The following is a 71,788-nucleotide window of genomic DNA, read 5'->3' as shown; positions in this document are numbered from 1 at the left end:
ATACCTGGAAGAAATGCTGAGGGAACATGTCAGCTCCCTCGGCGTGGATCGGGCCAGATGTCGGGACCTCGTTCTAAGGTAAGTATTTCATAATGAGCTAGTATGCGGTGCATACTAGCTCATTATGCCTTTTCCTTTGCATGTGAGTTAAAAAAAAATAATAATAATTCAGCGGGTATACTACCACTTAAACTATTTCCTTGCCCGTACTATAGCCAAAAGAAGGCTACAGTGGGAGCTTAGTTTGCCGGGAGAGCGTCCCATGGACATCGTCCTGTGATCGCGCTGGGGCACGGGCTTCGCGCTCTGTGATCGCCAAGTCCTTTGGAGCTGATCGGGGTAAAAGGGGCAATCACAGCAGCTCTTTACCATGTGATCAGCTGTCAGCCAATGGCTTCAAACATGTTACATAGTGACACCTAAATATTTTTTACCTTAATGCAAGGAATGCATTACCGTATATACTCGAGTATAGGCCGACCCGAATATAAGCCGAGGCCCCCAATTTACCCCCAAAAAACTGGAAAACTTATTGACTCGTGTATAAGCCGAGGGTGAGACATGGCTGTCCATCCCTGTGTCCATCCATCCCTGTGTGTGTGTCCGTCCATCCATCCCTGTGTGTGTGTCCATCCATCCATCCATCCATCCATCCCTGTGTGTGTGTCCGTCCATCCATCCCTGTGTGTGTATCCATCCATCCATCCATCCATCCCTGTGTGTGTGTGTGTGTGTGTGTATTCATCCATCCATCCATCCCTGTGTGTGTGTGTGTGTGTGTGTGTATCCATCCATCCATCCATCCCTGTGTGTGTGTGTGTGTGTGTGTGTGTGTGTGTGTCCGTGCAGCCTTGTGTGTGTGTCCAGCCTACCTGTGTCCCAAGCCTCCGTCCCGAGCCGCCGTCGTCCCGTGCCTCCTCTGTCCCGTGCCTCCTCTGTCCCGTGCCTCCTCTGTCCCGTGCCTCCTCTGTCCCGTGCCTCCTCTGTCCCGTGCCTCCTCTGTCCCGTGCCTCCTCTGTCCCGTGCCTCCTCCGTCCCGTGTCGTGCCGATGGATCGCCGCTCCAGGATCGCCGCTCTTCTCGGCGGCCATTCTACAATTCAAAAGCCGCGCCTCCTTCTCCACCTCCGCCTGTGATAGGCGGAACACTCAATTTCCCAGCAGCCTGTGTTCCGCCTATCACGGACATCCTCTCATACTCGTCCGTAGTATGAGAATGAACGGATGTCCGTGATAGGCGGAACACTGACTGCTGGGAAATTCAGTGTTCCGCCTATCACAGGCGGAGGCGGAGAAGGAGGCGCGGCTTTTGAATTTTAATGTCCGCCGTCTGTCTGCTCGATACGCTGATCGAGCAGTCAGACAGCGGTGACTCGAGTATAAGCCGAGGGGGCACTTTCAGCCTCAAAAAAGAGGCTGAAAATCTCGGCTTATACTCGAGTATATACGGTACTTTAATCTAGGGTGAAATCTAAAAAAAATTGTATTTGTGTATATATTGTTTCAATTGTCTGCATATATTGGTACTAATTCTCATTATGTGGCGTTTGTTTATTTCTTTATAAACGAATACACGGTTTTTGAATCTCTATTGCGTTTATATACAGTGGGTGCATTAGTCTCCTGAAGAAGCCATAGCCTGGCGAAACATGTAGAGATGAAGCTGCTGCATCATCACTGTTAAAAACCGAATGGATATTTCATGATGGTTTTTATGTAATTTCTAATACTATTTTCATGTATGTTATAATAAAAATGTATATGTGTTGGCACCTTTAAAATCCCGTTTCTACTTTTGTTTCTTTGGGATGTGGTGTCGGAGACTTTCGGACACCAGACAGCTCTTCCCTGCCGGCTACTATGTTGCTACTTTGTCCCTGCAGAGTTACAATAATGTAGGTGCTGGTAAATACCCAGTGAAGTGACTGGCCACAGGTGATGTACAAAGATTAATCAAATCCTCCTACACTATAGAGCTTTTCCCTCTATAGTGTGTACTTGCCTCAATCCAAAGCATCAAATTTCTGTCTGCTCCGACAGTCTTGGGAGAAGCCCCCTCTACAGTCTCCTCTGTGTAAGTTTCTCTTATAAGACTGCGTAGAGGAGAGGTGTGTCCATTACCTTCACTCAGGTCTCAGATTACACTCAGCTGTCCTCACTGTGTTGTGCAGTGTGCGACACCAGATCTCCGCCCCGCCTGCTGGAGATGAGCAAAAAAAAACTGATCTGTGTGTTTTAGAAGGCTGTAGAGGAGAGAGAGCTACAAGATAAGCAGGTACAACTTGTGTAGGAGGATTTGTTTCATCTCTGTGTATCAGTCACTTCACAGGGTATATGTGAAGGTTTACAACTACTTACGTTTTTTTTTTTTTTTTTTCCTTGCTCTTGCAGACGGGGTGGACCCATGTCTTTCTCCTCATCTTCCAGCCGCTCTGGTCGCCGACCATTGCAGATAGAGGGCACGTCTATCGACCTTTCAGACGACGAGACGGAGAGCAAAACCAACGAGGTCAACGAGACATCGGCCTCCACCCCCACTGAGTGACCTCCTCTCTCTGGAATTCCTCTGCCTTGTCAGGAAGGGACACTAAATTGCTCACAGCAGCACTACAGGTCATACAGACAGGGGGGGGGGGGGAGCCTGGGGCGGGGGTGGGGAAGCCTATAACACCCCCTTCTCAGGCCACTCCATTTCGCAAAAAAAAAAAAAAATCCCAATCTGCCGAACCAATCTCCTGCTGAAAGTGCCCTTTTCTGCAGGAAGGAGATGGAAGCCATCTTCTTCTTCCACCTCTCCCTCCTCCCCATATCCAGAAGGCAGCCAATGAGAATGGGTTCTGTGCTCTGCGTTATCCTACAGACTTCATTTATTTTCTCTTTCTAGTATCATGTGGACAAAAAAAAATCAATTTAAAAAAAATGGCGCACTACATGTTCTCTGTCCCGGGGGAGGGGAGGGGGGGGGGGGGTGACGGTAGGACGTGGGATCAAATCGTCTCTTTGCATGTTCTAGAAGCTCCTATAACCTTAACCCATTTCATTATCAACTACGGAACTTTGTGGATCCTTATCAAAGAATTTCCATAACTAAACTGTGAATCCGCCAGTTTTTTTTTTCCTTTACATAGGGATTCGTGGCGGGAGAGAACTTTTTTTTTGGGGGGGGGGGGGGATTTCAACCTCCCCGCAGCAGCAATGATCTCCAAACCAAAATCCAACTCAAGATTAGCACTTTCTTGGACCCCCGTAAATGGAAGAAGAAAAATAAATAAATCATGTGACGACAAAAAAAAAAGGTGCCTTAGCCACTTAGACAATTGAGAATAATAAAGTACATATCCACTTGTCCCTATGGAACTAATGTGATGACTTTATTGTGCATATTATATCATGTGTAGCTATGACGTCAATCCAAAAGTCAGTATTATCCAAACTCTTGTGCTGGAAGATAGCATTTTTTTTATTATAATTATTATTATTATTATTATTAAAGGCTTTGACCGTTCCGGACTCGGGTGGAGTTTTGGTTATACCCGTCCTGAGCCGGGAGACGGTTTCATCGTTTATACAGGTTATCTCTGCGCTCATTCAAATGTCTGTTCATATATTATGATTTTTTTTTTTTTTTTTTAAATACGTAACAGCTGCCAGAATCTCCCACCCCGTCCCCTTGGAGTGCCCCATACCCCTTACTTCCGTGTATATCTCATATTTCTAGACAATAAATTTTGTAAGACAATAAACGTATTCATTCTAGAATCCTGTGGGATTGTAGTCTTATTCCAAAAAAAAAAAAAAAAAAAAAAAAAAGATGATTTCAAAGCCGTTGTTTATGGGAAACAAGAAAACTTCATATCCAAAGGAAGGTAACCAATCGTTACAGCCGTATATGAAGATGGTCGATGGATAATAACCGCATTTCAGATGTCATTTTCAGCACTTGTAAATTGCAGTAGAGATGTGCAAACCGGGAAAAAAAAATGGTTTTGGGTTCGTTCTTTAAGTTAATAATTTTGTTTCATCAAATTTGTTACGTTGGATTGATCTGTTTTGTAATTAGTTTCATATAGTCGGTTAATATAATAGTTCTTTACCAATCACTTTAAATTTTGAAAAGACTATATGCGTTCTATTCTCTTCTCCCTTTTATCTTCTCTTCTATCCTTTCCGATCCTCTCTTCTATGTTCTCTTCTATGTTCTCTTTTATCTTCTCTTAAATCATCTCTTTTATCTTCTCCATCATCTCTTGTTCTATTAGGAAAGGACAGAAGAGAAGATAAAAGAGAGGCTCTAATAGAAGAGAAGATCTATCTTCTCTTCTATTAGATGCTCTCTTCTGTCTTCTTTTATCCTCTCTTCTATCGTCTCTATCTTCCCTTCTATTAGAGCCTCTCTTTTATCTTCTCCATCATCTCTTCTTCTATTAGGAAAGGATAGGAGAGAAAAGAAGATAAAAGAGAGGCTCTAATAGAAGAGTAGATAGATCTTCTCTTTTATCCTCTCTTCTATCGTCTCCATCTTCCCTTCTATTAGAGCCTCTCTTTTATCTTCATCATCTCTTCTTCTATTAGGAAAGGATAGGAGAGAAAAGAAGATAAAAGAGAGGCTCTAATAGAAGAGTAGATAGATCTTCTTCTCTTCTATCTTCTCTTATATTAGAGCCTCTTTTATCTTCTCTTCTATCCTTTCCGATCCTCTTTGTTCTCATTTGTCTTCTCCATCATGTGTTCTCTTCTATCCTTTCCCATCTTTTCTTCTATCCTTTCCAATCCTCTCTTCTATCTTCTCTTATATTAGATCCTCTTCTCTATTATCCTTTCCTATCTTCTCTTTTATTAGATCATCTCTTTTATCTTCTTGCTTCTATCCTTTCCTATCTTCTCTTCTGTTCGGTCCTCTATCTTTTCTTTTATCTTCTCTTCTAACAGAAGAGAAGATAGGAAAGGATAATAGACAAGAGGATCTAATATAAGAGACGAGAGGTTCTTAAAGAAGAGAAGATCTAATAGTAGAGATTATAGAGAAGAGAGGATTGGAAAGGATAGAAGAGAAGATAGATCTTCTCTTCTATCCTTTACCATCTTCTTTTCTAGCTATCTTTTCTTCTATCCTCTCGTCTATCCTTTCCGATCCTCTCATCTATGTTCTATTTTGACTTCTCCATCATCTCTTCTCTTAGATCTTCTCTTCTGTTAGAAGAAAAGATAAAAGAAAAGATAGAGGACCTAACAGAAGAGAAGATCTAAGAGAAGAGATGATGGAGAAGTCAAAATAGAACAACATAGAAGAGAGGATCAGAAAGGATAGACGAGAGGATAGAAGAAAAGATAGCTAGAAAAGAAGATGATCTATCTTCTCTTCTCTATAATCTCTACTATTAGATCCTCTCTTCTCTACTTTTAGATCTTCTCTTCTCTCCTTTACGAACCTCATCTATCGTCTCTTATATTAGATCCTCTTCTCTATTATCCTTTTCTATCTTCTCTTCTGTTAGGTCCTCTATCTTTTCTTTTATCTTTTCTTCTAACAGAAGAGAAGATAGAAAAGGATAATAGAGAAGAGGATCTAATATAAGAGACGATAGATGAGGTTCGTAAAGGAGAGAAGAGAAGATCTAAAAGTAGAGAAGAGAGGATCTAATAGTAGAGATTATAGAGAAGAGAAGATAGATCATCTTCTTTTCTAGCTATCTTTTCTTCTATCCTCTCGTCTATCCTTTCTGATCCTCTCTTCTATGTACTTCTCCATCATCTCTTCTCTTAGATCTTCTCTTCTATCCTTTCCCATCTTCTTTTCTATCTAAGAGAAGAGATGATTGAGAAGTCAAAATAGAACATAGAAGAGAGGATTGGAAAGGATAGAAGAGAAGATAAGAGAGGCTCTAATAGAAGGGAAGATAGATCTTCTCTTTGACCCTCTCTTCTATCTTTTCTATTAGAGCCTCTCTTTTATCTTCTCTCCTATCCTTTCCTAATAGAAGATAAAAGAGAGGCTCTAATAGAAGGGAAGAGATGATAAAATAAAGAAGAGAGGATCTAATAGAAGAGATCTATCTTCTCTATTAGATCATCTTTTATCTTCTTGCTTCTATCCTTTCCTATCTTCTCTTCTATTAGATCCTCTATTTTCTTTTATCCTATCTTCTCTCCTATATCTTCTCTTCTAAGATCCTCCATCTTCTTGTTTATTCCATTCCACATTCTATTCCATCTTCTATTCTTATTTATACAGGATTTATATAAGCACCATGAGGGCAGACAGTACAATACAGGAGGAAGCCGAGGACCCTGCTCGTTAGAGCTTACAATCTAAAAAGTAGAGTAAAGTGATGCAAAAAGGTAATAGCTGTGGGGGATAGGCTGATGGCGAAAATAAATGAAGCATAATACAAAAGTCATAAAATAGGAATTTATTGTACAATACTTTCACACTATATATATATATATATATATATATATATTATATACATACACACACATAGTGCTGTGAAATAGTATTTGCCCCCTTTCTGATTTTTATTTATTTTCATATTTGTCACATTTAAATGACTGATCAAACAAATTTTATTATTACACAAAGATGACCTGAGTAAATACATAATGCAGTTTTTAAATGATGGTTTCATTTATTAAGGCAAAAAAACTGTCCAAACCGGCCTGGTTTTATGTGTAAAAGTAATTGCCCCCTAAACCCAATAACTGGTTGTGCCACCCTTGGTGGCAACAACTACAATCAAGCACTTTCGATAACTGGCAATGAGTCTTTCACATGGCTGTGGAGAAATTTTGGGCCGCTCTTCTTTGCAGAATTGTTTTAATTCTGCCACATTGGAGTGTTTTCCAGCATGGAGGGCCTGTGTAAAGGTCATGATACAGCATCTCTATTGGATTTAAGTCTGGGCTTTGACTAGGCCACTCCAAAACCTACATTTTGCTTTGTTTGAACCATTTGGAGGTGGACTTGTTGCGTTTCAAATGTGCACTTGAACTTAAGAACTGATGGCTGAACATTCTCCTTTAGGATTTTCTGGTAGAGCTCAGAATTCATGGGTTCCATCAAATTATAAGTCATCCAGGTCCTGAAACTGCAAAGCCGCCCCAGACCATCACGCTACCACCACCACGTTTGAATGTTAGGATGATGTTCTTGTTATGAAATGCTGTATTCATTTTATGCCAGATGTAACGGGACGCACACCTTCCAAAAAGTGAAGTTTTTGTCTCATCAGTCCACAGAATATTTGCCTAAAAGTCTTGGGGATAAGCCAGATGTTTTTTTTGGTAAATGTGAGATGAGCCTTTGTGTTCTTTTTGGTCAGCAGTGGCCTTGGAACTCTCCCATTGGGGCCAGGTTTGCCCAATCTCTTATTTTTGAATCCTGAACACTGATCTTACCTGAGTCAAATGAGGCCTGCAGTTCTTTAGATGTTGTTTTCGGTTCTTTTATGACCTCCTGGATGAGTCCTCGTGCTCTTCGAGTTATTTTGGTTGGCCGGCCACTCCTGAGAAGGTTCACCACTGTTCCAAGTTTTCTCCATTTGTGGATAATGGCTCTCCCCCGTGGTTCGCTGGCATCCCAAAGCCTTAGATATGGCTTTGTAATCCTTTCCAGACGGATACCTGTCAGTGACTTTGTTTCTCATCCGTTCTTGAATTTCTTTAGATTACGGCATGATGTGTGGCTTTTTTTTGATCTCTTAGCATGCTTCACTTTGTCAGACAGCTTCGTTTTATGTGTTTTTTTTTTTTTTTTGTTTTTTGATTCAACAGGTCTGGCAGTATTTAGGCCTGGGGGGTGGCAAGTGAAATTTAACTCGGCTTTCTCAAAAATTGTGGTTAAATCACAGTTCATTCATGATCCAGCAGGGGAGGGGGAAATTACTTTTCACATAGGGCCAGGCAGGTTTGAACAGCTTTTTTACCCTTAACCACTTGCCGACCGCCACAAATGCCTTTACGCCTATTGCACGATGCCGGAGCGTGCCCCGCGAGCTCGTTGGTCGTGGGCGGCCTGGATTGCATTGATGAAATAGAGAAAAAAGGGAGAGGCCTATGTAAACACACAAAAATGTGTTACTTTTGTTTGAATAAAAATTCTTAGAAATTTATTATAAAGCGCTTTAAGTGATTACTATGTGACTTTCTTTATTATATGTAATTTCTGATACCGTTAAAAGTCCCTTGAGGTTGGTTACCTCTCCCCATACTTTACATTAGGTATTTGGGATGGGGTATCGTTATGTTTTGGTGGCTTTTTTTTTTTTTTTAATTCTTTATTTTCATAATATAGTGATACAGTCTTTCATATCTAAACACGTACACACCTACATCTTATATTTAAACCGGGCCATTCATTATTTCATCGTGCTTGATTTCTTCTATTACATTATCATATTTCCTTATATTCACTATTATTATTTTTTTTTCCTTAACCTGGGATAGCCCTGGTTATTTGTCTTTGAAGAAAGAAAAACAGATAACAAAAAATAAATAAAATAAAGGAAAAAAAGAAAAAAAAAAAGAAAAACAAGATCAGAGAGAAAAAAAAAAAAATGTATTTCCTATGTTTTGGTGGCTTCACTTCACTCATTTCCCTGTTCTGCCTAGCAACATGACAGGGTCCCTGTCCTCGAGAGCAGTGATCGCTGTCATGTTGTAGTGAGCCTGTTGTGTAAAAAAAATAAAATAAAATAAAAAAGTATGACTTTTGTATTATGTCCCATGGGTGTGTATTGGTTTATCTGCATGGTAGATATACACGATACGTTAGGAACTGTAACCAGGTGTCTTTCAACGATGGAGAAAATAAAAGTACAGTTGTTGGGTAGGGGCAGAAAGAGAAGGGATTTCGGGGATAGACTAAAAGTGGACAGAGTAAGCGATAGTCAGACATATTGGGGGTAGGGAGCTCCAGAGCATGGGAGAGACTCGAGAGAAGTCCTAGAGGTGAGAATAGGAGCTAGAAAGCAGGAGATCTTGGGAGGAAGCTAAACAATATGGTTGGTATTTTGAGAGCAGGTTAATGATGTAGCTGGGGGCCAAGTTGTGGAGGGCTTTGTAAGTTGTTAGTATTTAATTTGTGGGGCCAGTGGAAGTCAATGGTGGGATTGGCAAACACTGGGAGGTGGATGAGCCTGGCAGCAGTATTCATGATAGGCTACCCCCCCCCCCCCCCCCTTCAGTTCATGTAAAGGTAAGCCAATGAGGAGAGCGTTGCAGTAGTTCAGGTGAACAAGGAGCTTTGTGGGGTCGTTGGTTAGGAAGGGGCATTTTGAGTCTTTGCAGAGGTCGATGTTACAAGATTTGGACAGTGATTAAATGTGGGGCCGATAGGCTAGTTCAGAGTCCAGGATAACACCTCGCGCCCTGGCATGCAGGGAAGGGTTGATGGTTGCGCTTGACCTTGACAGAGAAGTCCGGGTAAGAGGCCCGTGGTGGAGGAAGTATAAGGCCACGTACACACGGCCGGATTTTCCGGCAGACAAGGTCCGACGGTCTTCCGGCGCAGTTCCGACTGAACAGACTTGGCCACACACGCATGGACTAAGCGTTCGAAAGTCTGTTAGTTTTGAACGTGATGACGTACGCCGGGACTAAAAAAAAAAAAAAAAAAAAAAAAAAGTTCCGTAGCCAATAGCTGAGCTTGCACTGTATTTGGTCCGTCGGACCAGCATACAGACGAATGGTTTTCCCGATAGGAATTGATTCTGTCAGACAGATTTGAAACGTTCTATTTGTAGGTCTGTTGAATTTATTTTTTAACGAAAAACTATCAGATTAGCCCACACACGATCAGATTGTCTGACGGACTGATTCTATCGGACCTAGTCTGCCGGAAAGTCCGGTCGTGTGTACACGTCCTCATGAGCTCAGTTTTGGATAGATTGAGTTTGAGGAAGTGATGCGACATCCAGACTGATATGTTATAAATTAGTGATACCCGAGGAGGCCGAGAGAGAGATTTGGGTGTCGTCAGCATAGAAATATTAGATTATAAGCCACGGGATGCAATCAATTGACCCAGGGAGTAGGTGTAGATTGAGCATCGGAGAGGTCCAAGGACAGAACGAGGAAGTAGAATTGTAAGGGAGGACCCTGATGTCATGTGAATGGGGAGCAGGTGTGTTAAATTTGGTGTTATCGCTCTCACTCTCTTACTGGTCACTGGAAGTTCAATATGGCACCTCATGGCAAAGAACGATCTGAAGGAAAAAAAAAAAATAGTTGCTTTAAGTAAAGATGGCCTAGGCCAGTGATGGGGAACCTTGGCACCCCAGATGTTTTGGAACTACATTTGCCATGATGCTCATGCACTGTGCAGGGGAGCTTCATGGGAAATGTAGTTCCAAAACATCTGGAGTGCCAAGGTTCGCCATCACTGGCCTAGGCTATAAGAAGATTGGCAAGACCCTGAAACTGAGCTGCAGCACGGTGGCCAAGACCATACAGCGGTATAACAGGACAGGTTCCCCTCAGAACAGGCCTCACCATGGTCCACCAAAGAAGTTGAGGTCACGTGCTCAGCGTCATATCCAGAGGTTGTCTTTGGGAAATAGACGTATGAGTGCTGCCAGCATTGCTGCAGAGGTTGTAGGGGTGGGGGGGGGTCAGCCTGTCAGTGCTCAGACCATACGCCTCACACTGCATCAAATTGGTCTGCATGGCTGTCGTCCCAGAAGGAAGCCTCTTCTAAAGATGATGCACAAGAAAGACCACAAACAGTTTGCTGAAGACTTAAGCCTCCTACACATGATCGGATTTTCATCCAAGAATTGTATGATAACAGGCTGCCTAAAATCCGACCGCTAGTACACTCCATCAGACAATTGTTGGCCAACTTTCCACCAACAAATGTTGGATGGAAGGCTAGTACATTTTTGACAGACAATGGGGCTGTTGTCAGATTTTCCTATCATGTACACAAATCCGTCCAAAGTAAACACGCATGCTCAGGATCATCGCTCACCAAACATGACATTAACAGAAGGTTCCCAAATAGGTGGCTCTCAAGAGCTGAAATTCCTCATAGTATGTCACTATGTTTGTTGGCAGACAGTTGTGTGCCGTTAGTATGCAAGACGAAATCCAGGCACACTTCAGACAAAAGTCTGATGCATTGTTGGCCAACAATCTGATTATGGGTACGAGGCTTTAGGACATGGATTACTGGAACCATGTCCTGTGGTCTGACGAGACCAAGATAAAGGTATTTGGTGTCAGATGGTGACAAGCGTGTGTGGGGGCAACCAGGTGAGGAGGACAAAGACAAGTGTGTCTTGTCTACAGTCAGGCATGGTGGTGGGGGTGTCATGGTCTGGGGCTGCATGAGTGCTGCCGGCACTGGGGGGCTACAGATCATTGAGGGGACCATGAATGCCAACATGTACTGTGACATACTGAAGCAGAGCGTAATCCCCTCCCTTCAGAGACTGGACCGCAGGGCAGTATTCCAACATGATAACCACCCCAAACACACCTCCAATACCACCACTGCCTTGCTAAAGAAGCTGAGGGTAAAGGTGATGGACTGGCCAAGCATGTCTCCAGACCTAAACCCTATTGGTCATCTGTGGGACATCCTCAGAGGGAAGGTGGAGGAGGGGGAAGGTCTCCAACATCCACCAGCTCTGTGATGTCATCATGGGGGAGGGAGAAGAGGACTCCAGTGGTGACCTGTGAAGCTCTGGTGACCTCCATTCCCAAGAAGGTGAAGGCCGTGCTGGAAAATAAAATGGCGGCCACACAAAATATTCACACTTTGGGCCCAATTTGGAAATTTTTACTTAGGGGTATAGGAGATTCCTTTTTCATCCCCTCTATATACTGGCTGTGTGTGAACATCCATGCTAATAAACTGGGAGCCAGCACTTGGAACACAGGACTAGGAGAGGCACCATTTACTATCATTGAACCTTGGGAGGCGCCCCTCCTAGTCGCATAAACCCATATACCATCTGCATGGAGGTAAGAGTAGAGAGCACTGTGTGGTATACACGAAGACCCCACATTGGATATTATGCATGTTTACACTTTTTCTCCGCTTTTATGGATTAGCCGACTACAATCCTATCTATCCATTTTGTTAGTATCTGATTGTTATCATCTGGGACTGAATTGACTATCCACCTGTTACTGAATCAATAACCGTCATTTTATTTGTCATACACGTTATAGTAATATATTCGCACAGGATCATTGGACACCGGTACACATATTGTCACGTTATTATATTGTACACAGTGATATTTATACCTCATGATTGTAATTTAGTTTAATTTGTTGCACTGATCACTTTTATATTTATCTATTATGAGTGCACTTTAGATCTAGCTGCAATTTTCTTTTATATATATATATATATATATATATATATATATATATATATATATATATATATATATATATATATATATATATATATATATTTAATTGTTCATTTAATAGATTCACTTTGATAGCACGAGGGACCACACTTCACACTCGCTACAATGTAAAGTGTCGTTTCTTCAGTGTTGTCACATGAAAAACCATGTGCTGGGTATTCCACCACAAAATAAAACAAAAAGCAGCAACTTGAAGTGAGATACACACAATAATAGATAAAGAAAGTAAGAGAAGCTACGCTAAAAAGTCCCAATTGATGCAGGAAAAATTCTTCATTAAAAACGTCATGTTATTGATCAACATTAAGGCCCCTTTCACACTGGGGGCGGTGCGGCCGTCGGCGGTAAAGCGGCGCTTTACCGTCGTTTTAGCGACGGTCTGCGGGCGCTAGCGGGGTGGTTTTAACCGCCCGCAAAGCGCCGCTGTAGCGGCATTGCCGCACTGTCCCATTGATTTCAATGGGTAGGAGCGGTGAATACACCGCTCCAAAGATGCGGCTAGCAGGACTTTTTTCACAGTCCTGCCAGTGCACTGCTCCAGTGTGAAAGCCCCTCCGGCTTTCATACTGAAGTGAAAGGGGCCGTTTTTTCAGGTGCTATTTTTAGCGCTGTAACGCCTGAAAACCGCCCCAGTGTGAAAGGGGCCTAAGGATAAAATAAATCCTCTTCCTAAGGGCACCACAGTGACTCCAATCAGGCAGTGCCCCACCACCTTAAGAAAAACCTTCTTACCGGATGGCAAGCAAAAAAAGGCATGTGGCTATAGCCCAGCCAAGGCCTTTAGCTTACACGGACGATCAATGGTCGAATAACGCAGGGATGGATGGCTGCAGATCCCAACCCCCCCCCCCCCAAAAGTCACAGTCTATGAAATCTGTGGCTGTAAACCTATCAAAAAAAAAAGACTGACCATAGCATAATACAGTCTAATTAATTTTAACACACATACACTCCACCAGGCATGTTTCGTCATACGTGACGTTGTCAATGGGGGGGGGTTGCGTAATGACTCACCACCTTATATAGGAAACAAAACCTTGCTCTGAGTCGCAAGCGTTGAAAATGCCATATTGAGCATGAGCAAATCTTCCCCATCGCCAGGTGCGGTTTTCTTTTGTCCATTAATCTGTCAAGAGGCTTAAAGTTTATTAAAAGGCCATAGGTTAACTCTTACAGCCCCGCCTAAAAATTGACATGGGCCACGATTTTATAACTCGAAATAGCACTTGAGTTGGAGCTTATTTTGTCTTAGCACTTTGAGTTGGCCACGATTTTATAACGCGAAATAGCACTTTGTGAGTTATCGGCCACGATTTTATAACGCAAAATAAGCCCCAACTCACAAAGTGCTAAGACAAAATAAGCGCCAACTCAAGTGCTATTTCGAGTTATAAAATCGTGGCCCATGTCCATTTTTAGGCGGGGCTGTAAGAGTTAACCTATGGCCTTTAATAAACTTTACTTTTGTCCATTAATCTCTGTCAAGAGGCTTAATGTGCCGTTTTCTTTTGTCCTTGGTAACAGGGAAGATTTTGCCCATGCGCAATATGGCGTTTTTAGCCAAATGCTTGCGACTCAGAGTAAGGTTTGGTTTCCTCTATAAAGTGGTGAATCATTACGCCGCTTGTTCCCCAGTGACAATGTCACGTATGACGAAACACGCCTGGAAGGGGATATGTGCTGAATCACCGCGCTGTGTACTAGGATGAGGATAGGCTTCTGCATTTTGCCAGCTGGCTTTGTTTTTAAAGTGCAAGATTTTTGATACATTAAATTGGATTAGACTGCATTAAACTATGGTCAGTCCTTTTTCTGGGCCAAATGCTGGGTTTACGGCCACGGACTTCATAGACTGACGGGGGAGATCTGCAGCCAGCCATCCTGCGTTACTGGGTTATTCAATCATTGATCGTCTGTGCAAGCTAAAGGCCTTGGCTGGGCTATAGCCACATGCTTTTTTTTGCTTGCCATCCGGTAAGTACATTTTTAAAGGTGGCTGCGCACTTTCTGATTGAAATCACTGTGGTGCCAATGGGAAGGGAATTCATTTCATCCTTAACGTTGATTAACAATAAAAGAGGTCTGCAGACAAATAGACGAGACTGCTCCTTGTAGCCTAGACAGCCAAACCAGGTGATAGGAAACATCAATCCACAACAGCTTTTCAGAAGATAAAAAAAGGCAAGGCCTCATGCACACCGGATGTTTTTGGCTTAAAGCCTCCCCCCCCCCCCCCAACAGCCAGTAAACTTCTCAGCATGTTATCCTATGTGCCCATAGACACACAGGCTGTTAGGGGTGTACCCACTTTTGTAGCGTTCCTCCCCCCCCCCCCCCCCAAAAAAAAAAAAAAAAAAAATCTTTGAATGAAAGCGAGTATACCCAAGTGAAAATGTCCAAATTGGGCCCAAAGTGTAAATAATTTGGTGTGGTCACCATTATTTTCCAGCATTGCCTCAACCCTCTTGGGCATGGAGTTCACCAGAGCTTAAAATGCAGCTATTCGGTATTCATTAGCTTTTTTTTTTTGAGCCATAGGCTTTTGAGGGCGTATAGTTTTGGATGGGGTGGTGGTAAAAACCTGCTGCAAAACTCATGCACACTGGATGTTATAAAAAAAAAATATATATATAATAATAATATATGTAGAATGAGGCCCAAAGCTTGAACTGACATAATGGATTTGCCATATCAATGCCATCTTCTGTGGAGCAATTATTTGGCTCGAGCCTCTGCTCAGCCAATCCAGCAGCAAAGTGAAAGTGATATTAGATCCCAAAAGGTCATAGTGAATGTGCTGGAGCTTTACTGGGAGTTTCTTGGGTCTGTTGGCATTTGCTTGCCATGTTGCCCACTCTGCTGTTGGACTGGTTTTGAATGTCCTTCTGGTATTAATAGAAAAAAAAAAAAAAAAAAAAAAAAAGGCCGTATAGAATTTTTGTACTGCCATAAAAGCCTTTCTTGGAGTCTATTAACCCCTTGGTGCTGGCACCTCCAGGCCCTTTAAGGGGTTTCAGTTGGCAGGGCTTCTGTTCATGCTACCGCCGTGATTAACTGTCACAAGATCAGAAAGCTCTCAATTGGGAGCTTTCCATTAGCCGCCGGCAACTGTGTCAGGAGAACGTTCTCAGCACAAATGCCTTTAGATTATGGTACACAAATATGCGGCCAAATGGCATCAAAAGCCCAACCTGCCGAGAGGCCACATATTTACATACTGTTGGCGCCAAGAGGTTAAAAAAAAAAAAAGGGACACGGGATCCAGCACGGTTTATGATCATGCTCAGCTTTTCTACAAATGGAGGCATTCTGATAGGAGAGGTTATACTGGGCTGGCCTACAGTTTTGCTGGTCCAAGGCTCTGTAGGTGTCAGCATAACCCGACAGTGAATGACTTCCCCTCGATAGACTCCAAGAATAGGAAATAATGGAAAGTACAAACATCCCATTTTGTAGTACTTTTATAGTTGGAGTGGGGAAGGGTTGGCACCTCTGTCAAGGTTTTATTGCAGTGGTCTTCAAACTGTGGCCCAGATGTGACCTTTGCTTGCCCTTGGGGCACCATTCCTCCCAATGATGGAAGCACAATTCCTCCCTTGAATACCATTCTTCCCATTGATAGCAACAGTGGGGCACTCTTCCTTCCACTGATAACAATGACCCGATTTCTCCCACCAACACCAGGGCATTTCCTTCTCCCACTGGCCATAATGCGGCCCGCCTGAAGTACAATAAACTGGCCCGCTGCTTAAAAAAATAAAAAAAAAAAATTTAAAAAAATAAAAAAAAAAGTTTGGAGAACCCGCTTTATTGCCTCCACATTTAGTAGAGCACAACGAGGGTTAGAATATTGGACAATGTTTTCATTGGAGTCTCCGCCTTGCTGTCCTGGTCACACCCATCTCTCGTCTACAGGGACGGAGGGGGAGGGGAACCTTCCCAATATGGACATCAACAACAGCAATAAAAATCTGACAGAAGTTCTTGAACTTTGATGACCGCAAAGTGCTCTGAAAAAAAAAAAAAAAAAAAAAAAAAAAAATAAAAAAAAATATATAAAAGCCCACAACCCTAAACTAATACTGTGAAGAAAAAAAAGAAAAAAAAAAGGAACAAAAAAAACAAAAAAATTAGGAAGGGGATTCAATAGTTAACATCTTTATTTATACAATTTTTTTTTTTTTTTTTTTTTTAATATATAAATACATACACATCTAGACATATCAGCAGGTACACCAGGAACCCGACAAGTCTTATGAACATAAATAACATTTACATCAAAGCTACAAGTGACTACATTTGCATAACAAGATTACAAATTATTTTCAGTATAAAAAGTTAAGACTCATTTCTGGGGGAGGAGGTGGAGTCACCGTCTTCCTGGCTCGGTCGTCAGCGAGACCTCCCCTAATGTGACATCAGGGGGGCGGGCAGCCTGCTGTGATCTGAATGGTCGTTTCTGCAATCTGGGAGGAGCACAATAGATTCTTATGGGGAAACTTCTAGGGGCCCAGTGACACCATTAATACCGATTTCTATGGGGAAACCATTATTACTGGTACTTAAACGCTGGCGTAGTCTACATAAGGATGCATTGAGATTGGATTGCAGAGACTGATAGTTGTCACAGTGGGGAGAGGTGCACTTGCTAGGGTCAACGATAGCAGAAAAAGGCCATTGAACCCATTGGGCTCCATCCAAAAGAAGAGTTAAGGCATGCCAGGGTCACCAACAGTGAAGGTGCAATGGGGTCAATGAAGCCTGCCATGCTCCAGCACCATGGTAAGACACTTGGGGGGGTGGGGGGGGGGGGTGTTGACTGCTGTTACAACCATATAGCAGATTGTAGCGAAAGCTTTTAACTTATTCCAGGAAGCCCCTCAAATGGCGAAATACATTTTAAATGTGTTTTTTTTTTTTTTTATTAACCTCACATTGGTTGAGGTCGTTTTTCTTCATTTATTCTAATAGACGCTTGGCTTCCTATAGGCTGGCTACTGCAGGACTAAAAAAAAAAATAAAAAAAATTTTCATTGGAACTACATTTATATTGGAAGACAACAGGAAGTGAAGGCCACACAATGGGGTTGATTTACTAAAACTGGAGGGTGCAAAATCTGGTGCAGCTGTGCACAGAAACCAATCAGCTTCCAGGTACAGCAACGCTTCATTGACCAAGCTGAAGTTAGAAGCTGATTGACTACCATGCAGAGCTGCACTAGATGTTGCCCTTTCCAGGTTTTAGTAAAATCAACCCCAAGGTTTTTAAAAAAAAAAAAAATAAGTCAGATATTAAAATTTTCTGTAACATTTTGTTTATGGAAACTCCTAGCAACCCAAGAGAATTTATACTCGGGTCCTTGAAGTACAAAATTACGAGTCGGCCCCTAAAAGTCATAAGTCCGAATTTACCAAGCTATAAAAATGTGAAAAATATGGTCAATGGCAAACAACCCCCATATAAGATTTTAAAATTAGGCCCATAAGATGCTAAAGAACCCATTCCTCCAAGCTCCGCTTCCTGCAAGCCAATTCAGGTATGCAAAGAGACTTCCTCAATGTAATTTGCACAGGTGCCCTGCCAATACCTAGGGGTGCCAATTGACCCATTAGGCTCCAGGCATTGTATTGTGAATAGGAAGGAGTGCCCAATCTCCCCTATACAGAAACAAAACATAATCAGGAGTTCACAGTGGTGCAGAAAGGACAGAACCAAATAGTTGCCAATCTTAGGTGACATGTAAAGTGACCATTGGCAAGTTCTAATAAAAGACCATGCCTGTAGAAGTCAAGCTTTCTGGCAGCACATGTCTTCAAATGGCTCCATGGATGATGCAAGTCTTTAACCCTACCCAAGCAGGTCAAATACTTCCCCCCCCCCATGCAGGTCTCCCTGAATGGCTTGTATGTCATGTAGTGCTATACAGGCTGGTGGGCAGAACCCATGCCTTGTGGTTGGAAAAGCAGGAATTCACCCGTGCAGGATCTTGAATACCTGCAGCGGCCAGGGGGAGCAGTGAAGCAGTTGGGTTTCAAGTCTAGCTGATGGATTTCAGGGCTGGCTATCTTTTATAAGTGACCTGATGGTGATGGGGTGACTTTAGCCTGGATCATCGATTTGCTCCAGATCAAGAACTTTTAACGTTTGGATAGGGTTGGAATGTGTCAGGCATTTATTGCCATGCATCTTTGTTGAGATTTACCCTAGGTCAGTGATGGCGAACCTTGGCACCCCTGATGTTTTGGAACTACATTTCCCATGATGCTCATGCACTCTTCAGTGTAGTTGAGCATCATGGGAAATGTAGTTCTAAAACATCTGGAGTGCCAAGGTTCACCATCACTGCCCTAGTTTATGGTGTGTGACCAGGACATGAAGTGAGAGAAACCCCCCCCCCCCCCCCCCCCCCCCCCCAAGGAGACAGCCAGCAACAAGTCTGACAGAGATTCTTACACCTCCCCATTCTATCTAAAGCTGAAAATGGCTTCTGGGTTTCCATATTGAAGCAGTTGAAACTTTTAGTCGAAAATTAGGTCAACTAAAAAGATACGAGTGATCTACACAATAGTCACTTCAGGAGAACACCAGAAGTTACCGCGTGGTCACTAAACCTTTAGTTGACAATTTTAATGGACCCTTGGAAGACTCCAAGCACAGCATGAAGGGGCTCGGAGAAGGTGGTCATGAAGGTGTGCAGTAGTCTCATGGAGTTCCCCATCTCATAGAAGGAGAGCTGACCTGCTTCGTAATCCAGATAGATCAGAAATCTATGGCTGGAGGGCTTGTAAGGTAAACTGATATAGTGACCGTCGTGCAACATGTTATATCTATCCCGCCACCTCCGCAAACACCAGGAGTCTTTTTCTTGTCCAATATGCTTTTTCCTGTTGATGCTGGGGTAACACATTCCAACTCTCCAGCTATCCGATTGGCTGGTGTCCACCTGCCAGTAATGCCGCCAAGAGAAGCTGCTGCAACTTAGAACCCCACAGTGCCGAATTATCTCTGGAGTTTCGGAACAGCCCCAATTTAGCTCTATCTTGGAGGCAGTTTTAAAATTGTTGGAGATTAAAATACCTATGGCGGCTGTGTTGACATCCAGTAATATGTCTGCAGGTTTTCTTATCTGCATCTTTGCAAATGTCACTTTGTCTAATAGTTTATGTAAGGTGCTTGAGATCAAATCCTCTTGGAGGTCTGGAAATTCAGGGTCATTGGGCAGTGCCCCCTGGGGGTTGTACAAGTCTTTGTCTAGTTCCTGGTCTTGTAGGACAGTTAGTGGGTGGGCCAAGTCTCGCAGCTCCTTCAAGTGTCTCATCTTCCTGGAGAGCTCGCCCTCCATCGTTTCCAGCTTTTGGATTTGATCGGAGACCAACTGTGTAACTTTCGTTTCCCACTTCAAGACCTCGCTAAGGACCACCTTCTCCAGATACTCCACATGCTCCTTGATGCTGCCAATATTGGCGACGACTGTGGCCATTACCCCTTGCGCTTTTATCCTTCGTTCCTTAAGACTCTGAACTCTCATCTCAGCCTTTTTGTGCTCCAAAGTCACCTTCTCTAGCATAGGTCCCAGTTTCTTCTTGGAGGCTTCCTCCAGCAACTCCACCTGGTGTCCTCTGTGTTCACCATCCAACCTGCAGGATACACAGACGCACACGGAGTCCTTGATGCAATAATATTCTACGATCTTCCCATGGACAGGACATCTTCCCTTTGGCAGCTCAGCCATTGGTGGCAGTAAAGTGTGCTCCACCGTCTCGTTGTGTTTCCTCAGGTGATCGGCGCACATGGAGGTCTCACACTGCTGACACGACTTCACGGCCGGAGCAGAGAAGTCGCAGTAGGTACACAAGATGGCGTTCCTCTTCTTGCCCTGGGGAGTATGGAATCTCTCCGCTATTTTACTGAGGGCAATGTTCTTGCTGGGTGCCGGTCTTGTGGAAAATCGTTTCCTGCATTCCGGACAGGTATAAATTCCACTCACGTCCTGTTCTCCAAGTAAATGATGGATACAGACCAGGCAGAAACTGTGTCCACACATCAGAGTTGCAGGATCCCTATAAACCTCCAAACAGATGCAGCAGTGGAGGTCACCTTTTAAGTTACCAGATGCCATGCTGTAAAGAAACCAAAAATATAAAAAAAAAAAGTGAATGAAAGTCGATTTCTGCTAAAACCACAAATACAGAAAGCAATCTGACAAAGAATGACTCTTCAAGTTTTATTTGAGAGAGCTGAACCCCCTTCCCTTATATTTCTTGAACGCGATGGACTTGTGTCTTTCAACCAAACTATGCAACTTCCTGAGGTCCCAAAAAGGAACAACTTTTAGCACAAACTAAGGCAAAAAAGGACACATCTAGTTTATCAGATTATGAAGGACCAGACAGACAAAAATGATTGGTTAAACCAGTGGTCTTCAAACCGCAACCCTTTACCTGTCCTTGGGGCACCCATTCCTCCCACTGACCCCATGGGTGAGACACCCTTCCTCCCACCGACACCAGAGCATTTCCTTCTCCCACTAGCCATATAGTGCAGCCCTCCTAAAAGCAGGAAGGACAGTAAACTGGCCCTCAGTTTAAAAAGTTTGGAGACCCCCTGGGTTAAACCCATGTATGCTTTTCCCTTTAATCATTTTTCAAAAATCACACACAAAAGTTTAGTACAATATACAATTTATGGTAGTTAAGAGTAAATGTAGTTGGAGAGACATCTATATATTATACCAGAAAGGAGAAGGAGGGACAGAGGGATTAAATCTGCACCTCCAACTTCCCCTTCAGGTCTTGCACAGATCTACCGGCTCCTCTCCTGGATGGAAGTGGCTTCCTCCGATTTCTCTGCACACTGGAGCTTCTCACAATGTGCATTAGAAGTTGCATTATGTACAGCACCCTGCTGCCAGCCACAAGCCATGATCACCATGCATTGCATATAGAAACCTGGAGACTAAATGGAGATTACTAGGTCTAAAATATACATCTATATCTCTCATTCTTAGTTTTTACATACCTTATTTTTAGACCCAGTAATCTCCACGTTTCTATATGCAATGCTTGATGATCATGGCTTGTGGGTGGCAGCAGATTATAGATATATACTACCCTCCAGGCTGTCGTAATTGCCAGAAGGATAGCAATCTTAAGGGAAAGAAATCAGAGCCACCGGCTCAAAAAGGACCCCTTAATTAGGGCTTCCAGCACCAAGGACAGATCGCATGATGGAAATCCTTTTAAACGGGGTTACCCTTTCCCTGGCTCTCAGAAATATATATATTTTTTTTAATGAAGGGGAAGGAGGATCCAGGGAGAGCCTTCCATCCAAAAATATGGATAGGGCCCTGAGGGAATTGACTGCCAGGCCCTGGTCCACCTCCTCCTGGGGAGGTAGGTCAGGACCGTCTGGATCGTTTGGTGCGAGATCTCTCACTTGACAAGAGAAAACTGGCCAAATCTTTGCGTAAATCTGCCTGGTTTCCTGCTTAGTAAGAGGGTTTCACCTTTTCTGAACACACACCCCCCCCCCCTCTTCCTGAGGATTTCCCTGTCAAGCACCAGCTCATCAGGGAAAGGAACCCCGCATCAGGAAGCAAAACTGGTCCCTGGCAGAGAAGATCGCGTCTGGATGGAAGATTTAACAGAGAGGCGATCGACCACTTCTTTAGGGTGGAGAACCACTCCCTCCTTGACCACCGCGGTGCAATATCAGACAACAGTTTGCCCGATTCAGGTTCTGCAACACCCGGGGAATGAGTGCCAGGGGAGGAAATGTATATGCCAGGCCTGAACTCCCAGCTCTGGGCTACAGTGTTCACCCCCCGAGAGCCCTGCTCCCTGGCGAGAGAAAAGAGCCTCCATACCCCTTTTCTGAAGGCAAATAGGTTTATTATACGTCCCTATCAGCGAAAATACTTTGCTGTTTAGCTCCCACTTTCCCTGATGGATGGGCTGCCTGCTGAGGTCTTATATGGACCACTGAAGTTGGGGGGGGCGGGTTAGGAAATGCTCTTTTTTTTTCTGCCCCCACAGGATCTCCTGGGCCAACTTCATTAACTTCCAGGACCTGGTTCCCCACTGGAGATTTAAGTAGGATACCGTCACCACATCTGAAGATTTTAAATCCTCTCCCCCAGATCTGTTCCTCAAAAACCTTCCGACTGCCAGGAGCTCCCCAAAAGGAAGAGGCCCTGCTCTGACCTTGGTCCCAGGAACCCTGGGCACGGAGGTCGTCCAAGCGGCACGCGTCCCCAACTCCAAGCACTCCATCGGTTTTCACGCTAAATGGATTTGGGACACGACCTGTTCCAAGTCAGTCTGCCAAATATGATACCGCTTTGCCGATTACCTCCAGGAAAAAAAAAAAAAAAAAAAAAAAAAAAAAAAGACACCTCCTTGGTATTGGTCCCTCCCAATACATGGTCTAACAGTTTGCTGACCCATGCGTCCACATTCCTGGCAACACTGGTGGAAGCCAATGCAGGACCCATATCTACTGCATTGGTATCTCAGGTCCTATGTAGCAGGTTTCCGACCTAAGATCCATTTGATTGCGGATGTTACCGAAATCTTTCGAAGGAGAGATCCAAGTGCTTGGAGAAAAAGTCCAGCCTTGGTACCTTTCCCCTCTTCCTCCTCTCCAAAGGGACATCTGCGCTTCCATGTCTTGAGCCTTTGTACCTTTCTCGCAGGTTCCTTCCATTCTCTCAAATTTATGTCCTTGAGGAATTGGTGGATGGGAAGGGACTTTGCCTTTGGTCTGCACAGCCCCCTATGCATCCTATCCCGAGACCAGCATCAAAGGTTTTCCCGAATAGCCTCAGATGCATAGATTGGTCCAAGGAGACCCTCCATGTCCTCTGCTAAAGAGGTGCTATCCAGGCCTAGTTTCCTCGCTATCCCGATTGTCCTAGTCTGATATTCCCCCTCCTCCAGGGATCTCTGCCTCCTCCAAGTAACAAGGGGCAGGCGCTCTTTGGGACCCCCTGTGTTACCTGCTGAAGTTCGCTCCCCTACAGGAAGGGGCTTCCACCTGCCAACTGTAGACTTAAAATGACTGGAGAGTCGCCAGCAACTCTGATTGGAGTGCAAGCCAATCTTTCATGACCTGTGCAGCCTCCCTGCCTGCAAATTTATGGATGCATTTATGGACCCAGGGTTTACAAATCACTTTTTACTACAGGCAAGTCTATAATTAGGCTTACCTGTAGCTACACTGGACAGCTCCTAAACCTACGCGGTTTAGGAGATATCCCCTGTATTTGCACCTGCCGGTGTCATCTGTGCACTTAAGCAAACTGAAGAAATGGCACGTACGTGCTGTTGCTTCAGTTAGACTGTGCCGGCTCCGGCCAATTACATCGCCTGAGCTTTGATCTCAGGTAAGCAATTCATAATGAGCTAGGACACCCATTAGTAGCCCTACTGTGCCCCCACTGTGGTGTCCTGCGGTGGTGAGGAATAAGGCCACTCCTACCCTTAAACCCCCCCATGGTCTCAAGTGCTGTGGCCGAACCCGGCCCTCTTTCTCCATCCGGTAAGTTTTGTTGCATACTTGTGGGAAACCATCAAGAACTGGTGGGACCTTTTAAACTGTCGATTGCGTTTCTCCCCCCCCCCCCCCCCCATCAGGTGAAACCAGTCATCTCTCAGGTGTGCCATCCTTGAAGATGACTGGAGAAAAAGGAAGTAAAGACGTTTTTTTCTGGGCAATTCCATATACTATACACACCCATGCAAGTGTGTCACGATACATTCTAAAGTTCAGCTGATACGCACAAGGTTTGTAACTTATACACTAGTTAAATTTAGCCCACTTTCGTTTTGCTTTCCCCACCATGGCAGCTGCTGACCTGGGAGCTGAGCTGCTCTGCTCGATCTGCAGGGACATCTACACGGATCCAGTCACCCTGAACTGTGGCCATAACTATTGCCAGATATGCATTCAGAATCTACTGTTCACCCAGGACCGTTCCGGGGTTTATACTTGCCCAGAATGCAGGACTCAGTTTGCAATCCGCCCAAGGGTGGAGAAGAAGAACACGAACCTCTGCAACATCACCGAGCAGTACCGCGCAAGACTACAAATAGAAGAGGAGATGGGAAAGTGCCCCCTTCACCACCAGCTCCTGGAATATTACTGCTTTGAGGACGTGGCCCGGATCTGTGCTGCCTGTTGTGCGAGCGCCCAACACAGGGGACATCAACTGAGGCCCTTGAGTGAGGCGGCTGAAGAGATACGTCAGGATTCCAGGAACCTCCTTGAACAGTTGGTCTCAGAAGATAAGATAGACAGTAAAATCCAAGGTTTGCAAGAACACATGCAGGAAATAAAGGAAAAGTCTGCTACTATAAAGAAAAGCGTCACCATTTTGTTCCAGGACATCGAGAGCCGGTTGACTGCTCTTCGGAGAAGAGTCCTAAAGGAGATCTCCAATCAGGAACAGCAAGCATCACTCTTGACCTCCGGTATGATCGAGCAGCTGAAGGTAATGAAAGATGATCTCCATTGTAAAATAATCTGCGTTGAGGACCTGTCCAATATGACTGATGATCTAACAGTCCTTCGGACTGAGCTTCCTGATCTTTCCTGCCCGAACATAGAGGACTTCCACAATCCAGCTATAGACGAGGACCTCATCACAAAGACTTTAAACACGGGTCTAGCCGATATATCGATTGTTGGATAGCAACAGGGTCTGGTGTCATTTCTGGAGTGTGTGTTTATGGGTAACCCTTTTAGTATTATCCAGAGTTTGAATTGCATCTGTCATAAATCCGTTTCCTATTCTCAAAGATCACCCAGGCTAATCCATGGTTTTAAAAGGGTTTCTTTCTGATTGACTCAACCAAGCATTTGCTTTCCTGGGGGTGGCTGGAATTTTGTTTTATAGCTCTTGGCTCTGGACCGTCTATTGCTACAACGCAAACTTGAAAGGGGCCCCATGGCTGACAGTATGATTGATGATGGTGGGTGACAAAGATCAACGGGCACCCAAAGATTGACATGGCCAATGCCAAAGTACAGCAGGACAGACAGTACTGTTGAGAAGGTCTGCCCCATAAATACTGTGATTCGTCAAAAAAGTCTAGATGGGATGGCAATGGTGTATGATAAGAGTATAAAAAGACTGAGCAAGGACGAGAAATTGCCCCTTTCCCTTTGGGTCATGGCTTGGTCCTAAGCCTCACGGCTCTAGCCTTCTCTTCAACATCTGAGTATAGCTGGAAGAAACAGGCCTTGTGATAAGTATCTATGATGTTCTTGTATTATATGTTCTGATCATTGGTCTGTGTTTGTAATATATATCCTTCCTCTAGTATTTCATGTTAGCTTTCTTATTTCCTTGGGGAATAAAGACTATTACTTATAAACTGTGTGTTTGGTTTCATAGCCAACCTTGTATTATTGTGATATCAACAGTAATATGTGGTCAGAGTTTTAATAGACCAACTATAGGGATTAGACGAATATACAGATAATATTTATTGTATCATAGTTACTTCAGCGATTGACACAAGTGTTAACTAAAAAGGAATCCTTGTGCCGAAAGTGTTAAATATGACCCTAAAGTGCAAACACAGCCAATAATAATAATAATAATAATAATTTCTAGTGAGCGAACACTTACAGTACAAGGACATATTGCGCATTTCCAGAACTGCCATCTGCACTTTCCCGCAGTCACCCAGTGACCCTTCGAGTAGAGGGAAGCCCCAGACTGGAGGGCTGTGCCAAACAATTGCCATTTTTTATTACTAAAAGCGGAACACAAGGTATTTTTTATTTTTTTTTCATAGTTACATTGTTCAGCTTGGACCACGCTAAGTATTTATGTGCCATAACTGTATGACCCCTTTGGAAACTGGAAGTCATGGGGCAGGGAAGTCTCAATCACCACCTCATCCAAAACGGTGAAGGTTTTTGCATACATTGGAGTAAAAATGCAAAGAGTTCTCCATGTTGGGTGAGCATCCTGTTGTGTTCACCATACACCAGGCTAGACGCTGGGCAGGGGACCTAGAAGACAATGGCGATAACTGCGGTAGTGGTGACACCAGCAATTCTTCCACAAGTATGGCTCATATAGTACTTACATTGGTTCAAGACGGACCAATGTAACAATAGAAAATAAAAAAAATAAAAAATTCATACCTGGAATTCCGCTTTAGGCTTGGTTTTCACCCATTGTTACATCATGTCTCTGCTGCCTCCCCACAGGCCCACAATAAAGGAGTCATGTCCTCATGATGGGATGTCACTTCTCCCCCCCCCCCCATTAGTTACTACTTTATGGATAATTCTATAGGGGAAATGCAACCATCACCTGGCTTTGGAACATCCATGATAGGTGGGCGTGCAAGAGGGCGTTGGTACCATTTGTTTATCGGGTTATGCAAGCCCTTGTACACACGATCGGAGATTCCGACGGAATGTGTCCTATCGGACAGTTTTGTCGGATATTCCGACTGTTTGTGGTCTCCATCGGACTGTTTCCGTCGGAATATCCGACGGACCAACTTTTCCAACTTGCCAGTAAAATGCTCCGAACGGACAAAGTGCTACGCATGCTCAGATTAAATTTCTAGACCAAAGCTATTGGCTACTAGCCTGAACATAGTCCCGTCATAATGTCATCACGTTATGTACAATCGGATTTTTCGACAACTTAGTCCGACCGTGTATATGCAACATCACTTCTGGACCTCTTCTGCAATTAATCCGTCTGAATTACTCCGACGGATTTGGTTGTCGGAATCTCCGATCGTGTGTACAAGGGCTTAGAGTAGGAGTTCGGGCAGGAAGTAGAGAAAACAGGAGTGGCTTATTCTACAAAGATGTAGTGCTTTTAGTAATTGGCCTTCTGTTAATCCCCATGCGGGGAATACCAAATGCCCCCCAAAAAAAAAAAAAAAAAAAAAAAAAAGGCTTGAGGTGAGAAAGTGTAGATGGCTGCCACCATTGACGAGATCCTGTATACCCTGAAATGGTCTACCTTAGCATTGTGAAAGTAAAGCTCTGAAAAACTTATTGGATTTCCCTCTTCTTGCCCATCCTTTGAACTCAGGTGGGAAGATTGTGAAGCCATTGTTGGGCAGGGTGATGCACATGTGCTGGTGAGTGTATGCTACTCAGCGTCCTCTGGTGGCGGGGACTCGCACCAACGTGAAACAAGGACAAGAGACCCGTTTGTATTACCCAAGAATGTTTATGGCCATGTTCTAATGGCCCTGCCTACAGAGAGTCCATCCCGAGACATCTCACCAATGGAGCCGTCAGATACAAGGCTGCCATGTTCTCCGCCATGCCAATAACTATACAAAAGTTAAAACAAAACCGGTATGAGCGATAGCCTATAACACTGGAGATCAACTCCTGTCCTCAGGGCCCACTAACAGGCCAGGTTTGCAAGAGAACTGAAATTTGTCACAGGGGATATAATTTGCTTCTCGTGATTGCAGTATTCTAGTCTACATCTCCCCCAAAGGTAATACATAAAACCTGGCCTGTTAGTGGGCCCTGAGGACAGGGTTGATGACCACTGTCCTATAAACACCATCATCCCGGAAAAAATAAAAAATAAAGTATAATTGTAAATAATATTATATATATATATATATATATATATATATATATATATATATATATATATATATATATATATATATATATATATATATACACATACATACACACACATACACATATACATATACACACACACACACCAAGATATTTAAAACAGGGTTACACACCCCGGAGTAAATAGATTTACTAGAAAAGGGTCAGCAAGCCCCCAAGGCTCAGTCCATGCCTCATCGATGCGGGGGTTCCCACATCGCATGTCTGTTGGCAGTTCACACTGCTGGGAGTGTCAATTGAAAGTTGACGCCCCCAAAATCAGTTCACAAATCGCAGTGCAAACTGCAAAATTCAGTCAGGAATCAAATTGCATGGGTGTGTGAGCACCCATGCGAGCCGATTCTGCTGCAAACCAAAAAATAAAAATAATATTATCCATTCTTGTTTCTATAATAAAATATCCCAAATTATAAAAACTATTTTTTTTGTACCAAAAATATCGCAAAAAGCATATATTGATTGGTTTGCGCAAACATTATAGCGTCTACAAAAATAGGAGATTTAGGTTGTTTTTTTGTTTTTTTTTAACTAGTAATGGCGGTGATCTGCAATTTTTAGCGGGACTGCGACATTGCAGCGGACAGATCGGACACTTTTGACATATTTTGGGACCAGTAACATTTATACAGCGATCAGAGCTAAAAAAAAAAAAAAAATATCCACTGATTACTGTGTATATGTCCCTGGCAGGGAAGGGGTTAACACTTGACCCATCCCTCTTCCTTCTCTCTATAGAAATGCACCTGACAAATAAGGTCTCTTGGCTTGGTTGGATCTGCATTCCGATGTCATGGGGAAAAAAAATAAAAAAATCCACTTTGCAGTGCAAAGTGCATTTGCCTTTAGTAAATAAACACCAGGTGTTTGTATACGAGACTCATGGGAGCCTATAACGTTTATCCTGAGAAGGTACAGACTCCGTCTGGACATCTATGGAGCGCTCCATTGTCTTTTTTTTTTCACATTTTTTATTTAATATAAGAAGACCAGTATACAGGGAACAGAACAAAAAACAGCATAGATGACAGTACAGCTGTAGGAAAAACAAATGGCAGCATATCTATACCAATGCAGAAAGAACGCTCAGCATTAAAACTATACCATTAGGTGGGTCTAAAGTGCAAGGCTTATGTAGACACATATGATTCCCACGGCCGACACCACACCGGCCTATCTAGGTGCGGGGAGCAGCAACGTGTCTGTTCCTGTAAACGTGGTCCTCCCCTTTTTTCCATTGTCTTTTGCCCCTGTTGCTTGCACTTCCATGCTAACAGACTCAAGCTCCTTATGATATCCCAGCTCCAAAACGCTGCACAAAAGCCTCCATGTCGCTACGGGTCGGCGGTGCACCGAGGTATTCCCTCAAGTCACCTTCCCCTGAGCCTGGAACAAGCCTTGCTTCTAAACTCCCAACCACATTTCCAGATTCAACGGCAAAAGAGGAAGGGGGCAAAGAGGAAGGGGGGCAAAGAGGAAGGGGGGCAAAGAGGAAGGGGGGCAAAGAGGAAGGGGGGCAAAGAGGAAGGGGGGCAAAGAGGAAGGGGGGCAAAGAGGAAGGGGGGCAAAGAGGAAGGGGGGCAAAGAGGAAGGGGGGCAAAGAGGAAGGGGGGCAAAGAGGAAGGGGGGCAAAGAGGAAGGGGGGCAAAGAGGAAGGGGGGCAAAGAGGAAGGGGGGCAAAGAGGAAGGGGGGCAGATTAGCTGATTAGACGTAGACAGAGACCTAGCTGCTGTTAGTGGCCGGCTGCATGTATACGGGACATTTTTACAACCAGATAGTAACCCACGTTAAAAATAAAATAAAATTCTCTTCTTCAAAATAGCCAAAAATGAAAAACACCTGTAAATGAAATGTGGATAAATGCGAGTTACATTGGAATGCCTCCAATCTTCGGCATCTGAACTCATTTTTTGCTTTCCAAAAAAAGGCCTCTAAAAACGCAACTGCCTAAAAACGACATTAAAATGAACCCGTGTGCATGTACACATAACATTGGATGAGTTCAGCCAACTGCCTCTGAACATCCGATTACCAGCAGCCGTAATTATATATATATCTCACTGTATGCATGCTGCATTATATATATTACTCATCTTTATTATAATTGATTATTACACCTCCCTTATTTTATATGATTAATATTACATTTATCCTGATTGATATGATTTATCACACCCATCATTCATTGTTACGCTCCCTGGTATTGATCACTCTCTCCACATTCACACACGGGCCAAACTGTCCGGGCCTAGTGATAGGATATGGCAGGGGGCGCTGAGTAATTGCAGCAAGAATTAAGCTGTGGGAATAAACAGAATAGACATAAAAAGAAGGAATTCCTATAGTGAGTGTGATGATTGTCCTGACAAAGTTGGGGGAAGTTCATACAGAGAGGTGTCAGGTCGGGGCTCAGAGAGCGCCTGAGTCACAGGATGAAGCAAGGTCACTTGAAGGAGCAGGAGTGCTGGGGACAACGAAAACACCAGGGACATTAGAGACACTGAAAACACTGGGGCCACTGGAGACATTAGGGACTTTGGAGACACTGAACACACTGGGGGGGGGGGGGGGTCACTAGAGACATAGACACTGAAGTCACTGCATACACTAGAGACATTGGAACCAGTGGAGACAATGGGCACACTGGGGACCAGAGACACTGAGGTCCAGGCATGTACTGGCCATTGGGACTACCGGGAGTTTCCCAGTGGGCCGATGGCTCAGTGGGCCACTGATGCAAGAGGGCTGGTGATGGGACACTCAAAATGTAAGTGGGCCGGTCTGGATGAAGTCCAGGGCAAAATTTCTGTCCCAGTCCAGCCCTGCTGAGGTCACTGTCGTTTTAAGTGCAAAGTGACCAGGCAGGGCATCTGCACCCAGCCACTACACTTTGTATTGTGGGTATGAACTACTTGGGTCTAAGACAGCAGTGGCGGAACTACCGCCATAGCGGCACATGCAGCCGCTATGGGGCCCGCAGCTGACAGGGGCCCGTGGGAAGGATGAGGAATGCATACTGTGGAGGGGGGCATCACCTCCCGCATGTTCCCCCAGCCAGCGGAAGCGAGGAGAGGAAGAGGCAAGCTGTCTGTACGAGCAGAGAGCTGTAATAGCTTTCATTTGAATGTCCTGTGTTCCCGGGGCTCACCGTCACATAGCCCCACCTCTTGGCCCGGCGTCTTTGATAGACAGAACACCGGTCCAATGCGGGACATGTGACATCATCAAAGGCTGCAGGCCAAGAGGTGGGGCTATGTGACGGTGAGCCCCGGGAACACAGGACATTCAAATGAAAGCTATTACAGCTCTCTGCTCGTACAGACAGCTTGCCTCTTCCTCTCCTCGCTTCCCCTGGCTGGGGGACCGTGCGGACGGTGCTCGCCCCCCCCCCCCCACTCTGAGTCAGCCCCACACTTGCCCGCAGCCATTTGAGGGCTCCATACTGGACTGCACTCCACATCCTCCCCGGTAGTTCTGCCACTGGCTCGCCTCTTCCTCTGCACAGGTGAGGCTGCAATTGTGACTGCACATTCATTCAGCATTTCTCTAGTTGTTCTAATTCTAACATTAGTCATTGGTTACATAAAGGAAAATTACAAATGCTGATCTTTTAATTCGTGTTATATGGTAATTTTTTGAATTTGAATTGGCAAAGGAAACTAATGTTTGAAAAAAAATTTATGTCTAAAGAACATGTAATGTACAGTGCATTTTTGCATGTAGGAATTATCTTTACTACATATTTCTGATATCTAAGCGATCTAAGCGATTATTGATTGGTTTGCGCAAAAGTTATAGCGTTTACAAAATAGGGATAGTTTTATAGCATTTTTTTAAATTTTTTATTATTTATTTTTTTACTAGTAATGGCGGCGATCTGCGATTTTTATTGTGACTGCGACATTGTCGGGGACCCATCGGACATTTTTGGGACCATTGTCATTTATACAGTAATCACTGCTATATAAATGCAGTGATTCCTGTGTAAATGACACTGGCAGTAAAAAGGGTTAACCAGTGGGTGGCAGTGTAGGGGTTAAGTGTTCCTAGGGGTGTGTTACTAACTGTGGGGGGGTTGGGCTTTCATTTAGTGTACACTGATCTCTGCTCCAATCACATGGAGCAGAGATCAGCGTCACTAGTTGCTAGGCAGAATGGGAAAATGTTGTTTATACAGCATTTCCTCCATTCGGCCGCTCCGTGAGACGATCGCGGGGATGCCCGCGGCGATCGAGTCCGCGGGTCCCGCGACCGGACTCACGGGGGTCCCGACCAGCGCGGTCAGCACGTCCCGAGTAAAGTCATTCAGGAGGGATCCAGGCCAGGTGTCGGTGAGTGGAAATCACAGTGGAAAGCTCTGGAAGAGACATGCCAGGAGTTGGATGTAGAGCCAGAGCCCCCCCACTGTGAGGCAGCCCCACACTTGCCAGCAGCCATTTGAGGGCTCCAGTATGCATTCCTCATCCTCCCCGGTAGTTCCGCCACTGGCTCGCCTCTCCCTCTGCACAGGTGAGGCTGCATTGTGCTCGGGTCACGCTGCATTGGGCACAGGTGAGGCTGTATTGGGCATGGGTCACGATGCATTGGGCATAGGGGAGGCTGCATTGGGCACAGGTGAGGCTGTATTGGGCACAGGCAGGCCACGCTGCATTGGGCACAGGTGAGACCACATTGGGCACAGGGGAGGGTGCTTTGGGCACAGGCCACACTGCATTGGGCATAGGTAAGGCTGTATTGGGCACAAGTGGGCACAGGTGAGGCAGTATTGGGCATGGGCAGGCCACGCTGCATTGGGAACAGGCAGGCCACATTGGGTACAGGTGAGGATTATTGAAGCGCTAACACCAGCTGTTTGGAGTATCTTTATCTGTTGATTGTTAAACGTTCTGGAATATGTATATTGCTATTGTGGTGTAGGATCTGGGCCTGTTGTCCCTCCATCCCTTTGCTTCCTTCCTTCTTTCCTCCATCTCAGACTCGAACCACACCCCCTTTGAGCCACGCATTTTAAACCACGCCCACTATTTAATTTAAGCCCCGCCATTTTTTTGTGGGGGGGGGGGCTGTTTGAGGGGGGGGCCCCATACAACATTTTGCTATGGGGCCCTGTGATTTCTAGTTACGCCCCTGTAAGACAGGCTTCTTTCCCGAAACCCATCAACGCCATTGTTTTATTGTCACTAATGTACCAATAAACTACAAGCATTTCAGTGTTGCCGGCACTTTCTACTGTTTATACTTTGTACCGGTACCTGGCTCTCAGCCGGGAAGGTTGTGGGATGAAGTGTCAGGCATGGTAATGTAAATTACTTGGCTGGGAGACGGATTCACACCAATGAGCAGCACAGTGGCCAAGTGGTTCTGCATAGCAGCTCTTGGGGTCATTGGTTTGAATCCCAACCATGGCACTACCTGCCTGCGCGGGTTTCCTCCGGGAACTCCAGTTTTCTCCCACGCTCCAAAGACATGATGGCAGGTTAATTGGCTCCTAGTGTCAACAGGTTGTTTCTTTGCACTTATCAAAATTCTCTTGATAATTACCACCAAAATAGCAGGGAGCAAAAACGAGAGAAGGGTTTTAAAGAAACTACTTGTCGGTGAAGTCGTATTTGAGTTATTGCAAAATACAACCCATAGAAGAAGAGCCAAAACTTCAGCTGCCACGTAATATGCATCAGGCTTGTAACCAATACTTGCGGTTAAATTTAGCCTATTCACTTTCATTTTGCTTTTCCGCCGTGGCGGTTGCTGACCTAGGAGCTGATAAAATATAAAAATCTAGGTGGTTACCCCACGATATGAGGAGAGGATTACTCGCTGACTCACCGGTTAGGTGCGGCCTATGCCTAAGCAGAAGTCAATTTAAAGGAAAAAAAAAAAAAAAGGAACAGCCGTCGAGTACAAACTGTAGAAGTGGGCAAAGATGACCATGCAGCTTAAAATTTAAAAACAAATTGTAATGAGAAAAAATAAAATTTCTAAATAAAAAAAAAATAAATAAAAACCCCATGGGGCGCTACTCCATTCATTGACCTGGCCATACAATCCCCCCCTAAAGTCTGAAGGGCAGTAAACTACACCAATTGTGACCGAAATCCTGAGATGAACGGATGTCTTGTAGCCCTTTCATCATCTGTAGACAAGTTAGGCTGCCCATACATTATACAACTTTACCAAAACCTTATAATAATAATAGGAGGTCAAACTAAAACCCTTTCCGTTTGTATGCAGTCAGGCCGGCCCTCGCACTGCAAAGTTTAAGGTAAACCTATAGGGAATCCTGTGCATGTGACCTGCGCATGCAGGTGAGCATCCCTCCAGTAGACAGAGCTCCAGGCAGTCTGTGGGGGGGGGTTCACACTTTAACCATGTGCATGGATTGCAGGTAAAAAAGGTTGCTTGAGAGAAGGGGGGGGGGGGGCTTATGCACCAGACCCCAGTACAGCGAATAGAAAAACAGGGGGGGGGGGGGAAGAGATATATTGTATATAAAATTGTTGGATTCAGGACACTGCAAAATACGTCTTGCAATAGACAAATGTTTGAGGAAGTGGGTTAAATTACTATATGTTGGGATTATAGATCTGTAATCCCAACATATAGTAATTTAACCCACTTCCTCAAACATTTGTCTATTGCAAGACGTATTTTGCAGTGTCCTGAATCGCGCTATATATATATATATATATATATATTTATTTTTTTATTAAAAAGAAAAAAGGAAATTCATCAAAAAAAAAGACAAGAAATGTTTGTGGTGTGAACGATCCCCGAGGCCATATTTTCACCAATTCTGCCCCCCCCCCCCCCCCAAGACATTTTCTACTCTTAGGCCACAATCTTACCTGGGGAAAAGTGTGTGTGGTGCAAGTCTGAAGCCGGGTTCCTACTATTGCGAATTAGATGATCGTTTCTCCGCATCCAATTTGCATAGCAGGCGATTGTGACTGGCTCTCTATGGAGCCGGGTCACACATCTCTGCAGTGGCTCCGGTGTGAATTGCAGATGTCTCCTGGGGGCATCTTTTGGTCTGTTCCAGGTCCAAATTCAGCCCAAAATTTGGGCTGAAAAAATAAAAATAAAAAAATTAGACCTGAAACTGAATGGGGAGGCAGCGGACCCCCTGCTGGGAGCCGGCCGGAGGCATGCTGCAGTGTGAACCCGGCCTCAAGGACGGTCAACTGGCCCTTTGTTGGGAAAGTTTGGAGATCTCTGGACAAGAGCCAGGTAACTAGCATTTTCCAACAGAAGCCAGATTTCAGAAGGAACCTTCATTAAACCCCCACACACCCTCACAAACACTACAAAAACAAATAAAAATACACTCCACAAACCATCGAAAACGGTTCTCCTGTAACGCCTTCGCCATTTGGAGAGGACGGGGAATTTACAGAAGGCCCCAGCTTCCACCACGGAAGCCACAATTCTGCCATTTTCACAGGAGAGGACGGGGGATGATCAATACATAACCGAATCATCCGACTGAACCGGCGTTACCGGTAAAATAATTCAACCCAGACACACCGCAGGGCGGAGACAACCAGCTCAGCGAGTGTTACAATTTACCTTCAGGCCCCTTTCACACTACCGCGACTTTGCGGCTGTGATTTTGATGCGATTTCAGGGTCAGGGACTTGAGGTCTATGAACCTGAATGAGCATTAAAGCCGGACCAAAGCAGCGCAGGGACTTGAAGTCGCACAGATATGAACGGCACTCATTGGAAATCATGGAGTACGACTTGTCACGCGACTTTGCAGTCCCAAGTCGCACGAGTGTGAAAGGGGCCTCAGGAGCCATTGAGAAACACGATCGTTCACAGCCAATAAATCAGGAACTACTTCAGGTGCGGAGAAGCCCTCCTTCCTGTACACTCGCTCCAGGTTCCTGGCTCTTCAGCGGAGATCAGTTAGAGTTGCCACCTCATCCCTTTAGACCCGAACACATATGAATTACACATGTTCTGAGGCTAATTTCATGCAGATAAGGCACCGAGTTTAATTATCACCTTAATCAGCCACAGAAACTGTGCAATTAATATGTGTTCGGTTTTAAAGGGATGAGGTGGCAACTCTAGGATCAGTATGGCGGCCAGATAATTGCTATTTTGTTACAATACAGATTTATTTAATAGATCAGTGGCCCATTCTCTAGAAGAAACACTATTACACCCCCCCCCCCCCCCAATATAAATAAATAAAAAAAAAAAACCCAAACCAAATAAAAAAAAAAAAAAAAAACCCCACACAGCCAGATTTATAAGGGGGCAACTACATTTAATTAAATGCATCATGGGAAGTAATATTTTGCCAGCCATCTGTAGAATGTTTCTCTGGACTGATGTATTGTATCTTTTTTTACCCCCCCAAAACCACACGCATGACATTGTGTCTCATATATACATTTTTATATTACACACTTTTTTTTTTTTTATATAACAAAAAAAAAAAAAAATGATGTGTGTGTAATATAAAAATGTATATATGAGACACGTCATGCGTGTGGTTTTGGGGGGGTAAAAAAAAGATACAATATATCAGTCCAGAGAAACATTCTACAGATGGCTGGCAAATTATTACTTCCCATGATGCATTTAATTAAATGTAGTTGCCCCCTTATAAATCTGGCTGTGTGGGGGTTTTTTTTTTTTTTGTTTTTTTTTTATTTGGTTTGGGGTTTTTTTTTTTTTTTTAATTTTTTTTTTATATATATATATATATAACAAAAAAAAAGAAAAAAAAAAGAAAGGGAGAAGGGGTGACTTTAGTTTAGTAGGACTTTTGACATTTCCACACAGGGATTCCGGTTGATAAATGCGGTTATACTGAACACCTTGTTGGGATATTTTTACACTTTTGTAGATAAAATTGCAGTGAAATGGACTATTTGTTGGAATTATGAAGTCAGTATTCTCTCTCATTATCTGTTGTAACAATCCTCCACATTAAAAAAAAAATAAATAAAAAAAAAGTCCTACTAGCAGCATCTTTGGAGCGGTTGGCTATACATTTGGTAAATCTATAAAAAAAAAAAAAAAAAAAAAAAAAAAAAAAAAAAAAAAAAAAAAAAAAAAAAAAAAAAAAAAAAAAAAAAAAAAAAACACACACACACACACACACACACACACACACACACACACACACACACACAATAAAAAATAAAACACAACCACACACAAATTATATATATATATATATATATATATATATATATATATATATATATATATATATATATATATATATATATATATATATATATAAATAAAATGCATGACCAGCCTTATCCTGGATACACACTATACATTTTTTTATTATTCGCCCCCCTTTCAGGAATTACCAAAACCATATAATATGAGGTCAAACCTTAGGAGTTTAAATTTTTCATGCAATCAGGCCGGTCCTCACACTACATGGTAGTGACAAATCTAAAGGAAATCAGACAACACAAGTTGTACAGTGTGTATGGGGGGGATCTTAGAGAACCAAAACAAAAACGGAAGCCATTGGCAATCCCTTCCTTACCTGTATGATGTCTTCTCTCCCAGCCACAACCTCCATTGCAGAGGAGGCCACTACAGCTGACCACCATTATAATCAAGGAGGCTGGGGGGGGGGGGGGAGATCCAATCAGGCCCAATCTGTGGCCAATCAGGAAGTTTATCACATCTCTACATACTGCCGGAGGGCGGTATGGTAGGGAGTTGTTGCATTTTTTCAACAAATTTGGTTTTGCAAAATTGAAAACACGAAAGGACGTCCAGATAACCCAACAGCCGACCGGTATGGTAGCAATATTCATCAGTTCAGCCGTTTTGCAATTGTTTGGAAAATTGTTGAAAACATTTTTTTTTTTTAATTGTCACATTTATAGACCGTATAATGAGAAGTTTTCACCTGTGGCGGGGGAATAAAAACAGGTGGTTGAGTAACGTTTTTACAACCCCCCCCCCCTTAACCACTTGCCCTCCAGAAGATTTATCCCCCTTCATGACCAGGCCATTTTTTTTTGCTTTTTGGCACTCTGTCATTTTAACTGACAATAGCGCAGTTGTGCGATGCTGTACACGAAATTAAATTTATATCATTTTTGTCACACAATTTGCGTTTTCTTTTGGCGGTATTTGATCACCGCTGAGGGTTTTTATTTTTTAGTGCTATAAACAAAAAAAAACAAAAATACCGAAAACGTTGAAAACGAAAATCCAAATTTTTTTTACTTTCTGCTATAAAAAACATCCAATAAAAAGTAAAAAAAAAAATCTAATTTCTTCTTCAATTTCGGCCAATCTGTATTCTCCTACATATTTTTGGCAAAATAAAAATCCCAGTAAGTGGATATTGATTGGTTTGCGCAAAAGGTATCGCTGTGGATCGGGCGCGCGCCCGCAGTGTCTCGTGCACTAAACGATGTACAGGTACGTAGTTTTGCGCAATACGGCCACCTTGTCGCAGTGTGTATGCGGTGGGTGGTCCTTAAGTGGTTAATTGATTTGCGTGAAAGTTATAGGGGGTTACACATTCGCCCCTTCCTGCCCAGGATCATTTTGAGCTTTCAGCGCTGTCACACTTTGAATGACAATTACTCAGTCATACAACACTGTACTCAAACTACATTTTTATCATTTTCTTCCCACAAATAGAGATTTCTTTTGGTGGTATTTGATCACCTCTGTGGTTTTTATTGTTTGCTAAACAAAAGACATTTTTGAAAAAAAACAAATGTTTTTCTTCGTTTCTGTTATAAAATTTTGTTTTCTCCTTCACTGACGGGCACTGATAAGTTGGCACTGAGAGGCACTGATGAGGAGGCACTGGTATGTAGAATTGATGGGCACTGATGGGCAGCACTGATGGGCACCGATAGGTGGCACTGATATGCAGCACTGATGGGCACCGATAAGTGGCACTAATATGCAGCAGTGATGGGCACCGATAGGTGGCACTGATATGCAGCACTGATGGGCACTGACCGGTGGCACTGGATGACACTGACATGTGGCATTCATGGAAACTAATAGATGGCTTCTTATCATGATCGGAGATGTGGTGTGTCAGACCACGGGCACACGGGTGTGCGCCGGTATGTTATCCTACTGGACATCATATGACGCCCAGTCAGGATAACAGAACCACTTCCCGGCCGTCATTCTGTTATAGGCCGGGCGGGAAGTGGTTCAACAAGTTGAAGTCAGAAGCTGATTGGCTACCATGGGCGGTTGCCTTTTGCACTCCCCAGTTTTAGTAAATAAACCTCTAACTGACACTTTGTGGGAACTGCCACTGACATCACCAGTGTCACTAATAAAGTGATAATAATATACACTGTTGCTGTACTAATGACACTGGCTGGGAAGGGGTTAACATCTTGGGGTAATTAAGGGGTTAACTGTGTGCTTAACAAGTATTAATGTGTGTAATATGTGCTGCTTTTCACTACAGATCTTCGCAGGGAAAAGAAACAAAGCGACCATTCCAGGGCTGGACTGGGACAAAAATTTGGCCCTAGACTTCATCGAGACCGGCCCACTTTAATTTTGCAAACACGCACAAAAACAGTATATAAACTGTACGCAATTGCGCAAAAAAAGTCCCTAGAGAGCCCCTCCTTACATCAGAGTCCCCAGAGAGCCTCCGCCTTACATCAGAGTCCCCAGAGAGCCTCCGCCTTACATCAGAGTCCCCAGAGAGCCTCCGCCTTACATCAGGGTCCCCAGAGAGCCTCCGCCTTACATCAGGGTCCCCAGAGAGCCTCCGCCTTACATCAGGGTCCCCAGAGAGCCTCCGCCTTACATCAGGGTCCCCAGAGAGCCTCTGTCTTACATCAGGGTCCCCAGAGAGCCTCCGCCTTACATCAGGGTCCCCAGAGAGCGTCCGCCTTACATCAGGGTCCCCAGAGAGCCTCTGCCTTACATCAGGGTCCCCAGAGAGCCTCTGCCTTACATCAGGGTCCCTAGAGAGCCTCCGCCTTACATCAGGGTCCCCAGAGAGCCTCTGTCTTATATCAGGGTCCCCAGAGAGCCCCTCCTTACATCAGGTTCCCCAGAGAGCCTCCGCCTTACATCAGGGTCCCCAGAGAGCCCCTCCTTACATCAGAGTTCCCAGAGAGCCTCCGCCTTACATCAGAGTCCCCAGAGAGCCTCCGCCTTACATCAGAGTCCCCAGAGAGCCTCCGCCTTACATCAGAGTCCCCAGAGAGCCTCCGCCTTACATCAGAGTCCCCAGAGAGCCTCCGCCTTACATCAGAGTTCCCAGAGAGCCTCCGCCTTACATCAGAGTTCCCAGAGAGCCTCCGCCTTACATCAGAGTCCCCAGAGAGCCTCCGCCTTACATCAGAGTCCCCAGAGAGCCTCCGCCTTACATCAGGGTCCCCAGAGAGCCTCCGCCTTACATCAGGGTCCCCAGAGAGCCTCCGCCTTACATCAGGGTCCCCAGAGAGCCTCCGCCTTACATCAGGGTCCCCAGAGAGCCTCCGCCTTACATCGGGGTCCCCAGAGAGCCTCCGCCTTACATCGGGGTCCCCAGAGAGCCTCCGCCTTACATCAGGGTCCCCAGAGAGCCTCCGCCTTACATCAGGGTCCCCAGAGAGCCTCCGCCTTACATCAGGGTCCCCAGAGAGCCTCCGCCTTACATCAGGGTCCCCAGAGAGCCTCCGCCTTACATCAGGGTCCCCAGAGAGCCTCCGCCTTACATCAGGGTCCCCAGAGAGCCTCCGCCTTACATCAGGGTCCCCAGAGAGCCTCCGCCTTACATCAGGGTCCCCAGAGAGCCTCCGCCTTACATCAGGGTCCCCAGAGAGCCTCCGCCTTACATCAGGGTCCCCAGAGAGCCTCCGCCTTACATCAGGGTCCCCAGAGAGCCTCCGCCTTACATCAGGGTCCCCAGAGAGCCTCCCCCTTACATCAGAGTCCCCAGAGAGCCCCCCCTTACATCAGAGTCACCAGAGAGCCTCCCCCTTACATCAGAGTCACCAGAGAGAGGGCAGGCAGTGAGAGCTGCCTGCCCACCCTCCAGCTCTCTCATGTTGCCCGCCACATGGCTGCAGAGAGCCCATGGCCCGGCAGTGGGCCGGGACCCTGTGGTTGGGGACTCCTGGTCTGACTCAGGGCTATGGGCCCCAGATTCGGGGCTATAGCCCCAAAAGTCCCCCCTAGCAATGGCACTGACCCGGCCCACTGAGCCATCGGCCCAGTCCCGGCGGCCAGTACATGCCTGGACCATTCCCTCTGTACAGAGCCCTGTGTTGTTTGTCAACACAGAACTTTGGGCTGTGGTTTAGCACAGCAGATCATCGGGTCCTTGAATCATTAATCGGGATCTGCTGACAAACTCCTGCTGTGTCAAATCACAGGGGGGGGGGGGTTAGGGGGGTGGGGGCACATGCCCACAACCCGTAAAACTGCTTCCAATGTACGAGTACGTTATTGTACCTGTACAAGCTGCCCCGCCGCAGCAAATGTACTGCGTCAGGTCCGGGAGCGGTTAAGCATTATTAAAACCTCTGCTCCCGACCAAATGCGTTTTTTTGCCATTCGTTTGACAATCTCTTGCCTACTTGCCTAGAAAATGGCCATGTTGAACATAAATGAAAAAAGCCGTGTAGTAGTCAGGGGGCAACCCAGAGAGATCCAATGTTAGATCTAATGTTAGATTGTTAGATCCACGGTTAGATCCACTGTTAGATCCACTGTTGGATCCATTGTTGGATCCATTGTTGGATTCAATGTTGGATTCAATGTTGGATTCAATGTTGGATTCAATGTTAGATCCATTGTTAGATCCATTGTTAGATCCACTGTTAGATCCACTGTTAGCCCTTGTACACACGGTCGGAGATTCCGACGGAATGTGTCCGATCGGACCAGTTTGTCGGATAATCCGACTGTGTGTGGTCTGCATCGGACTGTTTCCGTCGGAATATCCGTCGGACCCAATTTTCCAACTTGTTGGAAATATTTTCCGACAAACTGGGCCGATCGGACATACTCCGATCATGTGTACAGAATTTTGATCGGACCAAGTGCCACGCATGCTCAGATCAAATTCCTACACCAAAGCTATTGGCTACTAGCCTGAATGTAGTCCCATCGTAATGAAATAACGTCATCATGTTCTGAAAGATCGGATTTTTCAACAACTTTGTCCGACCGTGTGTATGCAACAGTTTCGGACAAGATCCGACGGATTTGGTTGTCGAAATATCCGACCGTGTGCTTAGATCCATTGTTAGATCCATTGTTAGATCCACTGTTAGATCCATTGTTAGATCCATTGTTATGTCCTATGTTATGTCCTATGTTAGATCCAATGTTAGGTCCTATGTTATGTCCTATGTTAGATCCAATGTTAGGTCCTATGTTATGTCCTATGTTATGTCCTATGTTATGTCCTATGTTATGTCCTATGTTATGTCCTATGTTATGTCCAATGTTAGATCCAATGTTAGATCCAATGTTAGATCCTATGTTAGATCCTATGTTAGATCCTATGTTAGGTCCTATGTTAGGTCCTATGTTAGGTCCTATGTTAGGTCCTATGTTATGTCCTATGTTAGGTCCTATGTTAGGTCCTATGTTAGGTCCTATGTTAGGTCCTATGTTAGATCCAATGTTAGATCCAATGTTAGGTCCTATGTTAGGTCCTATGTTATGTCCTATGTTATGTCCTATGTTATGTCCTATGTTATGTCCTATGTTATGTCCAATGTTAGATCCAATGTTAGATCCTATGTTAGATCCTATGTTAGATCCTATGTTAGATCCTATGTTATGTCCTATGTTAGATCCAATGTTATGTCCTATGTTAGATCCAATGTTAGATCCTATGTTAGATCCTATGTTAGGTCCTATGTTAGGTCCTATGTTATGTCCTATGTTAGATCCAATGTTATGTCCTATGTTAGATCCAATGTTATGTCCTATGTTAGATCCAATGTTAGATCCTATGTTAGATCCTATGTTAGATCCTATGTTAGGTCCTATGTTAGGTCCTATGTTATGTCCTATGTTAGATCCAATGTTATGTCCTATGTTATGTCCTATGTTAGATCCAATGTTAGGTCCTATGTTAGATCCAATGTTATGTCCTATGTTAGATCCAATGTTAGATCCTATGTTAGATCCTATGTTAGGTCCTATGTTAGGTCCTATGTTATGTCCTATGTTAGATCCAATGTTATGTCCTATGTTAGATCCAATGTTATGTCCTATGTTAGATCCAATGTTAGATCCTATGTTAGATCCTATGTTAGATCCTATGTTAGATCCTATGTTAGATCCTATGTTAGGTCCTATGTTAGGTCCTATGTTAGGTCCTATGTTATGTCCTATGTTAGATCCAATGTTATGTCCTATGTTATGTCCTATGTTAGATCCAATGTTAGGTCCTATGTTAGATCCTATGTTAGATCCTATGTTAGATCCTATGTTATGTCCTATGTTAGATCCAATGTTATGTCCTATGTTAGATCCTATGTTAGATCCTATGTTAGATCCTATGTTAGGTCCTATGTTAGGTCCTATGTTATGTCCTATGTTAGATCCAATGTTATGTCCTATGTTAGATCCAATGTTATGTCCTATGTTAGATCCAATGTTAGATCCTATGTTAGATCCTATGTTAGATCCTATGTTAGATCCTATGTTAGGTCCTATGTTAGGTCCTATGTTATGTCCTATGTTAGATCCAATGTTATGTCCTATGTTATGTCCTATGTTAGATCCAATGTTATGTCCTATGTTAGATCCAATGTTATGTCCTATGTTAGATCCAATGTTAGATCCTATGTTAGATCCTATGTTAGGTCCTATGTTAGGTCCTATGTTAGGTCCTATGTTATGTCCTATGTTAGATCCAATGTTATGTCCTATGTTAGATCCAATGTTATGTCCTATGTTAGATCCAATGTTAGATCCTATGTTAGATCCTATGTTAGATCCTATGTTAGATCCTATGTTAGATCCTATGTTAGGTCCTATGTTAGGTCCTATGTTATGTCCTATGTTAGATCCAATGTTATGTCCTATGTTATGTCCTATGTTAGATCCAATGTTAGGTCCTATGTTAGGTCCTATGTTATGTCCTATGTTATGTCCTATGTTATGTCCTATGTTATGTCCAATGTTAGATCCAATGTTAGATCCAATGTTAGATCCTATGTTAGATCCTATGTTAGATCCTATGTTAGGTCCTATGTTAGGTCCTATGTTAGATCCAATGTTAGATCCAATGTTAGGTCCTATGTTAGGTCCTATGTTAGGTCCTATGTTAGGTCCTATGTTAGGTCCTATGTTAGGTCCTATGTTAGGTCCTATGTTATGTCCTATGTTATGTCCTATGTTATGTCCAATGTTAGATCCAATGTTAGATCCAATGTTAGATCCTATGTTAGATCCTATGTTAGATCCTATGTTAGGTCCTATGTTAGGTCCTATGTTAGATCCAATGTTAGATCCAATGTTAGGTCCTATGTTAGGTCCTATGTTAGGTCCTATGTTAGGTCCTATGTTAGGTCCTATGTTAGGTCCTATGTTAGGTCCTATGTTATGTCCTATGTTATGTCCTATGTTATGTCCAATGTTAGATCCAATGTTAGATCCAATGTTAGATCCTATGTTAGATCCTATGTTAGATCCTATGTTAGGTCCTATGTTAGGTCCTATGTTAGATCCAATGTTAGATCCAATGTTAGGTCCTATGTTAGGTCCTATGTTAGGTCCTATGTTAGGTCCTATGTTAGGTCCTATGTTAGGTCCTATGTTATGTCCTATGTTATGTCCTATGTTATGTCCTATGTTATGTCCAATGTTAGATCCAATGTTAGATCCTATGTTAGATCCTATGTTAGATCCTATGTTAGGTCCTATGTTAGGTCCTATGTTAGATCCAATGTTAGATCCAATGTTAGGTCCTATGTTAGGTCCTATGTTAGGTCCTATGTTAGGTCCTATGTTAGGTCCTATGTTAGGTCCTATGTTATGTCCTATGTTATGTCCAATGTTAGATCCAATGTTAGATCCTATGTTAGATCCTATGTTAGATCCTATGTTAGATCCTATGTTAGGTCCTATGTTAGGTCCTATGTTATGTCCTATGTTAGATCCAATGTTATGTCCTATGTTAGATCCAATGTTATGTCCTATGTTAGATCCAATGTTAGATCCTATGTTAGATCCTATGTTAGATCCTATGTTAGATCCTATGTTAGATCCTATGTTAGATCCTATGTTAGGTCCTATGTTAGGTCCTATGTTAGGTCCTATGTTAGGTCCTATGTTAGGTCCTATGTTATGTCCTATGTTAGATCCAATGTTATGTCCTATGTTAGGTCCTATGTTAGATCCAATGTTAGATCCTCACTGATTACAGACTCACTTCAGGAGCCCGGACTAGAGATGGTTAAATAATAATGATAATTTGAAGGTGAGGTCGAGACTCACCCTTATTTGGAATAGAGTCAAACAAGCTATTCTGGATTTCTAAAACACTTTCACCTCCTGTTCTGCATTTCTAGCGATGGCGTCCGCTGATCTGAGACACGGGCTGAACTGCTCCATCTGTCTGAACCTTTGCAGCGATGCCGTCGCACTGACCTGCGGACACAGCTTCTGCCGGCTCTGCTTGGACCGCGTTCTGGAAACCCAGGAGGAGTCTACAGTTCATACTTGTCCAGAATGCAAAGAACAGTTCCATGAGAGGCCTGTGCCATCGAAGGATCCATCGCTGCACGAAGAGCCCGGGAGCCTCTGCGATTCTTGCATTCAGTCACCTTTTCCGGCGGTGAAATGTTGCCTATTGTGCGAGTCTTTTCTGTGTGAAGACCACCTGACTGTCCACAGCAAGTCTGAGGACCACGTTCTGAGCGACCTGAATGTGGTCTGCCCTGCACACAAGAGAGTATTTGGGTATTACTGCTGTGAAGATGCCGAGTTTATCTGCGATGCCTGTATTCTGTCCGAGGAACACGCCAACCACCAGGTCAAGCCAGTCCAGGAGGCCTCCGAGGAGATGAAAGAATTAGGAATGGAGCTTCTGGACCGACTGGCCTCCAAGATAGCAGAGGACGAGAGCGTGGTCCAGGCTCTCCAAGAGACCGGTAAAACAACCCAAGAAAAGTTGGCTTTTATAAAAGAGAAGGTCAGTGCCCTGTTTAGAGACATCAAGAGACAGCTGGACGACCTGGAGAAGAAGGTCCTGAGCGACATCACCCAGAAGGAAGGGCAGATTTCCCTCTCGGTCACAGATCTCATCCAGCAGTTGGAAATAAAAAAGGACGAGCTGTCCAGAAAGATACACGACATCGAGGAGCTGTGCAAGAAGAACGACCCCTTATCCGTTCTTCACGAGTGGAAGACCAGCAAAGAGAACTTCGGCAAGACCGAGAACGGATCCAACATGAGCGCTAAGCAAAAAACGGTTGGCTACCTAGACGAGGGCCTGATCTCCGTGACTTTGCACACGAGCTTAGCGGAGATTATTACTAGCGCCAAGAAGGAATTCTACGTCCGGCAGGATCCGGGCTTTGAACTGGACGTCAACACGGCCTCTAATAATATATGTCTGTCTGGGGACTTGAAAACCGCGTCGGCCTCGGAGATCAGCCAGAATCGCACCAAGACGCTGGAGAGATTCCAATACGATCAGGTCTTGGGGAGCCGGAGCGTCCTCTCCGGCAAACATTACTGGGAGGTCGAGACCGGAGAAGGGGGCAACTGGAGACTTGGCGTGTCCTATCCCAGTATCACCCGGAAAGGCTACCACTCCCTGATCGGGCATAGCAACAAGTCCTGGGGCCTGTGTAGGTATTTTAATCAGTACTTAGCCATACATGACAGGAGGGTGTTAGCGGTGCCGCAGAAACCATCCTGCAACAACCTGGGGGTCTATCTGGACTACGAGGCCGGGCAGATCTCCTTCTACGAGCTTTGTGACCCTGTCCGGCTTCTATACAATTTCTCCGTTACCTTTTCCGAACCTCTTCTTTTGGTGCTTGGTGTATATACGGGTTGGGTGAGAGTCAAGAATTAGGTCTTCCAATCACAGAGTGGCCCCGTGATTTATGGGGGAGGGGGGGGGCGTCTCTTATTTTAGGGGACAGTTCTTGTTTTCCCAGACCTTAAAAGTATCCCCTAGAACAGTGATGGCGAACCTCGGCACCCCGGATGTTTTGGAACTACATTTCCCATGATGCTCAACTACACTGCAGAGTGCATGAGCATCATGGGAAATGTAGTTCCAAAACATCTGGGGTGCCGAGGTTCTCCATCACTGTCCTAGAAATAATCCTTGTCCTCTTCGCTGCCAATCAATTGTTAAAGCGGAGGTCCACCCTAAAATGGACCTTCCGCTCATTGGAATCCTCCCCCCCTCCGGCGCCACAATTGGCACCTTTCAGGGGGGAGGGGGGTGCAGTTACCTGGATAATCCAGGTAACTGCACCCACTTCTGGGCTAGCTCTCTGTGGAAAGGGGCGTAGATTACGCCCCTTTCCGCAAGTGCCCGCCCCCTTCCGCAAGTGCCCCGCCGCCTGCTGGGAAACACACGGATCCCAGAGACAGCGGGGACCGTCCTCATTGCGCAGCGCGGCTCGCGCATGCGCAGTAGGGAACCGGGAAATGAAGCCGAAAGGCTCCATTTCCTGATTCCCATACCCAAAATGGCGGCGGCAGCACCCGAGTGACGATCTAGAGATCGGCTTCGGGTGCCGACATCGCGGGCGCGCTGGGCGGGTAAGTGTCACTATTTTAAAAGTCAGCAGCTGCAGTATTTGTAGCTGCTGACTTTTAAAAAAAAAAAAAAACGCGGAGTCCCGGCGGACTCCCGCTTTAACTATTGTTACTTAGCAGTGGGGTCGGGACGCATCGGAAAAAGGATGTGACTTTTGTAAAAAAAAAAAAAAAAAAAAAAAAATTACACCGGTTGATCCCGCCAGAAATCCAGTATGCTTGTAACTTCCTGCGCACTAACAAAATCTCGAACAGTGCTGTCAGATTTTTCACGTGGAATACAGAACACCTCCCCCCACCTATGTTCTAAAGATAAAAAGAGAGGAAGGTGTTCTATAGTCCTGTCGTAGGGGGACACGACTGCTCCTCCATAGATACAGTGCAGTGAGTGAGCGTTGTCACCCTAGGACAGGAAGTGCGGTACTGGCGGGATCGCCAGGTGTAAATAAAGAGTAAAAAAAAAAAAAAAGCCTGAAAAAGGGAAAACTAGTGCAGCCGCTACATCTAAACACTGGTAAGCTGCAAAATATAAAATTTTTGCTCTTGGCGGCAGTCCCCTCCTCTGTAGTTATTGGTTGCTAGGGCTGCCAGCGTTCCAACAAGCGGGGACACCATGTGCATGCCCTGACCTCAACAGCACAGAGGGATGGAAAGGGAACTTCCTCCTTCTAGACCTGCAGCCTGCTTTGCCTCCTGGCTCCCACCTTCTGCTTGCCTGGTGGTAAAAGTTTGGGGGGGGGGACTATGATGGGGACAACTGATGTGGGGGAGCACTGTGCTCCGGACATCTGGTGTAAGGGGGCACTGTATGCAGGACACCTACTGTGAGGGGGGCTCTGATCGGAATGCTGGGTGTGGGGGGTACACTGTGATGCGGACACCTGATGTAAGGGGGCACACCTGATGGGCACACCTGATGTAAGGGGGTACTCTGATGGGGACACCTGATGTAAAGGGGACACTCTGATGGGGACACCTCATGTAAAGGGGACACTCTGATGGGCACACCTGATGTAAGGGGGCACTCTGATGGGGACACCTGATGTAAGGGGGCACTCTGATGGGGACACCTGATGTAAGGGGGCACTCTTATGGGCACACCTGATGTAATAAGGACATCTGATTAAAAGGGGTCACTTTTATGAGCACACCTGATGTAAGGGGGCACTGTGATGGGGACACCTGATGTAAGGGGGTACTCTGATGGGGACGCTTGAAATAAGGGAGCATTCTGATGGGGACACTTGATATAAGGGGACACTGTGATGCGAACACCTGATAAAAAGGGGCAGTGTAATGGGGACACTTGATGTAAGGGGCAATGTGATGGGGACACCTGATGTAAGGGGGCATTCTGATGGGGACACCTGATGTAAGGGGCAATGTGATGGGGACACCTGATGTAAGGGGGCATTCTGATGGGGACACCTGATGTAAGGGGCAATGTGATGGGGACACCTGATAGAAGGGGGCAGTGTAATGGGGACACTTGATGTAAGGGGGCCCTCTGATGGGGACACTTGATGTAAGGGGGCCCTCTGATGGGGACACTTGATGTAAGGGGCAATGTTATGGGGACACCTGATGTAAGGGGCAATGTGATGGGGACACCTGATGTAAGGGGCAATGTGATGGGGACACCTGATAGAAGGGGGCACCAGTCCTTAAAGCAGTACTAAACCCAAAACAAAAAAATGGCATATATTGCAGCTTACCCATCATTAGATGTGGCGACTGCATTCGTTTTCATTCCTTAGACTTTTTTTCTCTGGTGATCTGGCCAGTAACACGCCTCCTGAATTAGAGTGCCCCCATTTAGAATAAAGAAGCCCGGTGGGCATCTTGGGACAGCAGCATTGTCAGTCTGGGGGGGGGGGGGCGGTGGAAGTTTTAGCTGTACTAGCAGATTTAGATACACTAATAAAGTAAAGCCAAACTTCAGCTCACACTTTATAATCAGTTACAGCAAACCATTCCTTTCCTTTTGGGATGAAGGTTTTACATAAATAAATAAAAGCTGATCATTGTGAGCACCCCCTGCACATGTCTGTCTCATCTCTGTAACTGATAGATCTGAAAAGCTTGTTCTTTTGAATAGCAAACAGACTTACTGGCCAGATCACCAGGCGAAAGTAAAGGAAAGAAAACCTAAAAAAAAAGGCAACTAATGCAGCCGTCACATCTAAGAATTATGAAGCTGCAATATAATAAATGTTTTCTTTTTGGGGGTTTGATACCACTTTACATCTTTTTCTATATCCTCTCTATACAGAATGGCATTATAAAGGGGTTACATTAGGGTTGGAATTGTATCGCGATACCTTTTTGTCTAAAGAAAAATGTGTTTGGTTTTCTGTTACCCTTTGCAGAGGGAATTGAGCTGTTGTGGGTTGTGGAGTTTAAACAATAAAAAACAAAATATGCTTAAACCAAAATGCATTCAGGTTGTCAGCTGCAGTCCACTAAGAGGCCCGACCTGGTCACAGGGAGGTGACAAGATTGTACAGTGAGGTGGCACGGGACATACAGGGGGTGACATCATCAGTCATGACATGAGGACATCATCAGTCATGACATGAGGACAGCATGTCATGACATGAGGACACCATCAGTCATGACATGAGGACAGCATGTCATGACATGAGGACATTATCAGTCATGACATGAGGACATTATCAGTCATGACATGAGGACATTATCAGTCATGACATGAGGAAAGCATGTCATGACATGAGGACATTATCAGTCATGACATGAGGAAAGCATGTCATGACATGAGGACATTATCAGTCATGACATGAGGACATTATCAGTCATGACATGAGGACATTATCAGTCATGACATGAGGACAGCCTGTCATGACATGAGGACAGCATGTCATGACATGAGGACATTATCAGTCATGACATGAGGACAGCATGTCATGACATGAGGACATTATCAGTCATGACATGAGGACATCATCAGTCATGACATGAGGACAGCATGTCATGACATGAGGACATTATCAGTCATGACATGAGGACATTATCAGTCATGACATGAGGACAGCATGTCATGACATGAGGACATTATCAGTCATGACATGAGGAAAGCATGTCATGACATGAGGACATTATCAGTCATGACTAGGGTTGCCACCTTTTGTTCAAATCAAACCTGAACACTTTAGCGGAGCATGCCAATTTTTTTTTTATAGTATAAACTATACATATATTTTGCTATTAAATAACATTTCTAATCATATGAAGTTAATAACAAGAGTTCCCCCTTTACATCAGAGCACACAGAGTTCCCCTTTTACATGTGAACTCGCAGAGTTCCCTTTCACTGTAAGGGGGGACTCTGCAGACTCTGATGTAAGGGAGACCTCTGGAGCCTTTAACATAAGGGATGCTCTGGGAACTCTGATTTAAGGGGAAACACTAAGAGCTCTGATGTACGGGGAGGACTCTAATATAAGGGGGAACACTGTGGCTTCTGGTGTAAAGGGGAACTGTGATATAAGGGGTGCTCTGAGAACCCTGATTTACATTAGTGTACTCACTCAGAGGCAGGTGAGAGAAGGGGGGAGACTTCAGTCACAGACAGGGATGGATGGTGAGCTCACTTACCCCTTGGCAGTCAGCACCTCTCATCCAGATGTATCCGAGGCTACTGAATTCAAATTTCCGGCCCCCCACTTTCCTTTTCTGAGGCAGACACAGACGGGTAGGGGGAAGAGGTGCTGATTGAGCCCTCTCTCCTCTCCCGTCTGTGTGTGTGTGTTTCGGGGGGGGGGGGGGTGGATTGTTAGTTCTGGCTTTGGGCAGTGTGAAAGAGTTTAACAGACACTTTCAGCTTCGACAACAGCAACCAGCAACCCTGCTGGGAAACCATAGTCCAGTCTAAATAATGTGTCCGGGTTTCAGGCAGTCTGAAACCCGGACGCATGATTCCAAAACCCGAACTGTCCGGGTGAATCCTGGACAGGTGGCAACCCTAGTCATGACATGAGGACAGTCACATTGTTATTGCACCAGGTGGTGTGCTATAACATAACAGCAACCAAAGGGGAATTATAGTGGCCTGACTTCTCCTTCTGGAATTGCTACTTACTTGGCTATCATGTTAAATACTTTGAGTCAGTTACACCCCCCCCCCCCCCCAGGAATGTAACATCAAATGAATGGCATATATTTACAGTTGGGCAGTCAGCAAGTGGAACCTTCGTTAACTGGAAGGGTGGGCTTGATAAAGTTGGCAGTGCCTCCACCCGGGGGGGGGTCCCTTCCTGGGAAATTATTCAATAATCTAATCAAAGTAATTTGGAGCAGAGGAACTACTACAACCAGCATAAAAATACACACCAGTATGGAAATAGTACAAGCTTTATATAAGAAAAGATACATAATAGTACACACCTCCAATGTACAAACAGGTATTATCAGCAAAGGACCCACCTAGAGTCCTGGTGGAGCTGTGCACATATACCCGGGTATATACCCATGTCTATAGAGCTATTAATAAAGATACCCCCAGATAAAGGTTGCAGCAAAGTTCAGTTGCAGGGGCCCCTCAGGATGATTGTGCTGCAGCGCCCTATTTGGTGCCAAAGACCTAAACAGAGGCTCAGTAGGTCCTCAAGCCGTTGTCCAACCAGCCTGGAACGCAGCTTTTCATCTGCAGAAACCACGGTGTGACACTGGAACTCAGCCTATCTACTCTGCATCTTGGTCCCTTAGCAGCTTTTAATCTGTCGTGCAACCGGATCTCGTACTACCAAGTGGCCGTCCGTCGGAGGCTTGACCTGGCTCTGGCCTACGCTGGTTATTAAACCCTGAGATCAAACTAGCTATAAAATCCCAGAGCAGAAGGGACGGGGTTAACTGAAATAACAGGATCTGCTATAAACGCTACTGCAATCAGAACCACTGACAAGGCAGTACAGCCAGCCCTCCTGTACTGGGCCCGGGCCCCATCAGTTAAAAAGGGGGGGCCCGGCGTCTGCTGAGGGCCGGCTGTACTGTCATATTTCAGACACTGATCCTCTTCTGCCTCCCCCCTGCAGCGCCGCCAGCTTCTCCTCCTCTTTCTCCCTCCGGCTGCACTGCAGGGGGATCGGTTCTAGTACATGCGCTGCTTCCATCCGGGCCCCTTTCCCCCGCAGCGCTGCTGGCTTCCCTCCTCCCCTGACGGAAGCTTCTGCAGGCACACAGGGGGGGTGTTTCAGGATGGAGAGCGGGGGGAAGGTGCTGGTAAATATGTCATTTTCTGGCCCCTTCCTTTCCTGAATGAACACAGTGAGCGATCGGTATCCATCACTCTCTTTTCCATTTATCACTGAAGCACAGTAACTGTATTTACTATGCTTCCGTTTGTGAATCAGTAGGAAGCCTCAAAGAACTTCCTATTCATTCATTTGTGCGGCTGAGGTTGCAGAGAAAGGTACTGATAAATCTTCAGTCACTATTGGTCGGGGGGGGGGGGAGCTGTCAGGTATGCTGTATGGGATGCCCAGGTGGGATAATAATAACACAGGGATACGTCTAACACAAGGATTCAGATGAACACTTAAGAAGCGATGGGCAGCTGCAGTTCAACTATAAGAACACAGAAATATTGGCATAATAGTCTCTCCTTCTGGTCTGGGTGAAAAACAGCAGCAGTTCCTGTGTGTGCAAGGTCACATGGCTCAGTTCCCTTCTCTCTCCTGGAAACACCCCTTTATAAGACACCACAGTCCTCCAATAAGGGTTTCTGACCCAGCTAGCAGGGACAGGAAGTACCTGTCTATAACCAACCAATTACCAAGCACAGCCACTCACAAATACAGATAGTAGAGGGCAGCAGATCCTACGAAGACTGTCAGAAACATTAACACAGCATTTTTCGTTTTTCTGCCCCTCCCCCCCCCATTTATTTCTGTTGATCCTGCCAGTAGATCTACTTCCTGTAACAGGGTGACAACACTTCATTGTATAGTGAAATCGCACAGCAGTGTTGTCACCCTGTGGACAGGGAATGTTTAGATGGACATTTTGTTTTACATTTTAGGTTAAAGGTGAGCATCACATCACTATACAGTTCTTTACAATCCTAGTACCCCCTAGGATCTGGACCCCCTTTATTAGGTCCCCCTTGCTAGTAGCAGGTTGGACCCCCTTTGGCCTTCATTCTTGGTGGCATCGATACAACAAGGTGTTGGAAAGAAACGTTCCTCAGAGATTTTGCTCCATAGTGACCTGATAACATCACACAGTTGCTGCAGATTTGTTGGCTGCACATCCATGATGCCAATCTCCCGTTCCACCACATCCCAAAGGTGCTCTATTGGATGAGATGTGGTGAGTGTGGAGGACATTGGAGGACAGGGACCTCATTGTCCAGTGGTGAGATGATTGGAGCTTTGTGCATTATCCTGCTGGAAGGTGATACCCCATCCCCCACACCATTACACCCCCACCACCAGCCTGAACCGGTGATACCCCATCCCCCACACCATTACACCCCCACCACCAGCCTGAACCGGTGATACCCCATCCCCCACACCATTACACCCCCACCACCAGCCTGAACCGGTGATACCCCATCCCCCACACCATTACACCCCCACCACCAGCCTGAACCGGTGATACCCCATCCCCCACACCATTACACCCCCACCACCAGCCTGAACCGGTGATATCCCATCCCCCACACCATTACACCCCCACCACCAGCCTGAACCGGTGATATCCCATCCCCCACACCATTACACCCCCTCCACCAGCCTGAACCGGTGATACCCCATCCCCCACACCATTACACCCCCCACCACCAGCCTGAACCGGTGATACCCCATCCCCCACACCATTACACCCCCACCACCAGCCTGAACCGGTGATATCCCATCCCCCACACCATTACACCCCCACCACCAGCCTGAACCGGTGATACCCCATCCCCCACACCATTACACCCCCCACCACCAGCCTGAACCAGTGATATCCCATCCCCCGCACCATTACACCCCCACCACCAGCCTGAACCAGTGATATCCCATCCCCCGCACCATTACACCCCCACCACCAGCCTGAACCGGTGATATCCCATCCCCCACACCATTACACCCCCACCACCAGCCTGAACCGGTGATACCCCATCCCCCCCCACCATTACACCCCCACCACCAGCCTGAACCGGTGATATCCCATCCCCCACACCATTACACCCCCACCACCAGCCTGAACCGGTGATACCCCATCCCCCCCACCATTACACCCCCACCGCCAGCCTGACCCGGTGATACAAGGCAGGATGGATCCATGCGCCAGATTCTGACCCCACCATCTGAATGTTGCAGCTGAAATCCAGACTCATCAGACCCGGCAACGTTTTTCCAATCTTCTATTGTCCAATTTTGGTGATCCTGTGCCGATTGTAGCCTCAGTTTCCTGTTCTCAGCTGACAGGAGTGGCACCCGGTGTGGTCTTCTGCTGCTGTAGCCCATCTGCTTCAAGGTTGGATGTGTTGTGTGTCCAGAGATGGTATTCTGCATACCTTGGGGGTAACGAGAGGTTATTGAAGTTCCTGTTGTCTTTCTATCATCTGGAACCGGTCTGCCCATTCTCCTCTGACCTCAACAAGGCATTTTCCTCCACACAACTGCCGCTCACTGGATATTTTCTCTTTTTCTCACCATCCTCTGTAATTCCGAGAGATGGCTGTGTGTGAAAATCCCAGAAATACTCAGACCGGCCCGTCTGCCACCAACATCCATGCCACGTTCAAAGTCACCCAGATCCCCTTTCTTCCTCATTCTGATGCTCAGTTTGAACATCAGCAAGTCGCCTTCACCACGTCTATATGCCTCAATGCATTGACTTGCTGCTGTGTGATTGGCTGATTGGCAATTTGTGTTACCCCCCCCCCCCCCACAGTAACATCAGTCTCTGCACCAGAGGAGCTTACACTCTAATGTCCCCTCCCCCCCACAGTCACATCAGTCTCTGTACAGAGGAGCTTACACTCTAATGTCCCCTCCCCCACAGTCACATCAGTCTCTGTACAGAGGAGCTTACACTCTAATGTCCCCTCCCCCCCACAGTCACATCAGTCTCTGTACAGAGGAGCTTACACTCTAATGTCCCCTCCCCCCACAGTCACATCAGTCTCTGTACAGAGGAGCTTACACTCTAATGTCCCCTCCCCCCCACAGTCACATCAGTCTCTGTACAGAGGAGCTTACACTCTAATGTCCCCTCCCCCCCACAGTCACATCAGTCTCTGTACAGAGGAGCTTACACTCTAATGCCCCCTCCCCCCACAGTCACATCAGTCTCTGTACAGAGGAGCTTACACTCTAATGTCCCCTCCCCCCCACAGTCACATCAGTCTCTGTACAGAGGAGCTTACACTCTAATGTCCCCTCCCCCCCACAGTCACATCAGTCTCTGTACAGAGGAGCTTACACTCTAATGTCCCCTCCCTCTACAGTCACATCAGTCTCTGTACAGAGGAGCTTACACTCTAATGTCCCCTCCCCCCACAGTCACATCAGTCTCTGTACAGAGGAGCTTACACTCTAATGTCCCCTCCCCCACAGTCACATCAGTCTCTGTACAGAGGAGCTTACACTCTAATGTCTCCTCCCCTCACAGTCACATCAGTCTCTGTACAGAGGAGCTTACACTCTAATGTCCCCCCCCCCCCCCCCACAGTCACATCAGTCTCTGCACCAGAGCTGCTTACACTCTAATGTCCCCTCCCCCCACAGTCGCACACTATTATTATTATACATTTATATAGCTCTGACATATACTGCAGCGCTGTACAGAGATCACCGAGCCAATCACATCAGTCTCTGTACAGAGGAGCTTACACTCTAATGTCTCCTCCCCCACAGTCACATCAGTCTCTGTACAGAGGAGCTTACACTCTAATGTCCCCTCCCCCACAGTCACATCAGTCTCTGTACAGAGGAGCTTACACTCTAATGCCCCCACCCCCCACAGTCACATCAGTCTCTGTACAGAGGAGCTTACACTCTAATGTCCCCTCCCCCACAGTCACATCAGTCTCTGTACAGAGGAGCTTACACTCTAATGTCCCCTCCCCCCACAGTCACATCAGTCTCTGCACCAGAGGAGCTTACACTCTGTCCCCTCCCCCACAGTCACATCAGTCTCTGTACAGAGGAGCTTACACTCTAATGTCCCCTCCCCCCACAATCACATCAGTCTCTGTACAGAGGAGCTTACACTCTAATGTCCCCTCCCCCACATTCACATCAGTTTCTGTACAGAGGAGCTTACACTCTAATGTCCCCTCCCCCACAGTCACATCAGTCTCTGTACAGAGGAGCTTACACTCTAATGTCCCCTCCCCCCACAGTCACATCAGTCTCTGTACAGAGGAGCTTACACTCTAATGTCCCCTCCCCCACAGTCACATCAGTCTCTGTACAGAGGAGCTTACACTCTAATGTCCCCTCCCCCAACAGTCACATCAGTCTCTGTACAGAGGAGCTTACACTCTAATGTCCCCTCCCCCCACAGTCACATCAGTCTCTGTACAGAGGAGCTTACACTCTAATGTCCCCTCCCCCCACAGTCACATCAGTCTCTGTACAGAGGAGCTTACACTCTAATGTCCCCTCCCCCCCACAGTCACACACGATTATTATTATACATTTATATAGCTCTGACATATACCGCAGTGCTGTACAGAGATCACTGAGCCAATCACTTCAGTTTCTGTACAGAGGAGCTTACACTCTAATGTCCCCTCCCCCCACAGTCACATCAGTCTCTGTACAGAGAAGCTTACACTCTAATGTCCCCTCCCCCCCACAGTCACATCAGTCTCTGTACAGAGGAGCTTACACTCTAATGTCCCCTCCCACTACAGTCACATCAGTCTCTGTACAGAGGAGCTTACACTCTAATGTCTCCTCCCCCACAGTCACATCAGTCTCTGTACAGAGGAGCTTACACTCTAATGTCCCCTCCCCCACAGTCACATCAGTCTCTGTACAGAGGAGCTTACACTCTAATGCCCCCACCCCCCACAGTCACATCAGTCTCTGTACAGAGGAGCTTACACTCTAATGTCCCCTCCCCCACAGTCACATCAGTCTCTGTACAGAGGAGCTTACACTCTAATGTCCCCTCCCCCCACAGTCACATCAGTCTCTGCACCAGAGGAGCTTACACTCTGTCCCCTCCCCCCACAGTCACATCAGTCTCTGTACAGAGGAGCTTACACTCTAATGTCCCCTCCCCCCACAATCACATCAGTCTCTGTACAGAGGAGCTTACACTCTAATGTCCCCTCCCCCACATTCACATCAGTTTCTGTACAGAGGAGCTTACACTCTAATGTCCCCTCCCCCACAGTCACATCAGTCTCTGTACAGAGGAGCTTACACTCTAATGTCCCCTCCCCCCACAGTCACATCAGTCTCTGTACAGAGGAGCTTACACTCTAATGTCCCCTCCCCCACAGTCACATCAGTCTCTGTACAGAGGAGCTTACACTCTAATGTCCCCTCCCCCAACAGTCACATCAGTCTCTGTACAGAGGAGCTTACACTCTAATGTCCCCTCCCCCCACAGTCACATCAGTCTCTGTACAGAGGAGCTTACACTCTAATGTCCCCTCCCCCCACAGTCACATCAGTCTCTGTACAGAGGAGCTTACACTCTAATGTCCCCTCCCCCCCACAGTCACACACGATTATTATTATACATTTATATAGCTCTGACATATACCGCAGTGCTGTACAGAGATCACTGAGCCAATCACTTCAGTTTCTGTACAGAGGAGCTTACACTCTAATGTCCCCTCCCCCCACAGTCACATCAGTCTCTGTACAGAGAAGCTTACACTCTAATGTCCCCTCCCCCCCACAGTCACATCAGTCTCTGTACAGAGGAGCTTACACTCTAATGTCCCCTCCCACTACAGTCACATCAGTCTCTGTACCAGAGGAGCTTACACTCTAATGTCCCCTCCCCCCCCCCCCCCCCCACAGTCACATCAGTCTCTGTACCAGAGGAGCTTACACTCTAATGTCCCCTCCCCCCACAGTCACACACGATTATTATTATACATTTATATAGCTCTGACATATACCGCAGTGCTGTACAGGGAACACTGAGCCATTTGCACAATCCATGGGTAGTGAAGAGTTAAGTTATGGCTTCTCCCGCCCATCCGCTGACTCCATCCAATCACGGCACGGTTTCCTCTTCCTGCTTTCCAGTATGGCGTCTGCAGACCTGAGAGCCGAGCTGAGCTGCTCCATCTGTCTGAGTATTTTCACCGATCCCGTCACGCTGAGATGCGGGCACAACTTCTGCCAACTCTGCATTGGCCGCGTGCTGGACACCCAAGCCGAGTCCGGCGTTTATTCCTGCCCCGACTGCCGGGAAGGGTTCCACAAGCGCCCCTCCGTGCACAGAAACCTAGCTCTGCGTAACATAGCGAGGGGGGTCCTGTCCGCTCAGTGCGATTGGCAGGATTCCGGGACCTTCTGCTCCTACTGCATTCATTCCCCTGTACCCGCTGCCAAGTCCTGTCTACTGTGTGAAGCTTCTCTATGCCACGACCACCTGAGGGTGCACAGTAAGTCTGAGGAGCATGTCCTAAGCGATCCCACCGCCGCCCCGGGAAACAGAAAATGTGCTGCCCACAAGAAACCACTCATGTACTACTGTAAAAAGGACGGAGAATGTGTTTGCTTGTCCTGCTGTCTAAATGGAGAGCACATGGGCCACCGAGTAGACCTGATGAACGAAGCCTCGGAGAAGAAGAAGAAGAAACTGTGCGCCATCATGGAGGAACTCCGGGCAAGCAAAGACCAGACCGATACAAGAGTCAAGAGCTTGCATGAACGAAAGACTCAAATGCCAAGAAAAGTCGAAGCTCTCCAAAGAGCAGTCAACGATTTGTTTAAAGACCTCAAGAAGCAGCAGGACCTCCTGAAGAAGTCCGTCCTGCATGAAATCGCCAGACAGGAAAAGCAAAACGCATCGTCGGTCGATCATCTTATCCAACAGCTGGAGGTAAAGAAAGTGGAACTGTCCAGGAGGATGCATCACGTCGAGGCGCTGTGTAACATGACCGATCCGGTGACCATCTTAGAAAACCCAGACGGAGAAGACTTCGGTGATCCAGAAGCGGAGAACAAGGTCCTTCCTGAAGAGGCTGATGTGGAGAAGGACGGAGAGAACGTCGCTAGCCTCGCCGAGGCCGAAGGTGACCTAGACGAAGGAATGATCTCGGCGATGTTGCACAAAGGTTTATCTGATATTGTGACGAGCGCGAGGCAAGATTTCCGTACAATGTGGGAGTCGGACATATTTCTGGACGTCCGCACGGCTTCTAACAACGTCCACATCTCGGGGGATCAGAAAACCGCCTCGTGGTCGCAGAAATCTCAAGGTCGCCAGGAAACATCAGAAAGATTTCAGAGCTTCAAAGTTCTGAGTTCTACAAGGTTCTCATCCGGTCGGCACTTCTGGGAAGTGGAAGCGAATAAAACCGGGAACTGGAGGTTAGGCATGGCCTATGCCAGCATTGACCGGAAGGGAGACCGGTCAAATATTGGAAATAACGACAAGTCTTGGGGTTTGAGGTGGTGCAGCAATCAGCTCTCTGCGAGATACGATTGTAAGGAAATAAGCCTATCGCCTAAACTTCAAAGCAGCTCCGTTGGAATATACTTGGATTATGAGGGGGGACAGCTGTCCTTTTATGACATGTGTAACCCCCTGAGACACTTGCACACCTACGAGGCCAGTTTCACCGAACCCTTACACGTTGCGTTTGCCTTGTGGAACAATGCCTGGTTGAAGGTGTAGGTTACATGATCCTATGATGAATATCAGCAATTCGCTTTACCGTACAATACCCGCTGCCTTAGGAGACCACGATTCATGGCTGATGTGATGTTTCCTCTTGGACTTGGGCTCAGTTCTGAATTGAACTCACAGCTCAGTGCTGAATCTAACCCAAAAAAGCTCCAGAAACAAAAAAGATTAGACTAAACTGTGAAATCCGGGTTGATGTTGAACATATCTGCTTAGCTAAAAAAAAATCCAGGTAAATGATTGATGGCTGCTTTAGGCTTCTTTCACACTTGTGTGATAAGAAATTCACGCGATTTTGCCATGATTTTTGCAGGGATGTTGATGCTACTAGAAGCAATGCCGTGTAATCTTTAGATCTATGGACTTCAAGTGGCATCAAAGTCGGACCAAAGTAGCGCAGGGACTACTTTGAAGTCGCTGCAACTTGAAGTTGCACAGGTATGAATGGTGCTCATTGGAAATCATGGGGTACGACTTGTCATGCGACTTTGCAGCCCCGAGTCCCAGGACAAGTCGCACAAGTGTGAAAGGGGCCTTAAGCCCTCATTGATGAAAGTATACATTTTTTTTATGGTAAATATTTACAGTGTTTATAGTTCAGTGAAATGGAGACGGTCTTTTAAGATCCACCCAAAACCAATATTCCAGATATAGGTTGACTTTGGTGGCCTATAGCCTAGTGAACTGAGCAATGTCTCCCAAGACATAAAGGTTCTGGAGGGGTCGGTCCACCCAATACCAATATTTTGGTTGCAGGTTGACATTGGTGGCCTATAGCCTAGTGGACTGAGTCATGTCTTCCAAGTCACAAAAGTTCTTGAGGGGGTCAGTCAACCCAAAACCAATATTCCAGTTACAAGTTGACATTGGTGGCCTATAGCCTAGTGAACTGAGCAATATTTTCCAAGCCACAAAAGTTTTCGAGAGTCAGGCCACTCAAAACCAATATTTTAGTTACAGGTTGACATTGGTAGGCTATAGCCTAGTGAATTGAGCAAGGCCTCCCAAGCCATACAAGTTCTTCAGTGATCAGTCCTCCCTAAACCAATGTTCCAGTTACAAGTTGACATTGGTGGCCTATAGCCTAGTGAGCTGAACAACGATTACCAAGCCGCACAAGTTCTTGAGGAGCCAGTCCACCCAAAACGATCATTCCAGTTACAGGTTGACATTGCTTACCTATAGCCTAGTGAATGAAGTAATGTCTACCAAGCCACACAAGTTCTTGAGGAGCCAGTCTATATAAAACCAACATCCCAGTTGCAGGTTGACATTGGTGGCCTATAGCCTAGTGAACTGAACAACGTCTACCAAGCCACACAAGTTCTTGAGGAGCCAGTCCACCCAAAACCAATATTACAGATATAGGTTGACTTTGGTGGCCTATAGCCTAGTGAGCTGAACAACGATTACCAAGCCGCACAAGTTCTTGAGGAGTCAGTCCACCCAAAACCAACATCCCAGTTACGGGTTGATATTGGTGGCCTGTAGCTTAGTGATCGTGGCAATGTCTTTCAAGCCATACAAGTTCCTAATGGGTCAGTTCACCTTCAACCGATATCTCAGTGGCCTAAACAATCCAGTGGCTTGGGGAGTCCAAAACCAAGATATCACTGCCAAAGCAACCTGCCTGACTCTTAAAATAAGTCTCACTCTTCCTGCTGCATAATATCAGGTAAAGTAACAGGAGAAGGAGGTCGGGTAACAAACTGACCAGTCCCTTGCAGAACCGAGAGCTGTAGCCCTAAAAGATGTGGTGCCCCTCTGCCTTTTTTTTTTTAATGGCTAATGTTGGTGCGTAACACAACCCAATACAGATACAGAGAAACAGGAAGAGCAAAACACATTGTCACAACTGCAATAGGTTGGTAGAGGTGGATGCTGACAACTCATCGCTATATTAGTCCAAAATAATATTGTTTTTGGGTGGAATGACACTTAGATACATCACCGTGTCACTATATCTGTGTCCCATTAAGGAGATTTCCGCTCACTTGCTATCCTGGAGACAACAGGAAGTGAGAGACAAATCTCTTCAAACGGAGAGAAATTCCCTCAAATTTTTTTTCCTGCTTTGGTGACAACTCAAAATTTCCACAGTGGTCACCATGACAAATACAGAGGGTGTTTTTTTCTGCTGCTCTTGATGTGTGTCCTGTCCACAACTGCAGGCCCCTTCCTGCTCTTTTACTGTAAAATGTTCACCACAAACATTAAGACGTGCATTTATTTATTATTTGCAACATTTTGCAACATTAAGGTTGCATTTATGAAAAAAGATTTGCAGTTTTTCATCCTTCGAAACTGCATGTATGTATCCCTTCTTTGTGAAATGTGCACCGAAACGAATGTTAACAGGCTATTTTCACTGCAGTTTGAATGTTACCGTATATACTCGAGTATAGGCCGACCCGAATATAAGCCGAGGCCCCCAATTTACCCCCAAAAAACTGGGAAACTTATTGACTCGTGTATAAGCCGAGGGTGAGACATGCCTGTCCATCCCTGTGTGTGTGTCCGTCCATCCCTGTGTGTGTGTGTCCGTCCATCCCTGTGTGTGTGTCCGTCCATCCCTGTGTGTGTGTCCGTCCATCCCTGTGTGTGTGTCCGTCCATCCCTGTGTGTGTGTCCGTCCATCCCTGTGTGTGTGTGTCCATCCATCCCTGTGTGTGTGTCCGTCCATCCCTGTGTGTGTGTCCGTCCATCCCTGTGTGTGTGTCCGTCCATCCCTGTGTGTGTGTCCGTCCATCCCTGTGTGTGTGTCCGTCCATCCCTGTGTGTGTGTCCGTCCATCCCTGTGTGTGTGTCCGTCCATCCCTGTGTGTGTGTCCGTCCATCCCTGTGTGTGTGTCCGTCCATCCCTGTGTGTGTGTCCATCCATCCCTGTGTGTGTGTCCATCCATCCCTGTGTGTGTGTCCGTCCATCCCTGTGTGTGTGTCCGTCCATCCCTGTGTGTGTGTCCATCCATCCATCCATCCATCCCTGTGTGTGTGTCCATCCATCCATCCATCCATCCCTGTGTGTGTGTCCATCCATCCATCCATCCATCCCTGTGTGTGTGTCCATCCATCCATCCATCCATCCCTGTGTGTGTCCATCCATCCATCCCTGTGTGTGTGTCCATCCATCCATCCCTGTGTGTGTGTGTCCATCCCTGTGTGTGTGTGTCCATCCATCCATCCATCCATCCCTGTGTGTGTGTCCGTCCATCCCTGTGTGTGTGTCCATCCATCCATCCCTGTGTGTGTCCATCCATCCATCCCTGTGTGTGTGTCCATCCATCCATCCCTGTGTGTGTGTCCATCCATCCATCCCTGTGTGTGTGTCCATCCATTCCTGTGTGTGTGTCCATCCATCCATCCATCCCTGTGTGTGTGTGTCCATCCATCCCTGTGTGTGTGTCCATCCATCCCTGTGTGTGTGTCCGTGCAGCCTTGTGTGTCCAGCCTACCTGTGTCCCGTGCCTCCGTCGTCCCGTGCCTCCGTCCCGTGCCTCCGTCCCGTGCCGAGCCTCCGTCCTTCTGCCATGCCAGGATCGCCGCTCTTCGTCGGCGCCTCGGCGGCCATTCCTCTGTTCAAAAGCCGCGCCTCCGTCTGTGATAGGCGGAACACTCAATTTCCCAGCAGTCTGTGTTCCGCCTATCACGGACATCCTCTCATCCTCGTCCGTAGTATGAGGATGAGCGGATGTCCGTGATAGGCGGACCACTGACTGCTGGGAAATTGTTCCGCCTATCACAGACGGAGGCGCGGCTTTTGAATAGTAGAATGTCCGCCGTCTGTCTGCTCGACACGCTGATCGGGCAGGCAGACGGCGATGACTCGAGTATAAGCCGAGGGGGGCACTTTCAGCCTCAAAAAAGAGGCTGAAAATCTCGGCTTATACTCGAGTATATACGGTATTCTTCTTCATGCAGAATAGAGTGAAATCAGGAAAATACCACCTCAGGGTCACTAGATGGAGCTGATGATCATTGGAAACAAATACTTATTTACTATGATAGTCAGCAACATCTAGTGGCCATGTAGCGGTATTTTCCTGATTCACTCTATTATTAGGAAAGAAAAACACTCGACCTGGAGAGAAAATAGCCTAATAAAATTTGTACATGGCTCCCATTGTACACATGACAAATAGCTTTTCGATTTATTTTTTTATTTTTTATAAATACACTCTAAGCACTCCATCGTGCTTTTTTTTCTTTCTTTGAGAATACTTGATATTTTGCTGTATTACTCGATTCAGTGTTACATAGTTACATAGTAGGTGAGGTGGAAAAAAGACACAAGTCCATCAGGTCCAACCTCTGTGTGTGATTATATGTCAGTATTACATTGTATATCCCTGGATGTTGCGGCCGTTCAGGTGCTTATCTAATAATTTATTGAAACTATCGATGCCCCCCCGCTAAGACCCCCGCCTGTGGAAGGGAATTCCACATCCTTGCCGCTCTTACAGTAAAGAACCCTCTATGTAGTTTAAGGCTAAACCTTTTTTCTTCTAATTTTAATGAGTGGCCACGAGTCTTGTTAAACTCCCTTCTGTGAAAAAGTTTTCTCACTATTGTGGGGGTCACCAGTCCGGTATTTGTATATTGTGGGGTCACCAGTCCGGTATTTGTATATTGTGGGGTCACCAGTCCGGTATTTATATATTGAGGGGTCACCAGTATGATATTTATATATTGTGGGGTCACCAGTCCGGTATTTATATATTGTGGGGTCACCAGTCCGGTATTTGTATATTGTGGGGTCACCAGTCCGGTATTTATATATTGTGGGGTCACCAGTCCGGTATTTATACATTGACATCATATCCCCTCTCAGGCGTCTCTTCTCCAGAGAGAGGAAATACGATTTCAATTTACAAAACCCGTACTGGTGACCTCACAATAGGGAGAAAACTTGTAAAATGTGCCGGAAAAGAACAATTATCTGTCACAATGTATCAGCTTTATAAGATGTTTAATGTTTCATTCTCTCTGTCTATATAGCCAATGCAATCAAAGATCACTGAAATAAAATGATTTACATTGAAAACCCCCTATAGGGTGCCATGTGTTTTGTTTTCAGCAAGTTTCTGGCCCATAGACATGTACTAAGGTAAGAAGAGCATTAACCCCTTCAATACCGGGCACTTTTACCCCCTCTTCCTGCCCAGGCCAGTTTTCAGTGCTGTTACACTTTTTGAATAACAATTGCGCGGGCATGCTACACTGTACACATGTGAAAGTTTCATTTCATTTTCTTTTTTTTTTTTGGAGACAGATATCTTTTTTTTTTTTTGGTGGTATTTAATCTCCGCTGGGGCTTTTTATTTTTTATTAAACAAACAGAAAAAAGCCAGACATTTTTTGAAATTTTTTTTTCTTAGTTTTTGTAAGTGGCGGCCGCTTATTAGGGGCCCCGCGCCCCCAATCCCTGCGCCGTCCCCTAATTAATATTCGCTATAGTCTTCCTGGTTCTCCTCCCAGCCAATCAGGAAGCAGCCCCTGAGACCCGATTGGTTGAGAGGAGAAGCACAGGATTCCATTCTCCTTCCTTCCTTATTTGCCACCCCCAAATAATGGAGCACCAACTGCCACTGGTTTCTGTTATAAATTGTTGCAAATGAGTCATCCTTCATCTTCATTGATGTGCATTGATTGGCTCGGAGGATCAACGCTCGGGGGATCAGCGCTCAGGGGATCAGCGCTCGGAGGATCAGCGCTCGGAGGATCAGCGCTCGGAGGATCATTCAGCGCTCGGAGGATCAGCGCTCAGAGGATCAGCGCTCGGAGGATCATTCAGCGCTCGGGGGATCAGCGCTCGGATGATCAGTGTAAATGTGCCCTGTCAGCCTTGCCGATTGTCGGCTCTCCTTTCCTCGCACAGCGCCAGTACATGGGGAAAGGAATGCCGATAACCAGCAAGTTTGTTTACATGTGATCAGCTGTGATTGGGCAGAGTTGATCACATAGTAAAGGGCTGCTGTGATTGGTCCCTTTACCTCAATCTGTGATGACAGGGAGCATGTGGGGAGGCGTGTTCTGGATGTCCATGGACACCCTCCCAGAACAAGAGAGCCGCGTGGTAGCCATCTTTTGGCTGTGGCACAGTAATGAAGCGGGTTAAAGTGCGTGTCCGGGGATTATCTCCTGAATGTATCCCAGAACTTCCCCCTCTAGGTTTTATTATCCCCGGGATGACATCACCCCCAGGCTTGCAACATTCTCCCCATTGCACAGCACCAGAACTACATCTCCCGGAATCTCTTTGTCTACACACAGTGTGCGGACAGGTTCTTGGAAGTCAAGGCAGCGGCTGGCAAAGAAGTCAATGTAGAAGGACAGGGAGGGCGGGGGAGGGGATGCATAGCATTCTGTAGTCTACATGGGAGGGGTCACTGGATTTCTGGCAGATTACCTGCTTTTTTTTTTTCTGTATTTGTAGAATTTTTAAAATGGGATTAAAATTCAAAGATGTACTGGATGATATATATATTTTTTTCACCCCTGGCTGCCTCGCCCTGGTGCCCCTTTAGCCCCAGTTCACACTAGTGTGACTTGCGAAACGCATCAGGATTTGATTTCCTAAAAACCTGGAGCGTGCAAAGCCTGGTGCAGCTGTGCATGGGAGCCAATCAGCTTCCAGGATTCATTGTCAAAGCTAGGGTTGCCACCTGTCCAGGATTCACCCGGACAGTTCGGGTTTGGAATCATGCGTCCGGGTTTCAGACTGCCTGAAACCCGGACACATTATTTAGACTGGACTATGGTTTCCCAGCAGGGTTGCTGGTTGCTGTTGTCTAAGCTGAAAGTGTCTGTTAAACTCTTTCACACTGCCCAAAGCCAACACTAACAAATCCCCCCCCCCCCCCCAAAACACTCACACACAGACGGGAGAGGAGAGAGGGCTCGATCAGCACCTCTTCCCCCTACCCCTCTGTGTCTGCCTCAGAAAAGGAAAGTGGGGGGCCGGAAATTTGAATTCAGTAGCCTCGGATACATCTGGATGAGAGGTGCTGACTGCCAAGGGGTGAGTGAGCTCACCATCCATCCCTGTCTGTCACTGAAGTCTCCCCCCTTCTCTCTCCTGCCTCTGAGTGAGTACACTAAGGTAAATCAGGGTTCTCAGAGCACCCCTTATATCACAGTTCCCCTTTACACCAGAGGCCACAGTGTTCCCCCTTACATCAGAGTCCTCTCCGTACATCAGAGCTCCCAGTGTTTCCCCTTAAATCAGGGTTCCCAGAGCATCCCTTATGTTAAAGGCTCCAGAGTTCTCCCCTACATCAGAGTCTGCAGAGTCCCCCCTTACAGTGAAAGGGAACTCTGCGAGTTCACATGTAAAAGGGGAACTCTGTGTGCTCTGATGTAAAGGGGGGACTCTTGTTATTAACGTCATATGATTAGAAATGTTATTTAATAGCAAAATATATGTATAGTTTATACTATAAAAAAAAATTGGCATGCTCCGCTAAAGTGTTTGGGTTTGATTTGAACAAAAGGTGGCAACCCTAGTCAAAGCTCAACTGAACAAGCTGAAGTCAGAAGCCGATTGGCTCCCATGCACCGCTGCAGCGGATCCACCCCCTGAGTGTCACAAGTGAAGACTTGGGGTTATAGACATTTTGATATCAGTGGGAACCCAGCTCTGATTTCTTTGGTCCTGGCTAGAAAAAGGAAAGGATCGGCTTTGTTAGAGGCTGCAATGTTCATTTTAAATTCTATCACAATGGCTGCCCAAAGCAGGAGGGTGTCGTTCTGTTATGTGGCCACTAGAGGGGGAACTTTACAAACAAATGACAACTTCCTCCTATAATGTGATCTTGAATTGTCGGCTTTGTTATCTCTACAAATCTGTATGAATTATTAATTCCGGATATCACAAGATATTGCAACAGCATTTCTCTTCATTAAAGTGGAACTTCACTCTCTGAATCAACATTGACAATTTTTAATCCTTATGCTGCCAACATTAGTAAATAGGCAACCTCCACGCCGGGGCGTCGGCGGTAAAGCACTGCTCTTTTTAGTGGCGCTTTACCATTGTTTTTTGCAGTCCTTTTCGGCTGTTAGTGGGGTGCTTTTAACCCCCCCCCCCCACTAACGGCTGAAAAGGGTTAAATGCGCCCCAGCAAAGTGCTGCTGTAGCGACGCTTTCCATTGATTTCAATGGGTGGGGGGCGCTGTAGGAGAGGGGTACATCCCCCCCCCCCCCTACAGCGCCTCAAAGATTGCGGCTTGCAGGACTTTTTGTTGGCGTCCTGCCAGTGCGCACCGCTCCAGTGTGAGAGCCCTCGGGGCCCCTCACACTGGAGGGAGAAGAGTAAAGCGCCTCAGTGTGAAAAGCAGCCTTAGGAAAGTACAGTGCCTTGAAAAAGTATTCATACCCTTGAAAGTTACCGCATTTTGTCTGACAGAGCTTGAGATATTTTACAAAGAAGAAGAATGGGGCAGAAATGTCCTCTCTAGATGGGCAAAGCTGGTAGAGACACCCCCAAAAAAGACTTGTAGAGAAAGGGGGTTCTACAAAGTATTGACTCCGGGGGGCGCCATACAAATGCCCCTCCCCCCCACACTTTTCACATATTTATTTGTATCGTTTATCATTTTTCCTTCCACTTCACAATTATGTGACACTTTGTGTTGGTCCATCACATAAAATCCTAATACAATACATTTACATTTTTGGTTGTAACATGAGAAAATGTGGGAAACTTGAAGGGGTATGAATACTTTTTCCAGGCACTGTATATCATATTTTTTAAACTTTGGTTTCTCCAGTTACTTCCTGGTTTCTTGCCTAGGCAAATTATGCCATACACCCCTGGAGTCTTCAGGAGAGGAGGAGGGGTTTTCTCAACTAAGAACACCTTCCTGTCTGCATACCTGAACTAAGGGCAGATGAATTCCAGGAAATAAATGCTACATGATCACTTTCCCTTACTCAAGATGGCTACGGATAGAAATGCTGGGGGGGGGGGGGGGGGGATTTTTCTAAATGATTTCTCAATAAAATAAAGCATGGATGGATGGGGAAGTTTACTTTGAATGTTAAATATGAATTAAAATAGTGTTTGTGATCAGATATATTTATTGTTAAGAAGCCATCCTTGAACTCCAGTCCAGGGACTTTGCCTAGGCCAAGATGATGTCATCAGTCTGCTGCAGGTGGGAGGAAGCATTTCTTCAGTCTCTCCTCTCCTCCACCGATCAGGCTGCCACACTGTAACTGTGTAGCAAATTCACAAGGCGTTAAGCAGGGGGCTGATCTGTGTCAAATATTTGTGAACACAGCTAAAAAAAAAAAAAAAAAAAAACTGCACAGGCACCAGGATTTACAGGATTGTGTTATCTGTGATTCTGGGAAGTGCATGGTGACCCTGGTGGAGGTTTGAATAAAGATGGTGCCATCCTACTGGAGGGAAAAAGCAGTTAAAGGCAATGGCAGGGGGAGCAGTGTGATCTCTGGGAGAGTTAATAAATACGAGGAAGTGTTACACTGACACCTTACAGCGCATGCATGGATTAATGCGAATAATTTAGCACAGGTGTCTCCAAACTTTCTGAAGAAAAGGCCACTTTATGGTCGTTCAGACATGGGGGGGAGCAGGACTGTGGTCTGTGGGAGTAAACAATGTCCCATCGAGGCCACGGTCTGCGGTGGGACGCCATAATGGTTTTAGCCGTTTAATTTGATAAGCTTGGGTTCCACCAGTTTTTGGGAACCTCTGCCAAAACTACGGGTGCGGGTCAAGCCTCTGACAGGTCCTCCATTATCAACCGCAGAAAAAAATAAAATCCTAAAGGTGGCACATCTCAACAAAACCCCGTGTATGGAAAATGAAAACAGGCTCAGCCTAGGCTCCATCCAGGCCACACTCTCCAACGTGTTTCACCCTACCCCTGGGGCTTTATCATGAGGATTACTCCCTGTGGGTGGGGACGAAACACGTTGGGGAGGAGTGGCCTGGAGCCCGTTTTTCAATTTCCATACACAGGGTTTTGTCGTGATTTACGACTATTAGAACTTTATCTTCTTCCACCAATTTTTTCCCCATAACGTTGTTAATTGTCTCGTGGGATGACATCTGGAGGAAAAAGGAGAGGAGTGGACCATGCTGACCTCCAGATTCCTCAAACCTTTTTTTTTTTTTTTCCAGACCTCTTGACTGGACCAAAGCTGACGAAGTGTCTTGTACAGTGGGGGGGCGAAATAACGATCTTCTCCCCTGCAGATGGTGGAGGTTTTGCCCACTTACAAAAGAAATGAAGGGTCTTTCATTTTTCTCAGAGGTGTATTTTATATGATGGAGACGGAATATCAACCGAAAATCCAGAAAAACACAAATACAAATGTTATAAATGGAGTTCAGTGAGTAAAATAAGTATTTGATCCCCTTAGTGGTTGGTGGAGAAACCCTTGTTGGTGATCACAGAGGTCAGACATTTCTTGTAGGTGGTGATGAGGTTTCCACATCTCAGGAGGGATTTTCTCCTCTCTTCTCTACAGATCTTCTCTAAATCCTGAAGGTTTCTTGGCAACTCGAAGTTTCAGCTCCTCCATACATTTTCTATAGGATTAAGGTCTGGAGACTGACTAGGTCACTCCATGACCTCAATGTGCTTCTTCTTGACCCACCTCTTCTGTTGGCTCGGCAGAACGTTTTGGGTCATTGTCATGCTGGAAGTCCCATCCATGACCATCTTCAGTGTTCTGGGTGAGGGAAGGAGGTTCTCCTCCAAGATCTTACAATACATGACCCGTCCATTGGCCCCTCAATGTGACAAATTCGGCCTGGACCTTTATCAGAGAAACAGCCCCAAAGCATCATGTTTCCACCTCCGTGTGTGACTGTAGGGATGGTGTTCATGTTTCCACCTCCGTGTGTGACTGTAAGGATGGTGTTCATGTTCCCACCTCCGTGTGTGACTGTAGGGATGGTGTTCATGTTCCCTCCTCAGTGTGTGACTGTAGGGATGGTGTTCATGTTCCCCCCTCCGTGTGTGACTGTAGGGATGGTGTTCATGTTCCCTCCTCAGTGTGTGACTGTAGGGATGGTGTTCATGTTCCCCCCTCCGTGTGTGACTGTAGGGATGGTGTTCATGTTCCCCCTCCGTGTGTGACTGTAGGGATGGTGTTCATGTTCCCCCCTCCGTGTGTGACTGTAGGGATGGTGTTCATGTTCCCTCCTCAGTGTGTGACTGTAGGGATGGT

At 45.7% G+C, this 71,788-nt stretch overlaps 5 protein-coding genes across 10 annotated transcripts in view; 4 read left to right on the top strand and 1 right to left on the bottom strand.

Annotated features, from left to right (window-relative positions):
- The window catches only part of MYH10 (myosin heavy chain 10), a 183,324-nt gene extending 179,566 nt beyond the window's left edge, over positions 1-3,758 (top strand). For all 6 annotated transcript variants that reach the window (XM_077458583.1, XM_077458581.1, XM_077458580.1 and 3 more), the window contains one exon: positions 2,391-3,758. In XM_077458583.1, coding sequence (XP_077314709.1) covers positions 2,391-2,544 — 154 coding nt within the window. In that variant the 3' untranslated portion in view covers positions 2,545-3,758. The remainder of the gene's footprint in view (positions 1-2,390) is intronic.
- Positions 3,759-18,788: 15,030 nt separating this feature from the next.
- Positions 18,789-37,566, bottom strand: LOC143935013 (E3 ubiquitin/ISG15 ligase TRIM25-like). Its single transcript, XM_077458576.1, has 2 exons — positions 37,550-37,566; positions 18,789-20,503 (listed from the first exon to the last, which is right to left on the bottom strand). The coding sequence occupies exon 2, from the start codon at positions 20,500-20,502 to the stop codon at positions 18,997-18,999; it is 1,506 nt and encodes a 501-aa protein (XP_077314702.1). The 5' UTR covers position 20,503; positions 37,550-37,566; the 3' UTR covers positions 18,789-18,996.
- On the top strand, positions 24,217-25,759 carry LOC143935012 (E3 ubiquitin-protein ligase TRIM17-like). Its single transcript, XM_077458575.1, has one exon. It carries the CDS (start codon positions 24,223-24,225, stop codon positions 25,072-25,074), a length of 852 nt encoding a protein of 283 aa, XP_077314701.1. The 5' UTR covers positions 24,217-24,222; the 3' UTR covers positions 25,075-25,759.
- Positions 37,567-45,522: 7,956 nt separating the features above from the next.
- LOC143935011 (nuclear factor 7, ovary-like) lies at positions 45,523-50,183 on the top strand. The gene has a single exon (XM_077458574.1). It carries the CDS (start codon positions 45,539-45,541, stop codon positions 47,048-47,050), a length of 1,512 nt encoding a protein of 503 aa, XP_077314700.1. The 5' UTR covers positions 45,523-45,538; the 3' UTR covers positions 47,051-50,183.
- Positions 50,184-58,887: 8,704 nt separating this feature from the next.
- Positions 58,888-65,630, top strand: LOC143935010 (E3 ubiquitin/ISG15 ligase TRIM25-like). Its single transcript, XM_077458573.1, has one exon. It carries the CDS (start codon positions 58,888-58,890, stop codon positions 60,574-60,576), a length of 1,689 nt encoding a protein of 562 aa, XP_077314699.1. The 3' UTR covers positions 60,577-65,630.
- Positions 65,631-71,788: the final 6,158 nt, after the last annotated feature.

This window comes from Lithobates pipiens, unplaced genomic scaffold (assembly GCF_037356315.1).
Source record: "Lithobates pipiens isolate NorthernLeopardFrog02 unplaced genomic scaffold, aLitPip1_a1.2 Scaffold_28, whole genome shotgun sequence".
Taxonomy (NCBI): domain Eukaryota; kingdom Metazoa; phylum Chordata; class Amphibia; order Anura; family Ranidae; genus Lithobates; species Lithobates pipiens.
Note: the sequence above shows the minus strand (reverse complement) of the source record. Positions and strands in the feature narration are given on the sequence as shown.

Excerpts from the sequence above, each read along its gene's own strand:
- LOC143935013 (XM_077458576.1), bottom strand. The coding sequence starts at position 20,502 with ATGGCATCTGGTAACTTAAAAGGTGACCTCCACTGCTGCATCTGTTTG.
- LOC143935012 (XM_077458575.1), top strand. The coding sequence starts at position 24,223 with ATGGCAGCTGCTGACCTGGGAGCTGAGCTGCTCTGCTCGATCTGCAGG.
- LOC143935011 (XM_077458574.1), top strand. The coding sequence starts at position 45,539 with ATGGCGTCCGCTGATCTGAGACACGGGCTGAACTGCTCCATCTGTCTG.
- LOC143935010 (XM_077458573.1), top strand. The coding sequence starts at position 58,888 with ATGGGTAGTGAAGAGTTAAGTTATGGCTTCTCCCGCCCATCCGCTGAC.